Source organism: Dasypus novemcinctus, chromosome 6 (assembly GCF_030445035.2).
Source record: "Dasypus novemcinctus isolate mDasNov1 chromosome 6, mDasNov1.1.hap2, whole genome shotgun sequence".
Lineage (NCBI taxonomy): Eukaryota > Metazoa > Chordata > Mammalia > Cingulata > Dasypodidae > Dasypus > Dasypus novemcinctus.
This window is the reverse complement of record NC_080678.1, coordinates 45,864,405-45,936,493: the sequence shown is the minus strand read 5'-3', so window position 1 is coordinate 45,936,493 and position 72,089 is coordinate 45,864,405.

Genomic DNA, 72,089 nt, shown 5'->3' with positions numbered 1-72,089 from the left:
TATTGTTAACCACAAAGTTTTGCAAGATACTCTTTTGTTTCTTGAAAATTTATTATTCCCATCTCCCTTCCCCCCTCTTACCCCCAGTTCATCCAGCTGAAATAATCCCAATTCTCTTAACCTTTCTTTAGAAGGTCTGTTTAATCAATTTTTATTGCTCTCCTCTGGGCACTCTCTGAGTTTGTTAGATTTTATTCAATCCTGAATTGGACAAAATACTTTAATAAGTGTTGCCTCCCACTGCTCTGGGAGCAGGCAGTGTTGATGTCCTGATGGGGGTTTGGCATGAGATACTGAGTGTGAAAGCACTTTGTGAGCTCTTGACCCACCCAAAGGGAAGAGATGATTATTCAACTGCACGTCTCAGACTGAGTTCCTCATTCCCCAGGAGAATGAAGGAGAAATTTTTCCATCATATATTCATCTGTACCTTCAACAGAAACGTATTGTGCAATCACCTTATGCCATACACTGTACTAGGCACAAAGGATATAATGATAAATAAGATACGGCCTCTAGTCTTTAGAAAATAATGGTATTGGTAATAGAATTACTCAAAATATATTGTAGACATATGCCAGAAATATTCCAGGTGATTTTGCATATATATAGTCATTCAAGTCCATAAGGCAGGTATTTTTATCTCTAGCATAAAAAAGAGGAAACAGAAGCTCAAAGGTGTCCTATCTAGAGCTGTACGAAAGGAAAAAATATATAAATTTGACGAAGTTGGAGTATTATTTCTCTAGTCTATGTCATACCTGCTTCTAGGAGAATACCTGTGCCTAAAACATCCAGTGCTTTCATGCTACTTCCCAGCAGGAAAAAGATATCCAACCCTCATCCCACCCATGCTGGGACTGCATATAACACCTCCAAGCACACCTACTGCAAACACTCCTGGAACAATTCAGTCTCTCCCTTCAATAACCCGCTAACCCTGTGTAAAGGCCAAGTGCCTGAGCTCTGAAGAAATACAGACCTGGTTAAAGTGTTGGGTCTGTGGCTTATGCAAATGTTTATATCCACTTGAGTATGTTGCCTAAACTTTCTGCATCTCATTTCCCCCATTTGTAAAGTTGAGATAAATTGTACCTACCACATTCTATTCTTGTGATAAATAAAGTGCTTTGTATAATGCCTGGGACAAAGTAAGTATTCAATAAATGCTGTTTCTGTTGTTGTTAGCAGACAAACCAAAGCCATTTAATATTTTCCTCGGTTAACTCTAGAGATGTTTGGCATCACACTGTAAGGGGTCCTAATATTAAACAATAGTATTTCAAATGCTCAATTTATTTCCTCCAAGAATTTTGTCTGTATTTGGATAAACAGCCACTAAATCCTTATGGTCAAAACTTTCCCAAATACACATTCACTGAATAAGGCAGAGATTGGTCAGCTATTCACCAAAATGATTCTTTTCCTCCTGGGCACACAGTTAGACTATATTTCACAGCCTCTCTTGCAGTTAGGTTATTCTATGTAACCATATGATTCAACTCTAGACAGTGGAATGGAATAGGAGGTAGTTTATGCCTCTTGCAGACCCAGAACATAAAACCCTCCCACGTACAATTCTTTGTTCTTTGTATTAGTTATCTTTTGCTATGTAACAAATATTCTGAAATTTAGCAGCTTATAAATAAGCATTTATTATCTTATACAATTTCTGATTTCTGAACATCAGGAATCTGGGAGTTATTTATCTGTGTGGTTCTGGCTCAGGGTCTCTCATGAGGTTGCAGTCAAGCCACCTGCCAACACTACATCATCTGAAAGCTTGGATGGATCTGAAGGATCCATTTCCAAGGTGACTTCCTCACATGGCTTCATTTATTTCCTCACTGGCAATTTGACAGAAGACCTCAGTTCCTCACTATGTGGGCCTCTCTTTCCTCAGGGCTGCCTGAGTATCCCCATGACATGGCAGCTGGCTTCTTCCGAATTAGGCAATCTGAGTGAGATAAAACAAACAGGAAACTGCAGTGCCTTTTTCATCTAGTCTCTGAAGTCACAACACCATCACTTCCATTTTATTCTATTCATTAGAAGCAAGTCACTAAGTACATACCCAATTTAAAGAGAAGGGAATAAGTTGTCACCTCTTGAAAGGAGGAATCTCAAAAACACATGTGGTCATTTTAAAATCATCTCACTCTTTTTCACATTAGCCTGATTGAATAGAGAGAACTACAAAGATCTATAGGTGGGTGGAGCTACAAGATGGAAGAATCCCATGTGCCTGAATCTGCCTGGAATAGTGCCACCCTAATATCCATCTTAGACTGCAATGTGAGAGAGAAATAAATCTCTTTTACATTAAACCACTGACTTTGGGGGTGTTCTGTTATAGCCATAAGCCTCTCCTGACTAATTCACTAAATTACAAAGAATGCAACACATTTTTCCAATAACAGTTTGGTCAAAAATTATTTTTAAAATTCAGACATCTGTTAATATTTGTTTATCCCTCTGATCATTGCGGACTTCACCCCTTACTTTCCTTCTCATAAAACACTAGAGGATAGAGCCCTTAACTTGCATTCTTTCACTCACAGTACCCCCAGAGTCTCCAGGTCTTAAAGGTCAAATATGTCTGAGCTTTTCCCACCGTGTCCAGTTTCTATATTCTCAGCCTCTGTCTGATTAAGTAATATCCCCAAAGATTTTAGTTCAACTTACTTCAAAGCTCTATATGTTCCTTCCAATAGTTTGGAAGAAAAAACACATTGGTTCCTAGAGTGACTTTTGCAATAAAGAGAAGATTTTCCTACATTGAGCTGCTCTGCTTGGATCTCTACCCTTTGAAGTAAGAATTTGTAGAAATCTTAGTTGTTCCAAACTTGGATTACAACTTTAAAGCCATGGTTCCCTTGATTTACTGATTTTTTCAGACTTAAAAATATACCTTTGATTTTTTAGAAAGAAAAGAGTGCACTTTTAGCAAAGCATTTTCAAAAAATATGTGAAGAGAAAATAACATCATTGTCAAATAGACAAAATGATTCCTCCATAATTTCAAGGTAAAAATCCTTAATCTTTGGGGCAGATTGCATTAATGGTAAATTCTTCACCCTTCCAATATTTACACAGTTTACCACATTGTTTAAGCCATCGAGTTTGAGGGGGCTTTGTTACATGGTGATAACTAAATGAAGCAGGAATTGGTGCCTAGAAGTATTATCTTAGTTTCCTAGCTGCTATAACAAATACCACACAATGGTTTGCCTTAAACAGTGGCAATTTATTGCCTCATGGTTCAGAGGCTAGAAGGGTGTTTTCTCTAGGGATGGTACTGTTATATCAGGCTGGCAATCCTTGTGGTTCCTTGGCTTTCCAGTCACACGGTGATGCACTCTCCTTCTTCCAGGTTCCAGCTGACTTATGGCTTACAGCTCCTCCCCATGGCTTTGTACATATAAGGTCACCAGAAATAGGATTAAGACCCATTCCAATTCAGCTGATCGCAACTTAAGGAAAAATAACATCTTCAAAAGGTCCTATTTACAATGGGTTCACACCCACAGGAATGGGGTTAAAATTAAGAACATGATTTTTCTGGAGTATACAACCCAATCTACCATTAATTGGATACTACTGCAACAAAAACCTAAATTATGAGACATTAGCTTTGGAAATGAATGGTACATGGAGGCTGGGAAAATGGCAAGGACATTGTTAAGTAAAGCTACAAAAATGGTTAGAAAACTTATGGGAGGATGAAGAAATAGTGGCCCTTAATACAGAGACATAAACATTTGATCAAACTGTCTCAGTAACTTGGAAGATAGAAAATGTGCCTAATAAACATTTGAACTGGTCCAAGGAGATCTCTAGGCAGAATATTGAAAGCATAAGTTGGTTGTTTTCAGCTATTTATGGTAAGGTACTATAATGTAGAGATGACCTCAGGAAAGAAATAGCAAATGTGTAAACAGAATTGAAAGGGAACCTAGAAAGCCCAGGAATGTATGGACCTGAAAGTCTGAAAAAAGTAAAGCTATTTCTCATAATAAGTCTTTCAAACCAGTAGAAGATTCTCAAATCAAGATAGATTCTGGGGACAAATATCTAGGGCCCTGTGGCCAATATGACCTCAGGGTAAAAATCAAATCAAGATTTTCTTTTGTTAAGACCTCTGGAAGAAATAAGCCATCTTCTTGGAGAAAAAAAGGCTTTTATAAAGCTTACTAAGATGGTCCCACAGCCACCCAAAATAAGGGTAATTAAGTCTAGAAAGAAAAACCTTTTTTAAAAAAATTGTTGGTTGATTTTTGGTGCATGGGGTGGACTCAAATCAAATGTATAGAAAACCCCAAATGTATACAGAGAAATATTTGGTAAAAGTTTCCATTCTGAGTTAAAGAGATGGACATCATTCAAAATGTAGAAATACCTGTGGGTTACCAACTTTCACTGAGCATAAAAAAGGCTAAAATTTTATCAAAAGGCATATTCAAGTTCATCTTTGGCAGTGGCCCACAAAGTTGAAGGAAAAAGAAAGAGGTGTCTGAGAAAGAAGGCAGGGACCTATGGGAACAATGAACAGGATTCAGGCTTACTCTAGTGTGAGTCCCCATTCTGAGAGTTGGGAGGCCTGGCACCATTTGCAATGTGCCAGCCATTCTACCCCTTTTAGAATAAATGTGTCTACTACATACTAACAGTTTGTTGCATGAATGTATATTATAAATTACAGGTTAGAAATTTTATCTTTTTGGTTCATACATCTCGTGAATCCAAGAGGAGTTACATCATCAAAAAGCTTCATCCAGACCTGATGTAGATCACAAGAGCCAGGGATTTGAACCTGTTGCTGTAACTGGATGAGATTTAGGGGGTCCTGGGATAAAAATGAGCATATTTTAACCTAGGAGGGACACAAATAATTGTGTTAGACTAGGACAATGACATCAATCCTTTGGACCTCCTTTTATCCACACCCTTTGCCATGTGACATTGCAGCTCCTATCTGAGTTTGTCCATGTGTCTTCCATTGGCCAATAAAATGAAGCATAAATGAGGAGTACCATTACCATGAGAAGAACATGCCTAGGCTAGACTGTTGGTCCAAGAAGAAAATGAGGAGAACTATCTTAAGTATAGCCACCCCCATACATATCCTTTGAGTCTAGTCTAGATCATACAACCTCCAGTTGACCTGAAGACTCATGAAAATAATAAACATTTATATGTTAAGTTGCTGAGTTGGGGGGTGGGGTGCAGTTTGTTATCCAGCAATAGCTAGCCTATATAACTTTTAATGAAGTATTTTTTTAAACTTCAATGTGGATAAAAATTCCCTGGCATGCTGTCTTGGGACCCTAAAATAGTGATTCAAGTGCAGATGTTTATTAAAGAAATATTGCCAGGGCAAACCAGTAGGGGAATGGAAGAAGTAGGATAGAGAAGTGGAAGAAACCACTTGCTGGTGGCCAATTTAGATCCACTTTACAAGGCCAGTTGCTATGAGTGCAGCCTGCAAATGATTCACAGTTGCCCCTTTCCCTAGAGAACTTCCCTGAACCTAATGGTAGAAGCCTTAAGCACGCAGGTATGCACTCTCCTCTACCTCTCTGTCCTCACCTTTCCCCCAACCAGTGGGCAATGATTGGCTGAGTTGGAACCAACTCTGACTTGTAATCATGGAGCCATGCTGAAACAAATGTACAGACAAAACAATATCCTGAGATAAGGTCCTCAATAAATCACTTGAATAATAATCTCTGTAAGATTATTTCAACCACATGCAAGACAGTTCTATTCACCTGCCCCAAGAGATCTAAGTCCCCTCTCAATCAGAAACAGAGTGGGCATCACCATCCCCAAATCCTCTAGACTGAGGAACGAACAAACATATGGGGGAAACGCAACTATGGACTTAAGGAGACGTATGATTATTCTAGCAATGGAAGAACTTATATCATTGATATAAAGGCAGTGGCCACCAGAGGTTCTGAGGCGAGGGAGAGGGAAGAAGAGGTGTAATATGGGGGCATCTGGGGGACATTGGAGATGTCCTGCACAACATTGCAATGATGAATGCAGGCCATTATACATTTTGTCAAAACCTATAAAATTGTGCGGTATAAAGTATAACCTGTAATGTAAACTATAGACCATGGTTAGTAACAAGGCTTCAATATGTGTTCATCAATTTTAACAAATGTACCATATTAATGAAAGATGTTGGTAATGGGGGAAAGTGTGGGAAGGAGAGGGGATGGGGTATATGGGAATTCCCTATATTTTGATGTAACATTTACATAACTAAAGCTTCTTTAAAAATAAAAAAATAATTTAAAAAAATTAAAAGAAAAAATATCTCTGTATTGGGCTCTGTTTCTAGAGAATCCAACTTAAGACAAAGGAAATATATGATTCAGGAAAATTCCCGAAGAAGGTAGCTTCAACCTCCTTCAGCAGGGCATCTAGAATATAACTTGTACTTCATATCTTTTCTCCCACTTCAGGCAAGGGCTTGCATACTTTAGCATCCATTAGCATTGCCTGAAGCAGGGGAATTTATTACACCCAGGAAGCTCTCCTTCCCCAAGATAGTTGAAGGTGGGGTCATTTGGAGGTAAAAAGCACAGCACAAAGTCAGGAATAGGTCACATAGAAGTAGTGAAAGGGATTCAGGGTGATCTTGATGGAGTACCAGCAGTTTCTGTTTCACATGTTTAATTAAATGCAGATTCCTAGGCTTTGCCACCAAACGTTTTGATTCAAGAGTTCTGATATGGAGCCATAAATCTCCATGAAAACAAAGACCCTAGTAGATTCTGAGGGAGACGGTCCCACATTTTGAAAACTATTGCTTTTAGAAGTAGAACAAATGGCAGGTGATTAAAGTGAACAAAGATGCAAAAATAGTAGTAATTTTTAGAAATTCTCACAAAGGTATCTGTTTTTGCTAACTTATCATACCAGGCATATGCATTTAGTGATCTCTAAATATAGTATGTCATTTGCAAACCAGTAATAATTGCTGGTCATCAACATCCAAACTAGATGGAAAAGGAACTTTGTGTATGAAGAGCTAAGCTAAGGCTATGTATGTAAAGTCTTCATCCCTGACAAATGGAAAATAAATGTTGGCTTTTTTTATATGAGTCTCCTTCCTTCTTTTTAAGAGCTCTGTTCATACTTAAACAAAAGGACAGTAAAATGTTGTAATTGTGATACACTTGACTTCTTACTATAATCAGTCACAGCTATAAGTGTCAAATATGAGTTGGTTTTCCTGATTAATGGTTGGAGGAACCTCTATCTAAATTCAAAATGATGCAGAGTTAAAGATAATATTAAGAACATAACACATGAAATACATAATACATGAAAGAAACCATTCATGGCTTCATTTAGTACATGTATATTAAGTGCCAACTATTAACCAGGTATTGTACTCAGGGCTAGAAATAAAGTCATAGAGAAAAGAGTCACTATCTCTATCCTCAGTGTTGGAGACAGTATAGAAGTCATGCTACAATGTAACAACTTCAGTGATCACTGCCAGCACACCTAGAGGCACTACCATTGGAAGAAGACTTCATGGAAGGACTGACATTTAAGCCCAGACCTAAAATAACCAAGAACATGATGACAATAAAAAGACTGGAGAGAGGGTAGATAGTGAGTAGAAGAATGTGACCAAGAAGATGATGAGAGGAGAATGGAGCAATAGAGCTTTAAAATTGTCTGAAGCTGAAGAATTGGGATATCTGAAGAAGAGTCAATGCTCTATGAACCCCAGGACAAGGATTAGTACTAGAAGCTCTAATACTGCTTCCCAGCCTACAGGGAAAAGCATTCAGTCTTCAACGGCAAATTCCTTGGAGTGACAGACTTGGTTCTCACAAACCTGGCATGTTCCTTTAGCAATAACCTGTCGTCTGGAGAATATGGAGACCATGGCAGGCACCCTTTCCCTGCATTTGACTCATGGGGACTATGAGTCTTAAATATCAAGACTATGATATTTAAGGAGAAAGATGGAGGACTTGCAAATCTAAGTGGAACGTGTATAATTTAACTTAGAGCTGAGAGTTGACAACTTGGATGAGAAAGGAAAATGGAGAAAAGAGCAACATAGAGGTTTTGCAAAATTAATTGCATTTACTGGACCTGGGTTTACAGTGTGAGCTAAGGCCATGAAATGTCACAAAATAAGAGAAAAGAGAAGTTTCCCAAAGAGTTGGCAGTGTGATTAAAAGTGATAAAAACTGAAAGTCAAATACCAGAGAGCAAATGCCCAGATCACTGTAAAAACCAAATACAATGGGAAGTGCTGCATATTTTTTAGGAAAAAAAATAATTGCTGCAGAAGTATTCAGTTACGAATAGAAGAAAATAAGCTGGATTGGAGTTGATAAATTTAGGCCAATGCATATTTTAAATACACTCAGAAAAAAAGTATATATAATATGGATTTGTAGTAAGTTTATTATAAATTTTACTTATATAAAGGTTATATAGCTTGCAATTTACAAAAAAATACTAAAATATACACTACTCTTTGTTGTAAATTCTATATAGCCAATTGATTATCACAGAATTCTTTTCTGGATTTTTTCCATATTCTTATATCTGTATCCAACCTGTGTTTGCAAATAACAAATGCATATAGTTCTGAAATGGATTTTGTTAATATTTCATTTACATTAACAAAGAAGGACAAAAGCAAAACAAGAAAGACACACATTAGAACTTCACTCATTTGCCAGTGATATGTGTGATTTCCCTGCTGAATCCAAAAATATTTTTTAAATACTGGAAGAAAATTTTCTCAATTTTTGTTCTATTTCCAATGTAATGGCTGTACACATAACACATTTTTAGGTTTAATCTGCATTATTAATAATATTGGCTCCATCACTGTGGTTATTTAAAACTGCATGTACTCCAGAAAAAAACATGTTCTTAAATTTAATCCATCCCTGTAGGTATAAACCCATTTTAAGTAGGCTCTTTTGATGAGGCTACTTCAGTTAATGTGTGACCCACCTCACTTAGAATGGTTCTTAATCCTTTTTACTAGAGTCCTTTACAAATGGAATGAATACAGAGATAGAGAACTACAGAAGCAAGAAGCTGAAATCAATGAAACCTGGAAGAGAAGGGAAAGACCAACAGACTCCGCCATGTGCCTTGCCATGTGACAGAGGAGCCAAGGATCACAGGTCCCCAGGTAGAAAGCATCACCTTAATAATGCCTTGATTTGGACATTTTCCCATCCTCAAAACCTCAAGTGAGTAAATCCCATTGTTTAAACTAAACCATTTCTTGGTATTTGCCTGAGCAACCTGGGAAACTAAATCAATTGCTTTCTTAAACCTAGGGAGTCAACAAAAAAAATCAAGCCCAGATTCCTCATGTTTATCAGTTTTCATGGTGTAAATATTCCCATAATGGATAATTTAAAACTACCAACTTGAGGTGAACAGAGTTAGATGTGCAGTCTTAGCATACCACGATATAGTATTTCCACCATACAGACAAAATAAACACAAATAACCTTAAGAGTTCAATTAATAGTAAAACATAGTAAAACAACTGGGAAGAAATGAGTTTGGAATATTTATTATCTTTGTGTTAAATGCAATTATTTAGTTGCATGTTTATATAATTTAATTTTAATAATGGCCATTTTTAACAACTAACTGCAAAATTCCAGAAAACTTAAACCTTTTCCCACACATATACTCTACCCTCAACTTTTGCATAGCTAATTCTTACTCATAGCTAATATCTACTCATGTTTGAAGGCTCAGCTTAAATTTTAAATCTCCTGGGAAACATGTCTTACTCTACCCCAACAAGGAGGCAGAGCCCAAACTGTCCTTAATGGCTCCCATGATGTCTGTGCCTCTGTCTGGCACTGCCTTAGAATTTACCATATTGAAATTCTTGTATAGAAGATTTGTCTTAATGAGAGTGCTCTTAGAGAACAGAAAAGGTGTGTCATTAATTTTTGTATTCTTGTGTTTAGCTCATAGCAGGACTCAATAAATGCTTGTAGAATGTTTGAGTGAATGAATGGTATTCTCAATTTTGATTGAGAAAACTGACCCTTTTAAAGGGAAACAAAGTATAGGCCTATATGTAAAGAAGCTATCTCTAAGCCAGAAGCTGTACCTCTGGTAATACCATCAAGGTAAAGATAAGAAACAGCAGAATGTGGCAAACTGCAGGTTACCCAGTCTCAGAGAGGAAACAGATGTGTGTCCTTGACGTGAATCTGGCACAGAGTCAAGTTATAAGAGATGGAAGTTACATTCTGCAGAATGATAGAGATTTTGACCAATGTTGGACCTGCCCTGTTGTATTGGTACCATCCCTTTAAAAATAAGAGAATGAGAAAGAAAGAGTAACACAAGAGTTAATTTTGTTCAATTAGGAGAAATTAAATGAAATTAAGATGTAATGAAACCCTCAGAAACGCAACACTACTATGTTAGGTCATGATTGTTGTAAGGGAGAGCAATGGGAAGATTTGGGCAAGTTCTGCCTTTAATAAGCAAACAGAAAAGAGGTATGTAAACACTTACTATAAAGCAACACAGAATGAAAGAAAGGGAAAGAGATACATAACTCTTATGCTATGAGAACAAGGAGAAGTTGCACTTAATACTGATTGGGAGATTTGAAAACACTTCACTAAAATATTAATATCTGAATTTAATCCTATGACTGAATGAACTTTCAATAAGCGAGAATGGAAAGAAAGGGTATTCCAAGCTCCAAAAATGCCACAATGAAAGGTAGAGTGGGATATAAGTATTCGGGAAACAAATTCTGATGAAAGACCTGTTTAAATAAAGCAATTTAGAAATTGACTGTTCTTGAACCCTTTAGAGTCTTAGTGATTGCAGTTTTCTTTGATGAATGTTCAGTAACCATCTGTCAATATTTTCTTCTGGAATCCTTTAAATGTTCGTCTCAAGACCATGAGTATCTGGTTTGCAGGCTCTATCTTTTTCTTTCTTTTGTGAAAGAATCAAGTTTACCCCACTCCAGCATTTTGGCATCTCTTCCATCTTCTATAATTACTCAAAGATTAGCAACAGTGAGTAAGCACTCTTATCTATGAGTTCTGTCAAAATTCTGGACTATAAAACCGAAATTATTTCAGAGGTGAAAATCCAATCACAGAATATAGCCAAAAATTAACACAAAATGCATCCTACTTCGTTGCATTCTTCTAGAGAAGTTAATTTTTAAAAATAGGACTTCAGTTTTAAGCCCCAATCTCACAAATTCTAAAAATGTACAAGTAAAGAAGGTCACATGTAATTCCCAATTGAATTAACGTATGAATAAATATTCAACTATTAACTTTATAAGGAAAAACCCTACAGAAAGACACAACCCTTTATTTAACTCAAAACTGAAACAGAAATAAATACCTCATCTTTTTAAATGACAGAATTTGTGGTAATTAGTGTTAACATATTTTGCTAGAACTACATTCAAATAGCAATTGGGTTCAGTCAACAGTTTTTTAAATAAAAAGGAATAATTTCACATTAATAGCTAGGTCATTTGAATGTCATACACTTTATAGATTCTATTCCATGCAATATTATCTTGAATCTCTTAGAGAAAATAAATTCTTTTTACTCTCTTCAAATTAGACTCTGAAAGCTTAAAATAAACAGAAATAGGACCACCTTTATTAGAATAAGTAAATGAAACACTAATAAACATTAACAAAAGAACACAGTCAAAAACTAATTGTGCATTAACCCCTAGTTTCCCAGTGAATGATTCCTTGAACACAGGAAAATACTCCTACAGATTAACTTCCCTTTAAGGTGGTCTAAAAGTTCCACACCGTGGGCCATGCAGGTTCTCTTTGACTTGGTGAAGATGTCAGCCTCTATAAATAAAAAAATAATGTGGTGGAATTCAGGAGGCCAAAGATGCTATCTTTGTCCCCATCTTTCTGCACTATGATGTTTGAAATCCTTCAGTTTAGCCAATCGCCATTCATTCCTACACAGTACCAGGCACTGCATCCAACACAAAGGATGAATGAGACACAACTTCTGTCCATGAAGAGTTGATATTTGAATATTTTGAATAATCTGAGTTTTAAAAACTGGCTAGAACACAGACTACAATGTGGTAGTATTAGAGGAACACATAGGGGAGAAGGAGATGGACAACTTCAGAGGAGATGGCCTTACGGTCATCTGATGAGAGAATGAGGAGAGAACATGACAGGCAAAGGGAATAGGGAGTGCAAAGCACCAGGAGCATTAGCAAAAGAGATTATCATCAGTGGACGCCTAAGGAAGAGGAGAGTGTCTGCCTGATTCATCACTTTATCCCTGATGCTTGATAGGGTGCCTGGCCCATGGGGAGATCGCAATAAATATTTGTTGAATGAGTGAGACCAAATTTGCTGAAGCTAGGAAGTACCAGAGAAAAAGAAGAGATAAAGAGGGGCTTTTCATGCCACGCCAAGTAGTTTGGGCATCATTCTAAAAGGAGTGTGGAGCTACCAAAGGTTTGAAAACAGGGGTGTTGCTCTTCATCTATAAACTATGAATGATGCTCTTGATGATTACTCACTTCAAGATAAACGTCAAAAACTGAAAATGATAAATTGTAAATACATATATCCTCAGAGGCACTGAAAAATATTTGGGGCATGTTAAGTCCCAGACAATTGTGTGACTGGTTGGATGGGCAGATATGGCCAGCTTTCTGGCCTAAGAGCTCCACTCTCCCAAAAATCACAAAGTTGTCCCAGGGTACCGAGCTAGGCTGCAAGTGGAATCTGAGCAGACTTCAACCTAATGTGCTTTCATTTCTTTTTTGTTCACAGTCGTACTTTGTGACTCATCTTTGGAGAGATGCCTTTCTGATCATCTTTTCTTTCAGGAATCCTCTAGCATCATAACTTGCTTAGAGGAATGATATGGAGACTAAATAAAACAGCATCCATAGCAGTCATTTAAAATTTCCTTTGTGCTAAATCATGCTTGTTGGCCCTGCTACACAGATTGGGCCCAACACGACATTCGGTTTGAGCCGGCAACTGCCAAATAAGCAGACATTCGGAGAAGGCAGCTCACAACCACTGCCTTATTCAACTCCACAGAGTTTCACCATGCTTGTTGAGAAACTGGGTATCTTTGCAAGGAAGCATTTCTCAAAACTTTTAATAAGGGAAGTGGGGCAAGATGGCGTCAGAGTAAGAGCACCCATATCATCGCTCCTACAAAAAATTGGCGGAGTGGGGACAAAATCCTGCCTGCGTGAGCTGTTTCAGGAACTTACAAAGCAGAAGGTTGTTGGACATCAATCCAGAGAGAGTGGAACAAGAAGAGTGGTAGCTCAAGGTAAAACCATGGGTTTCTGCTTATCCCCAGGGCAAGAAGCTGTGGATTTTCCCGAACCTCACCTATTACAGAGCAAGAGGAGAAAAACTCAGAGAGTGGGGATGTTCTGGTGAAGGGTGCATAGAAGTCCTATGAGTGTGAGTTCAGTTGTATGGACACTGCTTTTTGAGCTTTGAGGAGCATACCAGTTAGACTGAGGAGAAACCAGGAAGAGGAGAGAAGAGAATCTGCCAAGGCAGCACGATTTACCTATATTCTGTGGGTTAGATCTCAGAGAAGGTGGAGCCAGGCAATTAATCCTGTGCAACACACCTAAGGGAGGGGGACAGTAGAAAGTGCTTGGTAGGATTCTAAGAGCATATTTAGGGTTCCTGGCAAGTTGTGGGTGATCTCTCTCAAAAAGACTGAGAGTCATTATTTTCCATGGTGATTTGGTTCACCAGATTCCCATTTGTATTTCAGAGGGGAGCTCTTACACAGGCTTCTTGCTACCCTGGGAGAGAGGAAGTGAGAAAGGGAGAAAGGGAGAAAGGGGGAAGGGCAGATTCCCAATCAGTTTATTCAATCGTAAAGACTCAATCTTGCCTCTGGAAGGGGACTTTTTTTGAGGAGGGTTTGGCTCAGTGGAGGAGTTTCAACTTTGAATGTGAAAGAACTCTGGCTCAGTTCACAACTCCTCTTTGAGTAGTGATCCACTAGGATATTAGCTGATACTTTGAAACAGAGAAACATAGATAATATCCTTCTATTAGCTCCCCTTAGGTCTCCTATTTTCCCTAAGGAAGAGCTTAAAAGGGAAGTCTAGTTTTTTTATTGTTTGGTTGACTCCTTGTTTGATGGCTTGCTTTTTTTCTTGTTATTTTGTCTTTCCTTCCTCTTTATCAACCTACCCTTTTTTTCTTTCTTTCTTTTTTCTTTCTTTTTTACCTTTTTTTCAATTAGGTGCAGCCAGCTAGTTTATTATTTGCTCTGCTTCCTCAACCTCAACCTCCTCTTTTCTCTGTGTACTGATTCTGGCTACCAACACTCTCTTTCCCTTCCTATATCTTTCTACATTCTATCTTCTGTTGTTGCTCTTACATTCCCTCTCTTTGTTTAGCCCCCAAGTTTTCTGGCTTTTTATTTCTAACACTTGTATTCTGTTTTCTATCTTTTATTAACTTTTTATCTTATTGTCTTTTCTCTTTCCCTCTCTCCTAATCATGCTAGCCTTTAATTTGTACTATATTCTTCTTAATATTCAGTTTCCCATTTCATTGTAGGCACTCAAATTTCTTATTCCTATAACTATACACTGCTTACATGAGTTTAATATTTTCTCTCCTAGGTCTTACACAGTTCTTCTGGTAACATTAACTGTGACTACTCCTATTATACTTTTTCTTTTCTTACCTCTTTTACTTTCTCTGGCCCTAATCTTTTTCCTTCAAGGTAATTTAGACAACAACAAGGTAATAGAATAAGAAAAACAAAGTGTCAAAGAGAAAAATTAACACACACACAAAAACAGCACCTAAAAACCCCCGGACTAGAGGGAGAAGCTAATCAACTGAATTAACCCATGAAGATGAAATGATGACCAGAAAGCAACAAAAAAAGTAAAAATGAAACCACTAATTAGGGAGACATAGCCCAGCCCAATAAACAAATTAAAAACCAAGAAGAGGGGCAGAACATCAAACAATGAATCAAAGCTCTCCAATCAAATATCACAGATCAACTTAATGAAGTGAAGGAAGAGATTAAGGATATTACAAAAACACTTGGAGAGCATACTAAAGAAATTTTAAACATACAAAAACAGATAACGGATATGATGGTGATGAATGGCACCATTCAAGAAATCAAAAATACACTCAGCAAATAACAGCAGATTTGAAGAGGCAGAGGAAAGAATTAGTGATGTGGAAGACAGTACATCTGAAATAAAACAGACTGTAGATTTGATAGATAAAAAGATAGAAAAATATTCAGCAGGAACTTAGGGATTTGAATAGCAACACAAAACACAAAAACATATACATTACAGGCATCCCAGAAGTAGAAGAGAAGGGAAAGGGGACAGAAGGAGTGTTGGAGGAAATAATGGCTGCAAACTTCCCAAACCTATTGAAGGAAATGGATATACATGTCCAGGAAGTGCAACACACCCCAAACAGTATAAATCCCAAGAGGCCAACCCAAGATATACACTTGTCAAATTATCCAATGCTCAAGACAAAGAGAAAATTCTAAAAGCAGCAAGAGAAAAGACAACCATCACATACAAGGGAGGTTCCATAAGATTAAGTGCTGATTTCTCACCTGAAACCATGGAGGCAAGAAGGCAGTGGTATGACAAAGTCAATGTACTAAAAGAAAAATATTTCCAGTGAAGAATACTCTATTCACCAAAGCTGGCATTCAAAAATGATGGAGAGTTCAAAATATTCACAGATAAACAGAAACTAAGAGAGTATGCCAATAAGAAACCTGCCCTTCAAGAAATACTAAAGGGAGTTCTGCAGGAGGAAAGAAAAAAACAGCAGAGACAGAGTTGGAAGAGTGTCTAAGAAGAAGCAAAAAGAAAAAAAGAAATAAAAAGAACATATGACATACACTAATCCAAAGAAAATATGGCTAATGTAAGTAATTTCTTGAGAGTAATAACATTGAATGGTAATGGATTGAACTCACCTGTCAAGAGACACAGATTGGCAGAATGGATAAGAAAATATTATCCATCAAATATGCTGTCTACAAGAAACCCACCTTAGGCAAAAGGATTCAAGGACATCAAAAGTGAATGGCTGGAACACAATCTTACAAGCAAATAATAACAAAAAAAGGGCAGGAGTAGCTATACTAATATTGGGCAAAATAGACTTTAAATACAAAACTATTTTGAGAGACAAAGATGAACAGTACATATTACTAAAAGGGATAATCTTTCAAGAAAAAAGAACAATCATTAACTTTATGTACCTAATCAGGGCACCTCAGAACACATGAGACAAACAATGGAAAAACTAAGTGGAGAAATTGATACCTCTACGTTTATAGTGGGGGGGATTTTAATATGTTTATCACCATTAGATAGAACATCTCAACAAAGAATCAGTAAAGAAACAAAGACTTTCAATAATATATTTCTCTGCCCACAGTAGAATGAAGCTGGAAATCTGCAAGGTCCAGAGAACCAGATTATGCCCCAAGATATGGTAGTTAAGTAACACACTCTTAGACAAACTATGGATTGAGGAGGAAATCTCAAAAGAAATCAGTAACTACCTTAAAACTAATGAAAATGACACCATATCAAAACTTATGGGATGCAACAAAAGCTGTACTGAGAGGAAACTTCAGAGCCATAAATTCATACATCAAAAAAGAAGAAAGAGCTAAAACCAAAGACCTAACTGCACACTTGGAGGAAGTATTAAAAAAACCAATAAACTAACTCCAAAGGAAGAAGAAAGAAATAACAGATCAGAGAAGAACTGAATGAAATAGAAAATAAGAAAAAATTAAAAAAAGAGCTGGTTCTTTGAGAAGATCAATAAAATTGACAAACCCTAAATTAACAAAGGAAAAAAGGGAGAAGATGCAATTACACAAAATAAGAAATGAGAAAGGGTATACCACCACTGACCCTACAGAAATAAAGACTATCATAAGAGGATACTTTGAAAAACTATATGCCAACAAGAAGGACAATTCAGAGAAATGGACAAATTCCTAGAAATACATAAGCAACCTACATGGATGAATGAAGAAACTGATGATCTCAACAAATCAATTACAAGTAAAGAGATAGAAAAAGTCATTAAAAACCTCCCAACTAAGAAGAAGCCCAGGACAGATGGATTTACAGATGAATTGCACAAAACATTCCAGAAAGAACTAAAAACAATCTTGTTTAAAATCTTTCAAAGAATCAAAATAGAAGGAACATTGCCTAACTCATTCTATCATGCCAACATTACCCTAATACCAAAGCCAAACAAAGACACCACAAGAAAGGAAAATTTCAGACCAGTCTCTCTAATGAATCTAGATACTAAATTCCTCAAAAAAAATACTTGCTAATCATATTAAAAAACACATCAAACAAATTATACACCATGACAAAGTGGGTTTCATCCCTGGTATGCAAGGATGGTTCAACATAAGAAAATCAATCCATGTAATACACCACATAAACAGATCAAAAGAAAAAAATCACATGATCATATCTATTGATGCAGAAAAAGCATTTGACAAAATACAGCACTCTTTCCTGATAAAAACACTGCAAAAACATAGGAAGAGAAGGAAACTTTCTGAACATGATCAAGGGTATATATGAAAAACCCACAACCAACACCATTTAGAATGGTGAAATTCTAAAATCCTTCCCTCTAAGATCAGGAACAAGACAAGGATGCCCACTACCATCACTCCTATTTAATATTGTGTTAAAGGTACTTGCTTGAGCACTGAGGTAAGAAACAGATAAAAAAGGCAACCAAATTGGAAAGGAAGAAGTAAAAATTTAACTATTTGCGGATGACATGATCCTATACATAAAAAGCCCTGAAAAATCTACAACAAAGCTTCCAGAACTTATGAGTTCAATAAAGTCATACGCTATAAGATCAATGTACAAAAATCAGTAGCATTTCTGTACACCAATAATGAGCAATCCAAGGAGGAAATCAAGAAAAAATACCGTTTACAATAGTAAATAAAAATATAAAATATCTATGAATAAATTTAACTAAAGATGTAAAAGACTTATACACAGAAAACTACTCAACACTGTTAAAGGAAGCCAAAGAAGACTTAAATAAATATAAGAATATTCCCTGTTCATGGATAGGAAGACTAAATATTATTAAAATGTCTATCCTACTGAAACTGATCTACAGATTTAGTGCAATCCCAATAAAATTAACACAGCATTATTTACTGAACTGGAAAAACTAACTATGAAATTTATTTGGAAGGGAAAGAGGCCCTGAATAGCCAAAGACATATTGAAAAAGAAAAATGATATTGGAAGAATCACACTACCTGACTTTAAAACATTCTACAAAGCTATAGTGGACAAAACATCACAGTATTGGCACAAGGATAGACACATTGATCAATGGAAGTGAACTGAGAGTTTGGATATAGACCCTCACATACAGTCATCTGATATTTGACAAGGCCAAAAAGCCCACTCAACTGGGAGAGAATGGCCTCTTCAACAAATGGTGTCTAGAGAATTGGATATCAATATGCAAAAGAATGAGAGAGGATTACCATCTCACACTTTATGCAAAAATCAACTCAAGATGTAGCAAAGATCTAAATATAACAGTCAAGATCATAAAGACCTTGGAAAACAATGTAGGAAAGCATCTACAGGACCTTGTAGTAGGAAATGACTTCATAAACTTTACACCCAAAGCACGAGCAGCAAAAGAAAAAATAGATAAATGGGATCTCCTCAAAATTAAAGCCTTTTGCACCTCAAAGGAGTTTATCAAGAAAGAAAAAAAAAATCAACCCAATGGGAGAAAATATTTGGTAACCATATATATATATAGAACATATATAAAGAAATCCTATATCTTGAAAATAAAAAGACAAACAACCCATTCAAAAAATGGGCAAGAGATTTGAATAGACACTTCTCCAAAGAAGAAATATAAATGGCTAAAAAGCACATGAATAGATGCTCAATATCACTAGCTATTAGGGAAGTGCAAATCAATGAGATACCATCTTACACCTATTAGACTAGTGGCTATTATACAAACAGAGGACTACAAGTGTTGGAGAGGATGCAGAGGAATGGGAACCCTCATCCACCTCTGGTGGGAATGTAGAAGGATCCAGACTTTCTGGAGGACAGTTTGGGAGTTCCTAAAAAAAACTAGCTATAGATTTGCCTTATGATCCAGCAATTCCACTGTGGGTATATACCCAGAAGAACTGAAAACAAGGACAAGAACGATATATGCACACCAACGTTCATAACAACATTATAAACTATTGCCAAAAGCTGGAATAACCCAAATGCCCAACAACAGATGAATGGATAAACAAAATGTGGTATATAAACACAATGGAATATTAGTCAGCTGTAAAAACAAATACAATACTAAAACATGGGATAACATGGATGAATCTTGAGGACCTTATGTTGAGTGAAGAACCAGGCATTGAAGGACAAATGCTACATGACCTCTCTGATATGAATTAAGCAAATGAAGCTGTCTCAGAGAGCTGGAGACTAGATGATGGGCCTACAGGAAAAAGGGGGCAGGGGGAGAGGAAGCTTGTGAGCTGATGCCTACACAGGCGAAATTTATGATAAATTGGAGATAAGTAGTTTTGAAGTGAAGGGATAAGATGGGGACATACGGATACTATTGGGTGCAGCTTCACAAGCTTGAGGGGGGCTAGGATTGGGATGATGAGTCAGATGGTCCATGGAACTGGGGAGAGGGTTTGGGGTGAGCAGGTGAATAAGGGAAATTGTCAAGTATGTGTTTGAAACTATAATGTTGAGAAAACTCTTTAGAAAACATAATAAGGAAGGGTTACTTCTTTGAGGTGTTTGATGGGGGGGGGCATCTTGCACAGGGTGCACCTGGGGCAGGCTTCTAGGGAGTGTGTAAGTGCTCATCTTGTCATAGTGTTTTATATCAGTGAGTGGAGACACATACAATGAATGGGAAAGTGTTGTACCTCCATCCTGGGATGGACTGATATCCTCAAACAGAGGACAGGGTGTCTCTCAAGAGCATGGGTGGCTCCCAATGACGCAGAACAGACTAGAGTGTCAAGACCTCAGCATTGTTGTAAGTATCTATGAATTTTGTCCTTCAAGCAATGAATTTTGTTTGTCACTGTGGACTCTGAGGGGAGGGGGAGAGAGGAATAGAATGGATGGAAGCAGGGGTAATTGGGGGGCAATGGAAGTGTTCCACAAGTTTGTGCAATGATGGATATAATCCGTGTTAAATTTCACCAAAAATTTATAAAAGTGTATAGTGTAAAATGTAAACCATAATGTAACCAAACATTTAGCAAAGTGCACAGTCTAAAGTATAAACCATAATGTAAGCCATAATGGGACCATGGTTAGTGGCTATGTTTCAATATCTGTACATCAGCTATAGCAAATATAACATCCACATGTAAAAAGAACATTGCTGGGAAGTGGGAAAAGGGTATATGGGAACCTCTTTTGTTTTTTAACATAACATTTTGTGTGATCTATTTATCTATTTAAAAAAGGGCAATAAAAAAGAATTTAAAAACTCACAAACTTTTAATAAGTAAAGGTCAGCTTTACACAGACTTCATATTTGCAATTCTAGGTATGTATCAAGGTATACACTGGTTTACACTAACAAGGTGATAAAGTGATTTGGGTTCTCATTCTGACTCAGCCCCCAAACTAGCTGCATGAATTAGTGAGTTTCTTAACTTCTCCATGCCTATTTCCAAAGAGGAAATATGATAAGGTCCTTTTTAGTTCTCAATCTATGGTTTGCTGCTTCTGCATTTTGAGTCCATTTCAGGGAAAGGAGAAAATATATGTAATTTCTTTTTTTCCTTTTTTTTTTAAGCTCAAAACTAGTTATTTTCACCTCTGTGTTGTAGTTCAGAAGAGTTTTCCCATGGAAATATTATAAGAATGATCATTAGGCTAAATGTGCTTGTGTGCCATACTGAGGAGGCTAGGGAAAACTACCTATCAATTCCAGGGAACAGTTCACCTCTGTGAAGCTGGAAGAAGAGTTGGAAGTGGACTATGTGTAACCACAGGTGTGCTATTAGCTCTGCCTTTTGCCTGGGATGAGAATTGACTACCCTCAACCTCTCACCTTTTACCAGTACTAAGCAGTTTTGCAAAAGGTGGTAACTAGGCATTTCTCTTTTTCTGGAAAGCTATTACCAACCCAAGAAGAGCTCCTTGGAGATGTTTTTTTTGGTCACATTTGCTAAATTGTGGCTGAAGGAATGTACAGGTTTTCTGAAGTTGTATTGTTGACCAACTTACAGTTGTGGGTATGGTTAGTCAATTCTTGCTTCAAGGTGGGACTAATTCTGTGCTACAATTTGTGCCCAAAATCTATAAAACACTGTCAAGAGAAATTAAAGAAGAGCTAAAAAATGACAAAACATCACATGCTTATGGATCAGAAGATTTAACATTGTTTGAATGGCAATATTCCCTAAAATGATATAGAGATTCAATATAATCTCTATAAGAATACCAGCTAATTTCTTGGTAGAAATTTACAAGCAGATTCTAAAATTAACATGGAATTTCAAGGGACCCAGAATAGTCAAAACATCCAGAAAAAGAAGAACAAAACTGGAGAATGCACACTTCTTGATGTCATAATTTAATGACAAAGCAATGGTAATCAAGACAGTATGGTATTGGTGTATGGATAGATATAAGATTAGTGGAAAAGAAGTGAGAGTCCAGAAATAAATCCATACATCTATGGTCAACTGATTTTCAACAAGGGTGCCAAGACCATTCAATAGAGAAAGAATAGTCTCTGAAACAAATGGTGCTGGAAAAATGGGGTAAACTATATGTAAAAGAATGAAGTTGGAACTTAACTAACACTATATACAAAAATTAACTCAAAATGGGTCAAAGACTTAGAAGTAAGCACAAAAACTATAAAACTCTTAGAAGGAAACACAGGGAAATATATTTAGGAAAATATATTTAGGACTTTTGAAGGCAACGGATTCTTAGTTTTACATAAAAAACATAAACACCAAAAGAAAAAAGAGATAAATTGTACTTCATAAAAATTAAAAATGTTTCTACTTCAAAGGACACCATCAAAAAAGTGAAGAGACAACTCAAAGACCAGAAGAAATTATTTGCAAACCATATAACCAATGATTCTTGTATCTAGACTATAGAGAGTACTCTTACAACTCAGCAATAAAAAGACAAATAACCCAATTAAAAAACAGGCAAAGAATCTGAATTTTCATTTCTTCAAGGAAGATATATAAACAGCAGGTGAGAACGTGAAAAGAAATAGAACATCATTAGTTATCCAGGAAATCAAAATCAAAATCACAATGAGATGCTACTTTACCTCCTTTAGGATGGCACTGAGTCAAAAACGCAGTTAACAAAAATTGTTGGTGAGGATATGGAGAAACTGGGGTCCTCATGCCCCACTAGTGGGAATGTAAAATGGTATAGTAGTTTTAGAAAACCATCTGACAGTTCCTCAAATGATTAAACATGGAGGTACCATATAATCCAGCAATTCTTCTCCTAAGTATATACCCAAGAGAAATTAAAACATATTGACACATAAAACTTGTTACACAATTATTTATAGCAGTATTATTCATAATAGCCAAAAGATGGAAAGAACAAATGTCCATCAACAGATGAATGGATAAACAAAATGTGGTATGGCCATATGATGGAATATCGTTCAGCCATAAAAAGGAATGAGATGCACAACTAAAAGAAGCAAATATCTAGGAATAAATCTCACGAAGAATATAAAAAATCCTTTTACAGAGAAAATAAGAAAATGCTGCTAAAAGAAATCAAAGAAGACTTAAATAAATTGAAGAACATTCTGTGTTCATGGACTGGAAGATGAAATATAGTTAAGATGTCAAACCTACCCAAAGCACTTTCTAGATTCAATGCAATCCCAAACAAAGTTTGACAACTTTCTTTGCAGAAATAGAAAAGCCAATCATTAAATTTCTATGGAAAGTTAAAGCGCCCAAACAGCAAAAGCCTTTTTGAAAAGGAAGAATGAAGTTGGAAGACTTATAATTCCCAATCTTAAAACTTATTACAAATCCACAGTGATTAAAGCAGCATGGTACTGGAAAATGACAGATATATAGACCAATGGAATAGAATTGAAAGCTCAGGAATCAACCCTCATATTTATGACCAACAGATTTTTGACAAGGTGGCAAAGACCACTCAATTGATAGAGACCATTCTTTTCAACAAATGGTAGCTGGGAAAACTGGATGGTGATTTACAAAAAATGAGGACCACTACCTCACACCATATACACAAATAAACTTGTAATGAATAAAAAAATCTAAATGTAAGAGCTAGACTTTTCACCCAAAGCACAAGAAACAGAAGAAAAAATGGATAACTTGCCAAAATAAAAAACTTCTTCAAAGGGCTTCATTATGAAAGTAAAGTGACAACCTATACAACGGGAGAAAATATTTGGAAACAACATATGCAATAAAGGTTTAATATCCAGAATATATAAAGAAATCCTTCAACTTAACAACAAAAAGAAAACAACCCAAGTGAAAAATGGGCAAAGCAGGAGATAGACATCTCTCCAAAGAAGATATACAAATGGCCAGACAGCATATGAAAAGATGCTCACCATCATTAGCCATTAAGGAAATGCAAATCAAACCACAATGAGCAATGAAGGATGTTATTAATGGGGGTAAATGTGGGTGGTGTGGGGAGCAGGGAATACGGGAATCCCCTATATTTTTATGTAACATATATGTAATCTAAATATCTTAAAAAAAAAAAAGAACCACTCTGAGCTATCATTTCACAACCATTAGAATGGCTGCTATTAAAGAAATGGAAAATAATAAGTGTTGGAGAGAATGCAGAAAAATAGGAACACTCATTCATTGCTGGTGGCAATATTAAATGATGCAGCCAATGTGGAAGAGAGTTTGATGGTTCTTCACAAAGCTAAGTATAGAACGACCATATAACCTAGCAATTCCACTACTAGTCATGTACCCAAGAGACTTGAAAGCAGGGAATTGAAAAGATATTTGTAAGCCCATGTTCATAGCAGCATTATTTACAATTGCCAAAAGATGGAAAAAACACGAGAGTCCATCAACTGATGAATGGATGAATAAAATGTGGTATATACATGCAATGGACCACTATTAAGCTGTAAAAAAGGAATGAAGTCCTAATACGTGCGATAATAGGGATGAACCCTGAATATATTATGATGTGCGAAATAAGCCAGACACAAAAGGAGAAATATTGTATCATCTCATTGATTTGAAACAATTAAAATAAGCAAACTAATAGAGTTAGAATCTAGAACATATGTTACCAGGGGATTGGGTGGGGACAGGGAATGGGAAGTTAAGGTTAAAATGTACAGAGTTCCTATTTAGAAAGACAAAAATGTTTCAGTAATGGATGGTGGTGATGGTAGGGGAAAATGTTAGATTGTATATATGGTAACAGAAAAAAAACCCACTACACAATGACTCCTAAGTTTAACTATAGATTTTAGTTAATTGTACAATTATAAAAATGTGCTTTCAGCAATTTTAACAAATGTCCCACACCAGTGTAAGGTGCTAGTGGTAGGGTGGTATACAGAAATCCTGTATTTTGTGCATGATTGTACTATAAACCAACGTCTTCTCTAATAAAGAAAAAGAAAAAAAAAAGGAATGAAATACTGATATATGTTACAACATGAATGAATCCTGAAAAAATTATGCTAAGTAAATTAAGTCAGCCACAAAAGATTATCTATATTTTATATTATTTCATTTATTTGAAATTTCAAAATAGGGAAACCTATATAGAGAGGAGGTAGAATGGTGGTTGTCATGCTGGGGAATGGGGGTTATTGGGATGAAGAATGGATAGGTAAACGGTACAGGGTTTCTCTGAGGTGATGGGAAAGTTCTAAATTTGACAGTGGTGATTGTTATACTTATTATCAGTGAAAATACTAAAAACCATTGAATTGTACATTTTAAATGGGTGAATTGTATGTTATATGAATTATATCTCAATAATGCTGTTAAAAAGTAAATAAATAAATACACATTGGGCTCCAGAATTTTCCCTAGGGACCAGCCTAAAGCTAGCCTTCAGCTGAAGTGACATTCTTCCTAGTGCCTTTTTCCTGCCTCTTCTGCTTCTCTGACTCCCCTTCTTTTGAGAGCACTCTGTCAAATCAGATGAACAGCAAACCCCATCTCAGGCTCTGCTTCTCAGAAAACTGACCAAAGAAAGAAGGTTTTGGATCACTTATCTATAGCTTCAGTTTACTAGAAAAGGAAACTGAGGATCAGAAAGGATATGAGATTTACCCAATAACACATAGAAGAACAAGGATTAAAACCAGGTACAGAGCCTGTTCTCTTGCCCCTATAGACACTTCATCTTTCTTAATGTGGCTTTTATTAACAGCTCTGCAGTCTTATGTTTCAAATATCACTGAGGGTTTTCCCTTCAGGAATCAGCACAGATAGTCAGCACCTCCTTCACCACCCAGAAGTCCTCAGCCCCAACTTTGGTCTGAATGTATATCTTCAGGTTACTATTGACGCTACTCATTTGACCAAGTTTGGGGGTCAAAAGGCATAGCTGATAACTCAGCTTGAAATGTGAGGTTTCAGGCTTACCAGAAAGCTAAGGACACAATTTCAGCAAGATGATTTCTTGTATGAAAGACTTTCTTCTCCATCCCCCTTTTCTTAATCCTTTTTCTCGTGGGGAAATATGGTGCTGTTCTTCTCCTCAACACCCATGCTTATACCTTCAGAGGGGCACGGACCCTTCCCAAAGACAGTTCCAGGGCTTTGCCTATTCTACCTCCACTCTATATTCTCAGATATGCCCCTCATTCCCACTTTGTGACCTCACTTTATGTCCATAATACAACCTGTTTAGACCATCATGGTAACCTCCCAGTCCAAGTTTCTGCGTTCCTCATCACCACAACTGGGTTGCTCTAATTCATCTTTTCCAGAGCATCACTCAATTTAGATCATTTGCATCTCACAAAACTTTCAGTGGTTCCCATTACTTACTGGATAAAGTTTCAGCTCTCACTCTGTCTTTCAACACCAGCCAATGTGGTCTCTCTTATCCAAAGAGCCAGAAATCATTTCTCCTTCCTTTGATCCCAAGGAAATTTTATGGGCCACCTCATTCCACAAAGGATTTGAGGTAGGTTATAAAAATTCCATTCAATAAAACTATAGCAGCTTTATTTTTAAAATCAGATCCTGGAAATATGCACATTAGATTAGAAGATTTAGGTGAGGAGGAGGTAATCCTAGAGAAGGAATAGAATACACATAAACTGATGACAGGATGCTGCTATACATCTGCCAATTTTGAGGATGTGATTTAGCTCTGAATTTCTCTTGAATTTCTAGGCATCCAAAGCAAAAAAGGGAAATGTAGCTGAGTATAAAATACTAAAGATTCATGGTTCATTTTTCCTCCATGGGATCAAGCATTTCTTTTCATCTAGCCTTAAATGTATTTTTAAACTGTAAGTGCCTGTGAGCAAAGGTGTGTCTCATTACAATATCATGGAATCTCAAACAGCACATCATATAGTGCATTGTCTCTAGCAAGAAGACCTTTATTCTCTCTCAGTTTACATTTCTCATTCACTGGATAGCGTATCACAAATTATCCCTACAGGAAAGGTCCCTCGGCATCCCAGGAAGGATATACAGTTGAATACTTCATATGACCTGACAATTCATAGAAGCACCACTAATTCCATAAGCTCCTGTAGTAAGTTTTGTCTATGCCATATTCGTTGTCCATTCATTGGAACATATACACTTGGAAAGCAAAGGCAACAAACCAACCTGTAGGCAGATGTCATATTTTATTTGGCCCACATGTTGTTGGGTTTTCAAAATAATTGTTTGCCAACATTTAAAAATTGGAGGATTTCAGATAAGAATCCATATCAGTCAGAATCTAGCTTCACAGAAAAAAAATAACTGAATTTTTTAAACAAAGAGAATGTAATGGGCGGAATTGGTTATGTAGGTGATGGGGACGCTAATAAGCCTGGAGTGAATGGTGAGGGAGTATGGAGATTAGCCATGGCACTACCATGCCTAGGCTGGAAGAGATAGGGAGCCCAGGGCAAGGACAGCCGGGACCATAGCGGGCCTGTCGCACAGAAGCCAAGTCCACGAGGAGACGGTTCTGCTGTTGGAGGCAGTACTCAAGGCAGAGAAGCAGAGGTGGAAATACCTCACTTCTCCCTTTCCCTTACCCCATTTCCCACAAGTGCCTCTCATTGGCATGACCCAGGCAGAAACCAGCTGATATGGGAGCCTAGGAACTTCAGCTTGTAGGGCTTGGCTGCCCACTTCCTCAAAGTGATTAAGAGCAGGGCAGTGAGGAACAAAAGAAGAGATCTGAGGGCAAAAAGGACTGACAGACACACAGCCTCCTGAGAAATCAGAGTTTGCAACCCTAGCCTCACAATCTTACCAGCCTTGTGGCTTGAGCTGAGTAGCAGCTGGGTCCTTTAATCTGGGCACGTACTCTTCAGTTTGCCTCAAATTTACACTTGCCCATCTTCTTCCAAAAATTTACTGGGCTGGACCACACAGTCATATGCCATGGAATTTGGGAATCACTAAATACTAGGGCAAGAAGAATTTGAAGAATTTGAAAAGACCAGTTAGTCCAACCTTTTCATATTACAGAGGAGAAAACTGAAGCCCAGAAAGGAGCCCTACTTTGATTGGCGGCAGAGCCAAGCTGCCCTCCCAAGTGGGTATCCTTTCTCTGCATACCTACTTGCAGAAGAGGGGTTCAGTATTCTTCTCCCTCTAATCACAAAGACACTGTCCTGGGGATAACTATATTTTAAAATGCAACAATCAAGACTTTTGAAGAACAAAATGGTTGGTTTAAATCAGGTGGAAAATCCATTTACAAAATGGGTTTTAACATTTTAAGAAAGTCTACAAAGTCAAATGTAAAGGGATTTTGCATTCCTGTTTTGTTACTGTCTGAACAACATGTTCTTTTCCCTCTTAAATGACTTTAGAATGAGTGCATAATAATGAAGGCTCTTACAATGAAAGTTTTTTTTATGAATTAAAATAGACATTTTATTGTTTTGGATGGCTACACTGGTTCTCTCACTATTTTATTGTATTAGGTGTGTTCTAGGTTTTATCAGCCATATAAGAAAAGATGGAGAGGCTTCTTTTTCTGGTTATCATATTCATTGTTGTCTTTCTATCTATCACATAGTCCACCATACATAATACACCATACATAATTTGGAGGAAAAAATAATCTTTGGTAGTTTACTAAGCTGAATTTTAACAGCAAGAGTTCTTAAACTTCAGACTTACCAAAGAAGTGTGAACTGGATTTAATTGAATCCTATTTGCTTAAGTAAGTTGAAGAATTAGCAGCTATCACAATTCTTCATCAGCTGCTCTCAACAGGGTTTCTAAGCCTCTTCTCTAAATTGGCCTCCTCCTGCCTCTCTGCACAGCAATTTGCCAGGGGAAATTTCTGGAAATTCAGCATCAGAACCTGCTAAGGTTCATCCTTGTCAGAGCCAGGTAACCTCACAGGAACCTCTTTTCCTCTCATTTTGATTGCAGAGCATCTCTTTATGTAGGAAAATTATGCCAGTAAACCATTACCATCAGCTTTTATTAGTTTTATTTTGCTCTGCTATTTCAAAAATAAAATATTAACAAAACTATTTGGGCTCATTAATTCCAGATTTCCAAAGAGCAATTCTAGAATTTTTACAACAGAATATCAGTTCAACAGAAATATGTTATGGTAGAATAAAATAAAGAATTCTGTTTAGGGGGAAAAAAGTAATTTTCTTTGTCTTCCTAATACATCTCTTTTTCTTAGGCTGAAAGTCTATGTCATTTATAGAAGTAAGAATACAAATGAGCTCGTTGGTTTTCATAAGTAGCTGATTAGCCTCAATCTTTTTAATAATAATGTTATGCTTTCTCAGGAGCTAATCACAAATAGAAGATCACTTTGAAAGATAATTGGCTTTGGCATAGATATATCACCACTTTATGAGGAATCTCCTTTAGGAAAAACCAATGCCACAAATAACAGTTAGAGGCTGATGATCCTTGTAAACAAATTAATAAGACTATGAGGTCTCTCTCTTGCTCAATGAGATTCTTTTTCCCCACAGAACTCAAACCATAAATTTCTGTCAGATACCAATCTGAACCTTATGCCCCACCACTCTTGGGCTCTGCAGCAATTTGATATGGTTATGAATTCCAAAAATAGATATTAGATTATGTTTGTGATGTGGTTTGTATTTTGCATCAGTACCTCTTTAGCTGACTTACACAGAATTTGGTACTAAAGAGTGGGGAAGTGTTTTTGCAATTACTGAAATGCTGAAACAGTTTTATAAATGGGTAAGGGGTATTTTTTGGAGGAATTGTGAGATGCTTGATGGAAAAGGCCTAGATCGCTTTGAAGAGACTATTGATAGCAATATGGATGCTAAAGAGACTTTTGATGATGCCTTAGAAGTAAATGGTGCAACTATTATTGGAAACTGGAGAAAGGACGATCCATATTTTAAAGTTGCAGAAAACTTAGCAAGATTAACTCCTGGTGTTTCATGGAAGGCAGAATTTGAAAATGGCAAGCCTGGGCATTTAGTTGAAGAAATTTCCAAAGTAAACCTGGAGAATGCAGCTTGGCTTCTGCTTGCAGCATATAGCGAAGTGGTATACCACAGAGATATACTGAGCACTAAACTGCCAGCCACAAACAAACAAACAAAAAACAAATAAAAAACAACCAGAAACTAATTCTGAAAATTCCAAGCCTCTGGAAATCAAGCTTCCAGATGAAAATGCCCCATTGAGGGATTTAACGAAACTTGGAACTTATAAATCAGGATTGAAGATACAGTTATCTCGGAAAGACTTGTGGGAAGTCTTATTGTCTGATGGCTTGGTCCCTGTTTCCTGCATGCCAAACCAACAAGCTTTTTGAGAGTGCTATATGAACAAAACCATTGTCAGTTTGGACTAAAAGGGAAATGAAAAGGAGATATTGAAGGAGAAACAGCTTTAAGTGGAAAACCGTGGAAGCTGAGATCTGGAATTAAGACATCACCTTGGGCCAAGAGAGGAACCCCACCCATGTGTACAGAGGGGGTGAGTTTACACCAGCAGTTGAATAGAGTGGATGTTCCTACCCAATGTTCTGGGAGAATTTTGTCACCCCAGGGTACAGAGAGGGTGAAGCACAATCCCCAAGGATTATGGTGGTTAAATTCAGCACCCCACAGGTCTGAGAGGGGTGGACTTGACCCCCATGGATTAAGGAAGGCTTTGCTCTGAGAGGGTTTGGCCTGTATGCCGAAGGTTAGGGAAGGCCAGGTGGTCAACTCTTCACTCTGAGCAGATTGAGTCTGTTTGCCAAAGGTTAGGGGGAATTTTTTCTTCATACCACTGTACTAGCAGGGTTAAGACTAACCCAAAGATTGGGTAAGTGGCAATCACCCCAATACTCTTGGAGGGTGAAGTCTGGAGCTTGGTTGACACCCAGATGCTTGATGAGGGTGTAATCAAGAAGATGGCCATTAGCCAAGCATGTGGAAAGGGTGGGCTCCCACAAGGCACCATGGAGAAGAAACCATCATCTTAATGACTTTCAGACTGAAATCAAATGGAAGATGCCCTGCAGGCTTACTGAACTGTAGAGGATGGGTGACTCATGTTTCCCTCCCAATTTCCCCTTATTGTAATGAAAATGTTTATCCTTTGTCTGTCCAGTTGTGTATTGGAAGTGGATAAATTGTTTTGTAAGTTTAGAGTTCTATAACAGACAGGACTTTGCCCCAAGACTAACTGTATTTCTTTTAATTGATTATAATATGATTTAGTACTTGCATTGTTACTGATTCAAGGTTTTTTCAAATATTGTAATGTCTTTTTGGAATTTAGAGGATAAAGTGTAGCAGTTTGATATGGTTATGAATTCCAAGAAGAGATATTAGATTATGTTTGTGATCTGGTCTGTACTTGGGCTTGACTGAGTTATGATTAGGGCTTTGACTGGGCCATGACATTAGGGCATTGTGGGGACTCACAGATAAAAGGCATGGCAAAGGACAGAGTTGGAGCTTTTGATGCAAGGGTTTTTGATGTTGGAGTTTTATGTTGGAGTTTGATGTTGAAGCCTTAAGCTGGAGCCCAAGGAAGAGAGAAACTCTAAGCCTGGAAAGTAGGAAGCCCTGGGAGGAGAGGAACCCAGGAAGCCTGAATCCTCACAGACATTGGCAGCCATTTTGCTCTAACATGTGAAAATAGACTTTGGTGAGGGAAGTAACTTACGCTTTATGGCCTGGTATCTGTAAGCTCCTACCCCAAATAAATACCCTTTATAAAAACCAATCAATTTCTGGTATTTTTCATCAGTACCCCTTTAGCTGACTAATATAGGTTCCTCCATCTAATTAGGATAGTCTTAACTCTTCTACTCTAAAGCAAATTTTCTTCTCTCTCACCTGACAACTGCTCAGTCCACTTCCCTGCCTTTACTCATGTCATCCCCCTTACCAGGATGCTATTTCTTTTTCCTACCACTTATCTTAAAACCACTCACCCTTCAACTCCATTCTGTTGTGAGGCATTCCATGACTACTCCAGTCCTCATTGATCTCTCCCCTATCTGAATACCTACTATTAAACACTTAAGCATACACACCCATAGGAAAAAGATATTGGTAAGGCAGCAGCTTTGACCAGTCTATTTCTGGGAAATTAGGGAAAGAAGAGTAGATTGCTAACCAAAACATATTTTTAAACCTTTGATGTGGAACCAATATCTATCCTCCTTGTTTTAAACCACCCCAATTTTGACTGGGAAGCAATTGCATAGACCTTGGTGATTAGCCATTATTGGCCAAGTCAGCAAACACAATCCTGTTCTTCACTGACCCACCTCCCTTACATCTAGGCTACATGGCCATGTGACACAGTCATGGCCTAGGAGGTATATGTGAAAGTAGACAGATAAAAGGTCATAGAAGTCCTGATCCTTTAGCTTTTAGTCTGATGGCTGAACCTATAGCAGCTTCTTGCCACCATAAGGCAACAAACCAAGGAAAACCAATTTTTCTAAGAATGACAGTACAGAAAGATAGAAAGTGCCTGAACACAGAGTTGAGAAGGTACACCTCTACCAGGAACCACCTATCTCTGAACTGCCAATTATATATAATACTGTGTGTATACATATATATTATATCAAATTCTGTTGGTTTAAGCTAAGGTGGCATTTCTAGCTGCTATAACTGCCTTTTCCCAGGAAAACCCTAGAAATCTTTTTCATCGGTGAAATCATTCTTCTATTCACTCTACTGTGAATAAAAGAAAGAAACATCTTGTGGTCCATATTCAAACATCATTAAAACAAAAACACACAGGATTGGGATTTTCATCAGTTTGACAAATTTGCTAGAGTGTTTTATTTACTACTGTACTGGCAAAACCTTGTAGCTGCAGCCAAACAGATTATTTGCAAAATAAGCCATTATTTGGGTGAGAGTGTACTTTATTTTCCAATTACATTTTGTTTAATAGGTAAGATATCCACGTACATAACTATTGTTCCTATAAAGTCATTTAATAATTATTGAAGATCTAGATCCCCTAATTTGTTCACACATGATCCGTTATAGTATATGACTTGGATGAATTAAGGTCACAGTAATAAGTCTCTTTTAATATAGAGCAAAAACACAATGGATGACAGAAACATATTTAATCTATGAGCCTAAATCCTAAACCCTAGATAAATTCTGCTTCATCTATCTCAAACAAGGAAGTCAAGAGTGTTTAGAAGTTAATGAAATCACTGCTGAGGACAAACAAGGTTCATGGCACAAAATGATATAATTCTTACTACACAGAGTACTAATTTGTAGTATCTGACATTTCCAAAAACAAGTTGAGTTCAAGCTGACTCCAAACCCAACTATTTGTACCATATTTCCTATGACATATAAGCTCAGGAATCTAAATGGACAATTGAAACTCAAACGAATAAACAATACTATGATTACTCCAAACTTTGATCAGATTTTCTCAAAATCTTTTACTTGAACAAAAAAGTTGTTAATAAAATAAATTTGTCATTTCAAAAACACAGTTTCACCATGTTTTTTTAAGTGTAGTAACCATTTGCTAGACTGAAGTTTCTCCCATATAGATAAATTGTCTCTCATGTAAAATAAACTGGAAGAATCCATAAAGAAAAGCTATGCAATGTACTAGGCAAAGTAGAGACTTCAGAGACAGACAGACCAGTTCTATTCCATTCTCTGTCATTACTCACTGTGCATATTTGGGCAAGCCATTTAAATTTATTGAGCTTCAACTTCCTCCAATGTAGAATGAGGATAATGCCTGCCTTTTGAGAGTGTTGTGAGGATTCTTTTTTGTAAATGGCTTATGCTGTCAAACCACAGGATGACAGAACCCTCAGCTTATAACGCTAGATTAGGTTGGTTCTAAATCATTCAGAGCCTACATGAGAAGCCTGGAAAAAGAACCACCACAAATCAGTAGGCTGCACAATTCCCAGAATTTTCAGCTAGAATGGGGAGATCTCTCAATCCCATCTGCTCAAGCAGAGGCCTCATAATACATAGAGCATTCGGTAAAGTTCTCAGAAGAGTACCACCTCAGTAGTAAGACCTCTCTGGACCTATCCTAACAAAGCTTAAAAGCAAGAAGATAAAGAGTCAAGGTGGTCCTAAGTAAATTAACTAAGTGGCAGAACAAAGCCCAAAAATCTTTAAAGGAATACAATAAACTCTAGCACCCAAGAATGTAAAATTGACAACATTTGGCATCTAATCACACTAGGCATGTAAAGCCATTGAAAAATATGGCCCAATAACCAGGACAAAAATCAACCAATAGAAAGAAACTCAGAAATTTCAGAAAATAACAGACAAGGATATAAAATAAATGTAATAAACATCCTTTCTACAATCAGCAATGAAAAGGAAAACATGAACATGGTGATAAAATAAATGGAAGATATAAAAAACACTCAAATGGATTTCTAGCATAAGAAATAAAATATATGAAGTGAAAAACATACAGAATGGGATCAACAGCAGTTTTAGATTCGGTCAATGAAAAATAACAATAGAAATATTCAAAATACACAGATTGTTAAAATTTATGAAATAAAATGAAAGGATTATGGGTGACTTGGGACAACATAAAGCAGCATAACATATATGTAATAGAAGAACCAGAATAGAAGAGGGAGGAGAACAAAAAATATCAGAAAAATATAATATAGCTCAATGTTTTCAACTTTCACAAAAACTATAAACCCACACATCTAAGAAGCTCGATAAAATCTAAGTAGGATAAACAACAAAAACATATCAAAGCATATTAAAATCAAATTTCTGAAAACTAATGACAAAGTGAACATCTTAAAAGAAGCCGAAGGTAAAGATACGTGATGTACTAAAGAGCAAAGAATGAAAACAAACCTTATGTCAAAACTATGCAAGCCAGAGAATTATAGAGTAACATCTTTAAAGTGCTGAAAAGAATGTACTGGTGAGAGTGGCATCATTGCAGTGAGGCTCACTGGTGACTGTCCTCTGTAAGGTTCACAGTAGGAGATGGTGTCATGGGCCCATGTTTCTCGGTATCGTTGGGAATGACAGGACTCTAGAACTGCAGATACCAGGTGGTAGCACTTAAATATCAGAGGCAAGGCGGACATTATTAACATTAGAGGTGGCAAGACCAGAGTGGCAATCAGTGTCTTGACCTGCAGGGTCTGTGGTGATGCCTAATAGATCACAGTATTCCTAGGAGTAAGACAAATAAACAGCTTTCTAGGGTGTTGCTTGTAAACTGCAAAAGATCAAGAGCTGGTGAGCAAACAACTGATATCAGCTGCCACTATGACAAACTGAAGTACCTTAGCCATGTTCCTGTTTATAGATCTAGAGCACATTGATTAGAAGGAAAGCTGAAACTCCTTGATGAAGAACCCTAGGATGTCTCCACTAGTATGTATAGTGAATATACCCCAATCCTTCCCAATGGGCTCCATGACCAGAATAACTGTGTACTGAGAAAAGGGGAAAGACCTAGACCCTTTGAGGATTTTGTATACAAGCTCTGATTAGAGGGAGTACATGTGAGAAACCAGATGATATAAAACCTTCTAACCCAAATTTATCTCACAGACAGTCCAACAGGTTCACAGACCCATCCAGTGGTTGTTTTTCTAATACTTCAATGTAAACTTGAGACTGGATATACTTAGAAGCTGGAAGATCCTCACATTGGTTCTCTATTCTGTGCAGTAAGAGCCATCACGATAAGAAAAACCAAGTGGAAGCACTTGAAATTATTCTCCCCAACCAAGATGGGTAAATGAGAATTAACACTATATCCTGGAGGTAATTGCAAAGACTATAACCACCATCAAAATGCAAAGGATCAAAGGTGATGGTTCCATGATAGCCCCATTCAGTTAACTATAATTCGCCACCTCCCCCCCCAATAAATAACAAATGGACCATGGTAGATGACAATAGCTGCAACTGCATCAGTCATGCTGGCTTTTTTATCTTTACTGGACCAGAGCAACATAAGCTCTGGGATTTAGTATGAAGTTTTTGACCCGGAATATGTGTTCTTAAACCCATTTGTAAGGAGATCAAGAGAAGTTTGCTTTATGGTGGGAAGAGCAGCACTGTACAACTACTGTCTTACCCCAAAGTCAAGTCAACTCCTATTCTCTTTCACAAGAAAGTCCAAAAGGACCATGATCATCTTTACTGTATATGGAATATCATGCTGGTCCACTATGTTGATGACATCATGTTAACTGAACTTGGAGGCAGACCTGTTAAAAGAAGTTGAACAATGAGGTCAGAACTGTTGTCAAATGACATCCTCTTCTATTTGGGAAATAATTTTGTGACCTTAAGCAACTTATTTAAACTCATGGAGTTTCAGCTTCATAATCTGAATAATGGGGTTTATAGTAACTATCTTAAGGAATTTTTAAAAGAACAAAGTGAGGTACTATATATATATGAATTTACTTAGTTTAGTGTTTGCACATAGTAGACACTATTAAAAAAAAGATGGTTAAAAACGATGGAACTATTCATACTAATGGAAAAGAGAAAGGCTTGCAGAAACTGAACTCATCTATTCCAGGGATGGCATGTGTGTGTACACATGTGTGCATTTCCTTTATAAGATTTTCTGTGTGTTTTTCCTACTGGGTTTTACTAAGATAAAACTCACATTTTATTTAAGCAAAAAACTCAAAATGATGACAAATGTGGGTCCCAACTGTAATCTTCAGGCATTGTTGAATGTTAATCTTTAATCATTGTTCTATGAATACATTCTCTTTAAATTGAAACTTCTTTGAAAACCCAGTCAGGTTAAACCCATAGACAACAAACCAATGTTTTTAAACAGCTTTTGAATGTCAAAGAGATTTTTCTGCCTACGGCAGAAAATTGACAGCTACATAAAATTGACAGACCCTACTGACATTTTGAAGTAAAATGATTTAACACCCAAAATAATTCCTACACACATATGCAAAGTTTTCAAATTATCATAAAATATTAATCTTGAATTTCAAAAGTGAAATTTCATGTTTAAAAACAAAAGATATTCCGTTTTCCAGAGTAATATTCTAATAGCACACTATTAATGAAAAAAATAGGCTTCTAATCACTGTTTCAGATTAATGAAAGCAGACTATTAACTGAAGTTCCAGACCAGGTGAGCAAGGCATGACAATAAATATAAACAATTTACCACAAATTAACACACTGATTTATCAACCTTATTCTAGGAATTTTTAAATCATTTTTCAGAGAAACAGATAATTTCAATGTTTTAATTAATTTTGAAATTCTTAAAGAAAACTTACAGTATTTTGCTTTCTAGGGGAAGAAAATGTAACATTAAATTCAAATCAGTTATTTGGCTATAACTGCTGAACAGAGAAAACCATAAATACTTCCATTTCAAAACTTTTTGAGGTTTGGGGATATATGAAAGGAAGAATGTAAATTTAAAAGGAACAATATGATATTATTAATACCCTGGATTAGGATACAAAATGTTCTTAAATTTTGCAATATTTACATTATAATTTGTGACATGTGTATCTAAATGATGGTTCTCAAACATTTTTTCATCCCAAGAACACACTTATAAAAGTAACAGTGAGTTTCAAAGGTGTTGAAACCTATCAGCATATTTGGAATGGCAAAATTCCTCAAGTGAGTCTATACTCCCCTACTCCATAACAACCTCTTCTCACATCCCAATCACCCTTGAGAATTACTAATCAAAATCCTGTGAAAATCTATATTGTATACATGAACATATTTTGTATTAAGAAGTATAGATTTTTAAAAATCCTGGAATCATATCCTCTTAAATATAGAAAGCCTTCATGTTCCCAGAGCTGGCCCTAGGTTGGGTTGCCTAAGTTGTTCAAAGTTCTTTAAAGAAATGAGCAGAAATCTGTCTTGTTGCATCTTCCTGGTTTAGTACTCAAATCTACCCACTATTCTACAAAAAGTAGTTTCAAATTATTGGACAATTATAATGCCAATGTGTTTTCTTCCTTGAAAGAATGTGGATTGTAGGGTTAGAGAGCTCAAGATTCACATTCCAATTATAGCACTTTTTGTTAGCTCTGTACCTTAATGTCAATAAACTCAATTATCTAAACTGTAAAATCGGGATAATATATACCTACTCTGCAACTTTGATGAAATGAGCAAATGAAATAAATGAGATAATATAGGGAAAATATCCTGCCCAAATACTTTTGATATTCTTCATCTGGTAAAATTTCCAGATTGTTCATCTCCTTCCCACATTCCAAAGCTCTGATCGAATCATCCTTATCTCGGGATATAGCTGAGTTATAAAAGGAATCACCTAACATGTTCAGTAGGAATATAAGAGAGTAGCTACACAAATGGAGAGCTTTTGGCTAGGATTCTTTCATCTCAAAAGCAGTGATCCACAAACTTTTTTTGTAAAGACAGTAAAGATTTAAGGCTTTGAAGGCGACATAGGCCCTCTGTTGCAAAAGTTTTTTGTTTTGCTTTTGTTTTTTAATAACACCGTATGAAAGACAAAATGCACTAAATAATTAAGGTAATGATTTTATTCAAACTATTACAATAGGGCAAACATTCATTAATGAAGAATGTGTCAAGGAAAGGAAAGGAGACCTGGGTAAACACGATAAACAAGGGAGCCAGTTTCGAGTTTTGTGGGAGTCATGAGGAAGGATGGAGCTTGTGATCCTTCCTGTTGGACTCAGAAAACAGAAGGGTGTAGGGTTTTATAACAGCCCCAGCCCACTCCCAATCCCCTATCCCCCACCGCAGGAGCACAGGGATAAGCTGAAATTTATTTATCAGTCACTTTTAAGAATAGGAAAACCATTTTTAGATTATGGGCCTGACAAAAAAGAGGCCACCAGTCAAATTGGGTCCTTAGGCCTTAGTTTGTCATATCCTGTTCCAGAGGATTGTTAAAACTAATAGTGGGCCACACTATCATAAAGAACCGCCCCATCAATCTGTCTCATCCGGGTACTTAATCACTTAATCACTTAATAAGATTTTTTTCCCATGACCCATCACTACACTAAATGATTTATGAGTACCACCTCATTTAATCTTCACAGTACCCCACTGAGGTAAGTATTATTTCAATCTTCATTAGGCAGAGAAGCCTGGAGTGTAAGGTGACAAAATGTACTTAAGAGCATCTGGCTGGAAAAAGGCAGGGTTAGACACGTCTTTAATTTCAAATCCTGTTCCCTTAAATACGTGGAGGTATGTCCCATTCTAAGTCCTCTTCATCAGGACCTGATTGGTCAATTGTCTCAACTCCCTGACTCTTTTTGCATGTAGACTCTGTCCAAAACAGATAGGGTTTCTGTTTATTTCTTTCTATATAAGAGCTGAAAAACCTTACATAGCATCACTTTGAAAATATAGGTCTTTATTTCTTTAAATAAGCAAGTATTTGATACATAATGTACTCAGTTATGAAATTCAGAAAGCAGCATGTGATAAAAGCTAGAAAATGCTCTGTAATTCTTGTCCAAACATCTTAGGTTCAGAAGGAGATGTACAGGAAAATTAAGATATTTGTAAAAAAAAAAAAAAAATTGCCCTCAGCAAGTTAAGAAAGTATACTAGTGTTTCTGACTCTAATCCTAAATTTCTTAGAAAGGTTGAATCCATCAGAACTGAACCACTATCCTTGGCAAAATACCAAGTCAAAGCAAATTTCAGGCAGAAGGGAGCTGGATACAATTATCTCTAAGCGTTTTTCTGATACTTACCAAGGGAGAGCACTACCTTATGAATAATGGCCAAAGTATAGCTGTCCAGAGCCACTAGCAAGCTAATTAGATATGACTTCTGTAAAGTTTTCATATAAGTGGCCCACCCAAGCTGAGCTTTCATATAAGTGGCCCATCTACTTACATGGGTGAGAACTATATTCAGGGGTGGTACAAGAAAGAAGGCTATGTTAGGACCTGTGATTTACTTAGACTTTCTAGTTGCAAGTAGCAGCTAGTCAAAAAAAAAAAAAAGGTAAATTTCTAAGAGCAATACAATAGAATCTCATGGAACCCATTAGCAGCCATATAGCTGGGTCTTAAGAAGGCATTGGATGATGGGACAAGACACCCTTAGGGTTCTCTTTCCTTATCTCATTTATGCTCATCTTTATGCAACCTGCATTCTCTCTGCTCACTGGCTCTCTTTGCTTCCCAACCACATGGTAGGAAATATGGCCAATCTAGTTTGCCAAATCTACATATTAAAAGTTTAGTCACATAAATAGTCTCAATTCCAAATTCTCAGGAGATAAAGCCTAATTTTTCTGTATTAAGTCAGGAAAGGAGACCCATGGTCATGCAGGGGAAAAACTGCATCTTGGAAGTGTATCATTATGAATCATGAGAGGAAACAGGGATGGTCAATTCCCAGGGACAAAGATAGCTATTAGCTGCACAGCTGAAGAGACAGTTCCAAAAGACTGGCACTTCCAACATGTATTAATTGAGAACCTACTATGTACCAGGCTCTCAAATGGTAGAGCTGCATTGTGAAAATTGTTATACCACCTCTCATTGCACCACCTCACTACCCACCCTTCCAGGCTCAGAGGTCAAGAACATGAGAGGTGAACAAAACTCTAAACGGGCAGCAACTGGGAACTAAACACAAGCATAGAAACATGAATAGAAACATACACAACTCCATTATTAATTAGACTAAATATATCATTGATATGAGACCCTTTTCAAAGAGACTTGCCCTTGGGATCAACAGTGGGTAAGAGAACAGATACTCATGGAGGGGCCCTCTAATAGTTCATAAAACCACTGTTGTTGAAGAATCTAATTTCCTCCTTTTTAAACTGCTATCCTCAAGATATTTATAGGCTATCTTGCTATAAGCATGGAAATGTGAACTATTTAAGATTATCACACAGAGTGACTTGAGGAGAGTCCACTTGCAGCAATGTGGTTGATTGGTTGTGAAAAAGTTGGAAAAGCCAAGGAGAACAGAGCTCCAAAAGTCCAGAGTCTATGGGGACTCTTCACCTCTAGGATTTTGAGGTGCACTTTGTACACCCACACAGCATTAGAGGTAAAACATCTTTGAGAGCATCCAACCCTGCTTTTACATTCTCTAGTCAAGGAAACCAAGACACAGGGAGGTGATGCATCTTGCCCCATATCACAAAAGCTTCTACATAAGTAAACTGGAAAGATCAAGACTAAATTCATTACATTTGGTCTTTCAACTACACTAGGACTTCTGAAAGAAAATGTGTCAGCATGAATTTATCTGCCCAAAGCACTCCCTGATCATCCAAGTCCTACATTTCTATGTGGGACACTTTCTCTTCCTTGGTATATGACATAGATCCCTTCTTACTTTCTAGGCTGAAGAACTCATTCTCCTTGACCTCAGCTTTTAAAGCAGTTTAATTCTACAAACATTTTCTGATTGACAGAAGCATTTTGCTGAAAAGCAATGCAATTAGTGGATACCCTGGGAAACCAGTTTAAAGCTGATTCTGCCAAATCAAACTTTCTGAATAAATTGGCAGGTCAGTTCAGGGAAATCACCAGTTAAATTAACTTATTTTTTACTGATTCTCAAGGATGAAATTGGTTGCCTCTATCACAGGATTTCTTCTTTTGTTTTGATATCATATTGGCTCACAATCAATAAAAGTGAAGCATTTTATCAAATCCTCGCCTTAAATTGGTTCATTTTACACTGCAGTGGGTGAAATTTCCACTTTCAGAAATTTTTTAGTTTAAATGCTTAAGACTTTTTTAGGATTGAAGGAGAAGTGAATTGGATGACCAGTATCAGATTAAGTATTTCAGGAATTTGCTCAAGTTTGCACAACATAGTTGACATTTAATCTAAATGATCCAAATAAGTTAGTGGTCAATATAAAAATGTAAATTCACCTGCCTGGCTTTCTCCAAGAATTAAAAATGTATATTCATTTATGTACTAATTCAAAGAACATTTCATTGAGTATCAAATATGTCCCTGGTGGCCCTGGAGCTCACTGTTTAGAAAGGAAAAGATTGTCAAATAAAAACCAATAGCCAACAGAATAACAGTCTCACCATGTCTCACTGTGATGAAGCCTTTGTTGCCCATGAGTCTAGAATGGGGTAAAAGGGACACGTGACATTCTAGACAGAAATACTGCCTCACAGTGGGAGACAGCATGCCCAGAGATGCTTCTATTAGGCCCAACCTGTGACGAAAACTACAATTTAGATTAGGTTTTTATTTGCTTCTACTCCTAGTCCCAGCTACAAAACTATCTTTCCATTCCCACTTGGGTTTGACTAGAAATAATAATAATAGCTAACTTTTAGCTATCTAGTGGAAACTGCACTATGTTCTTGGCATATGATTTCACATTACATCCCAAAGGTAACTACTAGATTATATCATTATTCTCATGTCATGTATAAGGGAACTGAGAAACAGAAAGGCCAAATAATTTGCATAAGGAATTTGGGCCTAGGTAATCTCTCAGAGCCCAAGATCTCCATCATCAACGTTTCTAGTACTATATCACTTTTCTGACTGACAAGTAGTTTTTGGTGTCCCTCTCCCTTATTCACAAAATAGCTATTTTCAATTTAAAGAAGGGCTTAAATCTACTGGGATGGACTATCAGGCATTGTGAAATGACAGAAAAATGTGTGAAGTGTGAGAGAGGAAGGGACCTTTACAATAACCTCTGAAACACCAAATAGTCATTTACTTGTACTTTTAAGAATCAGAGAGCTAACCAAATTTATATTTACAATAACATGCAGATGGCTAATATTCTGAACTGAATAATTTTGATTTTAAATTTGGGTCTGGGTAGAGGTCAGATGCAACACAAGGGGAAACTTAGGCCACCATGCATGAGGAAAGATCCCACAGATTCCACAGAGAAGGGGTAGCCATGAGGGGCCAACAGGAAGTGCCATGGGCTCAGGTGGCCCAACCAGCAGGTGGGGCACACAAGCAAAGTGAGGGGTCTGTGGGCTTGTGCCTTTATTTTGGTCCAGGAGTGGAGGTTAATAGATTTTTCACTGGAGGAAGAATTGGTTAGTTTAAAGTAAATGTGTCTAAAAACAGAAAGGGACTGGAGGTCTGAAGGTGGTAGAAGATGAAAAATTAATCAATTGTCACCAGTTGTGGGGTTTGGAGGAAGTATGTGGGTGGTGTGGGTGGTGTTCACAGATGTGAATTTGAACTTTGGGGGGATTTGCCCACCAGGGCTGGAAAGCTGCTTATTATCTAGGCCAGGTTAGAGTTGAAGCACGTGACATAGCCAAAGTGATATAGTTGCTGAGGCAGCACACAAAAAAATTTGATAGTTATAAGAGCTCACATAATAATGAAGAAGGAGATGCTATAAAGTCTGTTCCTGACTCACTTTGTCCCCTTTAACAGCTGACTGGTAAGCTCCAAGAACTCCAGCATAAACCCAGTAATCCTAGAAATTACTGTGCACACATAATTGGCATGAGTCATTCTGGCTATTGCAAGGTGAAGAATCTGAAGCAATAACCTACATTTTTAAGGCACTTTTTTAAAGGAGATACCAGGAATTGAACCTTATACAAGCAAAGCAGGTGCTCAACCACTGAGCTACACCCACTCCCCTTTAAGGCACTTTAAATTCTTTCAAGTAATTTGGGTTTTTTGTTTATTATTTCTTTTTTATTTTGTTTCTACCTTCATTACATTTCTTTCCAGGTTGAGAGGTAAGGTATTATAAGACCCATACAAAAGGTGAAGAAACTCAGGACCAGCAAGGCTTTACCTCTTACCATTTGACTACCAAATGATGGAGGCTGACTCTCAATGTGACCAGCTCTCCCCTATAATTTGCTGTTCTCCTGGTAAACTGTTCCACATTTTCCAAAACCCAATTCAAATAATGCCTCTTCTGAGAAAACTTGCCCAAAGAAGAATCTGCTTGTGTTGTGCATTGGTGTAGTTTTCTTTGTGTTTAATACTTCTTGGGATTCATTGAGCTTCTTGATCTGCGGGAGAGTAATTTTCTTTCAATTTGGAAAATAATGGACCATCCTTTCTTAATTTTTTTCCCTTCCTCCTACTTCTAGAATCCAAATTAAACGTATATTACATAACTTGATAATGTCTTGTAGGTCACTAACACACTTTCTCATTTCTTAAGGCCCTTATGTCTGTGTTTCAGATTGTATACTATGTGTTGACCCATCTTTAAATTCTCTAGATTTTTTCTTTTGCAATGTTTAATCTTCTATTAATATTAAGTCATCCCAAAGTATGTTTTACTTTGGATATTTTTTATCAAATATAAACTTTCTTTTTCGTTCTTTTTTAAATGGTTTTCATTTCTCTGCTGAGATTTCATATCTGCTATGTTCTTCTACTTTACGTCTGTACATATATTCATAAAAGCAGTTTTAAAGTTCTTATCTGCTAATTCAACATCTCTGGTTCTGTTTCTATTAGATTTTTTCCTGATGATTTTACTGTTTCTTTGTATGTCTATTACTTTTTACTATAAGCTGGAAGTTATATTATTGAGTGTTTATATATTGGTATCTTCCTTTGAATAGTCTTTAGTGTGGAGACTTATTTTCTCATGCATGATGGACTTGGTTTCCCCTTGTGTTGCACCTGACCTCCACCCAGACCCAAATTTAAAATCCAAATTACTATAGTCCATCATCTATAACAGAGTTCACTCTTTTATATAGTCCAATGCTTTATCTTTTAATTTTTATTCTAGCAACATATACAACCTAAAGTTTTCCCCCTTAACCATATTCACCTATATGATTCAGTGTTGCTAATTACGGTCATGATAATGTGCTATCATCACCACCATACATTTCCTAATCTTTACAATCAACTTAATTAGAAATTCTGTACAAATTAAGCATCAACTTCCCTTTCTGTAACCCCAATCATTCTACATTCTAATTCTATAGGTTTGTTCATTATAATTAGTTCACATCAGTGAAGTAATATAATAATTGTCCTTTTGTATCTGGCTTATTTCATGCATCATAATGTCCTCAAGGTTCATCCATGTTGCCATGTAAATAAGAACTTCCTGAATAATATTCCATTGTGTGTATATATCACATATTGTTTATCCATACATCTGTTGATGGAGAATTGGATTGCTTCCATCGTTCAGCAATTACAAATAATGCCACTATGATCACCAGTGTACAAATAGATGTTTGTCTCTGCTTTGAATTCTTTTGGGTATATACCTAATAGTGGGAATGTCAGGCCATATGGTAGTTCTATACTTAACTTCCTGAGGAACAACAAACTGTCTTCCACAGCAGCTGACCATTTTTTGTTCCCACCAGCAATGAATGAGTGTTTTCATTTCTCCATATGCTCTCCAATGTTTGTGGTATTCTGTTATTTTTTAAATAGCAGCTATTCTAGTGGGTGTGAAATGGTATCTCATTGTGGTTTTGATTTGCATTTCCCTGAGGGCTAGTGATGTTGAGCATCTTTTCATTTGCTTTTTAGCCATTTGAACATCCTCTTTGGAGAAATATCTATCAAATCTTTTGCGCATTATCTAATTGGGTTATCTGTCTTTTTACTTTTGAGTTGTAGTTTTTCTTTATGTAATCTGGTCATTAAACCCTTATCAAATATGTGGTTTCCAAATATTTTCACCAATTGAGTAGGTTGTCATTTCATTTTCATGACAAAGTCTTTTGATATACAAAAGTTTTTAATTTTGAGGAGGCCCACTTATCTATTTTTCTTTCATTGCTTGTGCTTTGGGTATAAAGTTTAAGAAACCATTGCCTATTACGAGGTCTTAAAGATGCTTCTCTACATTTTCTTCTAGGTGTTTTAGAGTTCTGGTTCTTGTATTCAGGTCCTTGATCCATTTTGAGATAACTTTTATATATGATGTGAGATAGGAGACCTCTTTCATTCTTTTGCATATGGATATTCATTTCTTCCAACACCATTTATTGAAGAGACTACTCTTACCCAATTGATCAGACTTGGCAACATTGTCAAAAATCAGTTGGCCAGACTCTCAATTTGATTTCATTGGTCAATATGTCTATCATTCTGCCAATATCATGGTGTTCTGACCACTGCATCTTTGTAATATGCTTTAATGTCAGGAAGTGTGAGTCCTCCAACTTTGTTCTACTTTTTCAAGATGTTTTTGGCTTTTGGGGGCTCTTATCCTTTCAAATAAATTTGATAATTGGCTTTTTGATTTCTGAAAAGAAGAATGTCATAATTTTGATCAGTATTGCTTTGAATCTGCAATTCACTTTGGGTTGAATTGACACTTTAGTAATAATTAATCTTCCAACCTATGAATCCAGAATGTCCTTCTATTTATTTACATCTTCTTTGATTTCTTTTAGCAATATTTTCTAGTTTTCTATGTTCAAGTCCTTTACATCCTCAGTTAAATTTATTCCTAGATAAAGATAGATAAATCCCAAGATTTCTGCACATTCGTATGGCTTCAGCACTTGTGGCCTCCTGAGCTCCCACTCCATTAAGGCTTATATTTATGCTGTGTTGACTAGACCTGAAATTAACATATCTTCACAGTATCTGAAAAACATATATTCACACATTAAAATAAATGCCTTCCCTTGTGTCTCCCCTTTTGCCAGAAGACACCCTATCCCTACCCCACCCCCATCTCACTCCTTCCTATACCTTCAGGGTATAACTAGATTTTGTTTTACCCTGAATCTCGAAAATACATAAGTTTATTTTTCTCAGAAAGAAAGATGAACTTTGTCTAAAGAGGAATTCTGATACCAGCTGTTACCATTTTAAAAAATAACTCATTACACACTAAAATGCCAACAGTAGAAATCTAGAATTCTGGGACTGTAGCAATTATTTTTCTTTGTGGTTTTCTTTCTTTTCCAAAGGTTCTGTGTATGACTTTGCAAATAAGAAAAAAAAAAAAAAAAGATGCTATGTTTTAAATCACTCACTTCTGGGAAGAGTGTGTGGGCAAGTCTTTGTGTGGGAGAAGGGAGATGGGCACACCACCGCCCAGCTCAGGACAGGGAGGCCAGTGAGTCTGCCAAGCCCACCCCTCTAGTGGGCAGAACTCTTTGGTCTGTAAACGCTGCCATTTCTAAGGTTCTTTCATTCTTCCATTCTAAAGCCAATGGCCTTTTCTCTGCCTCATCCTTCTCAGCTTGCCCTGCTGAGTGGACAGGGAGGGAGGACCTAGAGTCTGAGGGCTTGCCTCTTATAAGTACCTTGCGCTAACCGATTGCACCACTGGAGCTCCCAGGGTTACAAGCCTCTCAATATAATTTTTGGACCTGGTGCATTCTGGGTGTACAACATACTGCCAGAAATGTGGCCTCGGCTACAGACCACTGCAGGAGTGGGCAGAACTGTGATGCTGAACTATCTTCCTAATACACTGTCTCTACCCAAATGGACTCATTAGCCTTAGGTCCAATAAGCACAGCTGTGGTGTTTGGCTGCCATGCATCTTCACAGCTGCTTAACTGCTTGCACAGAGTAGTTTCCTGTTGGGCTACAAATTTAAAGGTCTTGTTTCAGATTGTGTTTCCTAAATTTTAATATAATTTGTTATGTTAGTCCTGTTCAGGATTCACTAGGACAGACATACAGGTGTTTGCTAAATTTATCAGCACCACCCAGGCCTCCCACCCCTCACAGTCAGGAGTGCGGTAATTTAGTTGGGGAGATGAGTATACACTCCAGCAGGGCTGGGAGAAATAGTTCTGGTGAGCCCTGCTTTGGGCTTCCTGTCCCCCCATAGACAGGGTTTCCCTCTGAGTCTCTGGGACTGACCTCCAAAGGGTGCTCCTCTCTTCTCTTCTTAGCTCCTTTCTCCCTTCACCCAAGCCTCATAAAAGTTCTCTCTTCAAGTTTACAGCTTGCAAAAGTTGTACCCAACTTTCTCCCCACTTTATCCCTTTGCTTCAATTCAGGGGACCAGAGAGAATGGGGTTACCAATCATTTGCTGAACACCCCCTGGGCTCTCCCACCTTTGGGCCTTTGTTCACCCCATCCTCCACCATCCTGCTCTCTTTGTCCTGCACGATTCTCGCCACTCTGGCAAGGCCATCTCGCATGTCATCTGCCCAGTGGTGCCTTCTCTCAGCTCCTTGATCTCAGTGGCCTCTCACTCCCTAAATCTCCTCCCTCTAATAAATTCCTAAAAGAATCAGCATCTACCTCCTTAGTCTGGGCTAATTGATATTGCTACTAATGGTAGCTACAGCTTTTTCGGGCTTATTCGGTTATTATATTCTACTGGCTGTGCTGATTGTCTGCATACTTTTAAAAAACAAGCTCCTTTAATCCTCATTTCAACCACAGAAGCAAATACAGACAAGTGAAGGGCCCAGCTCTAGTTCTGCCCCTCAGTGGACTTGAGCTTTTCGGAATCTTTTTCCCCCCAATTTTCTAGGTCCCCTCCACTGCCCAGGACTGCCAAGTTGGCAGTGCCTTCGCATAGTTAGGGTGAATGAGGTCCCAAGGAGCTCCAAGACTCACACCAATGGGATCATTCCAGTGACCACATGGTGAGGTTCTGATTCCAAAAGGATATCCTGCCGTCGGGCTGGAGGGCTTAGCCTCGCTCAGGCCCAAGAGTCAGGGGGGGGGCTCGCTCCTGCTGAACCGCCGGCGGGGGGTACTCCCGAAGGGAGCACCGGTTCTCCAGGCGTGGGGGATGCGCGGTTGGGGAAAAACCACGGAGACCGCTTGAGCGCAAGAACAGGTCTGCTTTATTATGGAAGTGCACTAGGTTATATAGGGTTGAGAGGGAGGAGTAAGATGGAGGGAGGGCTAGCTACGGGGCAGTAGTGGACAGGCTGAAGCTGATGGACAGCCCCGAGGTAAGCAGTTACCGGGGAAGAGGGCAGATTGTACGTTGGCAATATGGGAGGGACTGGCGGGAAAGAGCGACGGCTGGAAAGGGGAGGAGGGGTGGCGAGAGGCAGCAACATATCCTAGTGAGCAAAAACTTCCCACAACTCAGAGGGGTATTTCTTTCATGTGATGGCATGAGAATGGACTATCAGAATGAGGTTGGCATGCTGATTTGGAGAGCCTCAAAATTTTGGGTAGACAAGGGGCCTCAAAAATATATTTTATTTGTGAGGGCCCACATACTTTAGGCAGGGGTTCTTAACCAGGGGTCTGTGAGCTTGAATTGAAATTAAAAAAAAAAAAACATTATTCTTGTGGGGAAGTGTTGGTGTGATATAATTATTAAATAATACACAGTATAGTGTGGACTTAGTAACGAGTCTGTGGTTTTCACCTGGCTAGCAAAAGATTCCATGGAATAAAAAAGGTTAAGAACCCCTGCTTTAAGGGTAGCCTTACCTCAGTTGCAAATATTGTGATTTCTATTTTATAAATTAGAAAACTGAGGCTTAAAAAGGGTAAGAACCCTTTCCCCAAAGTCTTCAGGTAGGGCTGAATAGAGAATATAATTAACTGACTTCTGAACACAGGCTCTTACATAACACTGTCCTACCAGTGTTTGCCCACCCCTCACCCCCACCCCCATTTTTCTCTTTCCTTATTCAGTGTATGTTGTCTCTGAACACCTCTAAGGATAGCAGTGATGTGTTGGAGGCCTTCAGATTTCCCCTCTCTGCCTAGCACAGCAGCTTGCACAGAATAGCTCAATAACTGCAGTACTTGATTGGAAATGCAGAACAATTCCCTACAATTAAAGAAGACCCAGGGAAGGTCCCTGATTCAGGAAGAGAGTAGCTGCCCGGTCAAGTGGAGGTCTGAATGGAAATGCTAAACCCTCTCAGATACTGGCAACACCCCTGACGAATAGGTATGAGATGAAGAGAAGGACTAAGGTTGAGAAAGGAATGACACAGAGACTCACATTTATTGGAAGCTCTCTAAAAAAGTACCTTGACTCAACAAATTAGAAAGAAGCATGAAGTGAATCTAGGTCCAGGTCCAGAAGGATTACATATCATTATCACTGAGCTCATCAAAGAAACAAACAGGACTGAAGCTACCATCTTACCACAAGGGAAACTTTGGGCCATAATTCTACAAGTTTGTGATGGGAATAGAAAGGATACAATGCCCATTCTAACCACTCAAGACTTACTTGTAATATCCACATAATATAAATAACTAACATTTTTATTGGTCAATTTCACTATATTGCAAAATGTCTTTTAACTCCTTTTCATTGGCTTTTTAAAACAAGTTTAATGTTTTTCAATGAGCTCCAGCTATGGTAAGCTTTCGATAAATGTGGCTGATTTTAGACCCTTTATCCAATGTTTTTCACATCATTCCAGCCTGGAATCAAAACCAGAGTCACCATAAGAGAAATAAACCCAGTCTCTGACTCCCCTTTTCAACTATAATAGCAGAACTCTAGCCCTGCCCTACCCCACCCCCCATATCCAAGTATTTCTGGGAGGCTCCAAGGAGTGTGTCCACAGGTCTTCTCCCTGCTCCAGAGTGTCATAGTGGATGCTCCTGCTTCTGCTCCATCCAGGTCAGGCCACCCAGCTCCTCACTGAACTGAGACAAAGGCTTTGTGTTAACCTTTCACGTGTAGATGAGTTAACACCTAAGGAAATTTAAGTGAAAGTAGAGCTTTAACATATTCAGCTCCCAACTCTACAGGACTCTGGCACAAGTGCCTAGCACAAGTAGGGAAAGAAGGCAGGTCTAGAATGCAAAATACTTACAAAGATGCCCTTTCTTTGCATGTGGAGCCATTTTCCTTGGACCAAATTTCTATGCTCACATTCTCTCTTCCCTTACCTTAAATTCTTCCCCAAGGGACTCTTTAGTCATTCCCACAAATGACCTCCATAGGGTACCACCTTTTGGGTGTTCTGACAGTGACACAACCAGTAAAAATTGCCTTAATGAAAAAGCCCTCTTAAAACTTTCCATTCTTTCTCCTGTTATTTGGCAGGAAAGTTTTGTATAACAAGGGAAGAGCATCTTGGGGATGAAAGTGGAGTAATGTCTAAAGAAAAAGAGGGGACCTCCATCAATCTTCCTCCTTCCAGAGAAAGTCAACCACCACAAAAGTTTAGTCAGAGCCTTCTACTCCAAACTTTGTCCTGGTACATTTCATGAAACCCAATGAAATCCACTGAGTGCTTTAGCTTAGCTTAAACATAACATGTACCCCAATACAGAAAAAGTCTGCATAAATTCTCAACTCAACCCATGTCGATTCTTTTCTGGAAACAAGATTCACTTTTCTGACTGAAAATTTTGTAGAATTCACAAAATCAAGTTAAGTAGCAAGAACAAGCACTGTCCCTGAATCCCCCACCTTGGCCTGGGAGAGTCAGAAAGACTCAGGTGAGACAATCTTAGGTTTGAAGTTCAGTCTCTGCCTGTCTTCCCTACTCACACAAATGAATGTGCACACAGTCTTTCTCCTATCTGAAATACTTCTATCTCCAATCACTCTTGACATTCCATAGGTCAAAACATTCAGAGGAGGAGGGAAAATCCCTCTGGACAATACCAACACATACTCACAGGTATAGTCACTCCAGTTGGATTTGGACCATTTGGCCCACCTCTGAATGAGCCAGGAAGAAATGATTAGAAGCTATTTTGTGCCTCTGAATCTACCATAAAAGTAAAAGCAACAGAGAGAGAGAGAGAGAGAGAGAGAGAGAGGGAGGGAGGGAGGGAGAGGGAAGGAGATTTGGGCTGTGTAGAGCAAGTTGCTACATGTTGCTTAGGGCCAACATAAACTTTCAGCAAATGACTGCTTTACTACTTACATAGTACAAAGGATCCAAAGGAGTAGAGGAAGAGATCATATCATGGGCGTTCCTCCAGCAGACCAATCGCTTGAGTCAAGGTCTATGAATGGAGACTCCACATACCCTGCTTCAGTTGGAGTTGAGAAACAAATCTGTGCGTCCCAAGGGTGGGGGATTTATAGAACCCCAGGGGAAAGGGGCCCTGCCACTGAGAGTTAATGCCCTGATAAATTGCTGCAACTGCTTGTTTCAGCTTTCAGGTTTAAGGTATGGTCAAGGCCATTCCATTAGACCTATCATTAGACCTAACATCTCCCCAGAGCTACAGAATAGAAACATTAAAACATCTGTACACAATAGAGAGGATGGAGGATAGGCAAGGGCTGGGAGATGACTCCTGGGCTTGTTTGTGACTTTCACCAGCAGGTTGGACTACAAATGCAAATCAACTGAAAATGTGAATGAGTCTTCTTTCGCATGTACTGTCAATCACCCAAATCTTTGCACTGGCCAAGCATTGGTGCGGTGCTCTGGTGTTCTGTGCTGTGTCTGCATGGAGAAAGGTATTCTTGCCTGACCAGGTCTTTCACTTTCTCTTTGAAGCTGGTAGGGTAGACTGAACAAAAGACACTTTCATTTCCAGATAATCTGAGGGGGTGAATAACTCAGTCTCTGAAAGTGACACTTAAAATAAAACTGTAAACAAGGTCAATGTTGTTTTGAAGCTTCACTAGTGCCCTGAATTGCAGATCAGGGTGTTAGAAACAGATGGCAGCTCTTCCCTTATATTTTCTGGAGAAAACAGAGATAGGATTGGAAGTTAGCAAGGATGAATAATCAGAGTGTAAAGACTTTATCCCATTTATTCCTCCATGCACCCCAGTAGCTCCACTTCAACCACTCAAATATCAGCTGAAAAGAGAGGCCAAGAATAACTGGCAAGAAAATATTTGACACATCAATGAACAAATCAATTTATGAACAAGTTAATGTCTCTTATAAATCCTTGAAATTGTCTAGTACCCAAGAGGAGCAATGAGGCAATAATTCAATCTAATTTGACCATAGTTTATTAAATTCCTACTTTGCATTCTATTCTGAAGTTGGGACCAAGGTAAGATATTAACTATAGATCTTAGTCCAGTAATAGAGGTGGAGCTGGTGGCAACAGTGGTGGATATAGGGTGACCACGTCAGCAAACATTCCTTAAGCCCTGCCTTGTGCTGGGCACATTGTTTAATGCACAGTTATTATCAAAAGAATTGTGTTATATATGTGCTTCTTTATTAACTCAGTAAATAACAAGATCTAGTGGTGGGCCTAATACCATAATTTCAAAATATCAAGAAGTATTAATGGTATCTTGAGAAACTTGCAACAACTATGCTATAATGTGAATATATCTATGATTCTGATCATCCTAATTATTACTTTATTCACAATTGAAGAAAAGCTAAATTTCAGTCAAAGGTTAATGAAAATAAAGATGCAATTTTCTTTCCCATCCAGGTTCACAGACCTCTCACATTTTCTTCATGGACCCCTTTTCTGTTGACCCTGATCTTAATATGCACTGAGCCAAACCTCTTCTTTAGTCTTAGTGCCTTTTATTTTTTCAACAATCTGGTCTTCCCTTAGAACCATAAGAGTACTGGAGAGTCAGTGGCAGTAAGATAATTTTCTTATTACATGGAAATTTTGCAGTGTGTCAGAGGCAGCTACTGGACAGGAGATGCCCCATTCTCACTCTCTGATGTACACAGAGTAGTGGATGGATGCCTGTCCACCTATATGAGCAGAGCCATCCTATCCCAAAGTAAGTCCTGGCAAATGCTAGGTCCAATGAAATACTCTACTCTGTGGTCAAGAGAGTTTAGAAGATGCTAAGTCAGCTGTCCTCATCTTGGAATTTCCTAATACAAAAGTGCTAGGAAGTACTGAAGAGTGTTTTACTTAACACAAACATGACCTGACAACAGAACCAAACTTTTTCCTTCATGGTCTAACTTCTAGCTGCATAGAACCCACCTTGAGAGACACTGAATTAAATTTATAGAGTGTTAAAAGTACCACAAAATAGCTCCCCAACAAAACAAAATAAACCTGCTCCTAATTAAGCCCATGGCTTTTTCCCTAGAACAAACCCAGAACTAGCTGTAATCAGAAAACAAACCTCATGCCTGGGTAGTTTATGTTATGTGCAGCAATGCACGTGCTCAGTTTAATACCAGCCGTGCTTCTTCCTATTTTCCATGAAGGAGTTCTATGGTCAGATTCTACCCAGTGAGTAAATACCCCTCTCCTTATCACCACCAGAAGGAAATAACCCTTCATGATTATAATCACAGTGGTTATCAGTACAACACCCCCCTCTCCCGGTTAATATGAGTGACTGCTACTTCCTAACCAATTACAGCTCAGCCCCTTTAGTCTAGTCTGCCTTCTCCATAGGTGAGATTTATGGAGCTACCGGATCATAGAAATGCCAGCTTCCTGACAACATCAAATCCAAAGCTAACCCCTGCTTCCTTAAATCCTCCACACAATTACTTGACACAAGCCCAGATCTTATAATAGGTTCTTTTCCAATGCCTTCACCTTGAGAAACCCCACAGTTCCCCATGGCATGCGTTCTTCCTGGCTGAAATGAATAATAAGCCTACAGGTGTGATCCTCATGGTATTTAGTTAGAAGGCACTGACACTTAGTTCAGGGGAAGTACACACATTGCTTGCCATAAAAATAGCTGTAAGATAATTCTACTGTCAGATGATTTATTGCTTTTCACAAGGTAAAAATTACCTAAATTTTGTGGCAAATGTTTTTGGAAAGTACAGAGGAAGAAGTTGGTTATATATACAATCTTGGGTTTATGTGTTAAGATTTACAGTTTCAGACCAACTACAACCTAAAAATTGTTTCTAATTTCTGTGGTTTGTTCTGACATTCATGCAAGTGAAAAATATCTCAAAATGCTATCTCCACTGCTCTGTGACTGATGTCAATAAGCCAGACAACTGAAACAACCAATTGCATTTTTTTAAGGTAAACTGCTTCAAAACTTTTTGGAGAAAGAAGTCATGTATATAATTTAAAAATAATGATATCACATTTTTATTGAACTTCATAGTTTTCAAAAATTTTTATATCATTTACTTTCTGATTATTTACAATCCCTACTTAGCCTACTTAGTACTTGTTTTCACTGTGAAACAATTCATGTAAGTCCAGAATACAAATGTTTTCTTTTTCCAGCAGCTCCTACATGTCTCATGAGCATTGATAATCAACTAATAAGCATATGTTTGATCTACTCAATCAACTCGTGAATTCTAAATTCCTTGCAATATCACTTCCCTCTTAATTGTCTAGTGAGTAACAGAGGTCTAATAAATGTATTCATTCAGGTTTTAAGATCAGATAATAAGCATTAAGTATCTGCTACATATATTTCATTATTTGATCTTCACAGCAACCCAGCCAGGTACATAAGAGGAAACAAAAATTAAGCAACATTTTCAAAGTAAAAAAGATAATAAATGGTGAAGATGAGATTTGAAATCAGATGTCTGGATAACAAGTCAAGTATTCTTTCTAATATCTATGCCAACATACTTACTAAATGTCATATTGGACATGACTTTGGGCTAAGTTCTCTGCTTTCCAATAGGTCAGAAAGGTAAAATGAAATATACTGCCTTTGTATGCAACTCATATACAATGGTGTGCTCTCATTCTTATTGTTTAATTAGGAGACCATTAGAATTAAATAAAGAAAGGCCTCATCACAAGTTTTCCAACTACCTTTTACCTGGAGTTGGCCAGCCTGCGAGGTTTGAGAGCACAGTCTTCTGGACAGCCAACTCTGCCCAAGACTTCTCACACCAACTGCAAAGAGTTAGGGTCCAACTACAGAGTTAGAGAGCACAGTCCCCGAGACTGTTCTTTCCACTTAGACACTGTAAGTTCAGGGGGTTCCTGAGTCTACACTCAGATTCTATAGTTCCCTAAAAGGACTCATAGAGCTTAGTGAAAGCCTTTTCCTTGTGACTTCTGTTTATTATGAGAAAAGGATACAGATTAAAAATAGCCAAAGAAAAAGATGCATCTGGCAGAGTCTGGGAATTTTCCAAATGCAGAAATCTCATTGTCTTTAGGACTTGCTCCCTTCTAGCATTGATATGTGATTGTACCCTTTTAATAGTGTCAATCAGGGACACTTATGTTTATTGGGGCTTCTTCACATTGACATGATTGATTGATTGATTAACCAATCTACGTGGTCGAACCCAGTCTCTCACTCTTTCTGCAGAGGCCCACCATGAGTCACCTCATTAACATAAGCTATCAGGATGAACTGAGGGGACCACCATGAACAAAAAAGGTGCTCCTATTAGCAGGGAAAATGCAAGGGTTTTGCTGTTACCTCGCAGGAGCATGGGAAAAGGTCAGAGCTTTTTTTGGGCAAGGCTAAGTTTTTACTACAAATCTTTCATCTGCTTATGCCTTATAGATATGCCAGACAAAGGCAATTAGTGTGAGAAATAAAAATAGTAATTACATTGATAGTGTAGCAGGTGCCAGGCACTGTACACATGTTTTGTTAATTCTCACAATAACTCTGCAAATTTGGTGTTATAAGTCCATTTTACAGATGAAAACATTGAGGCTCAGAAAAGTTATCCAATGTTTCAGAATTGGAAAGTAACAGATATAACCATGTTGACACAGCATACTGTTTGTATGGTTACTTCTATGTTGCCAACTTCATTCATTCATTCATTCTACAAACATTTATTCAATGCCTGCTATGAGCCAGAAACTGGTTCTAGATGTGGGGGATAGAGCAAAAACAAAACAGACAAACTTCCCTGTTTACACAGCGTTGATATTCTAATGGAAGACAGACAATAAGCAAATAAAAACAGCAAAATATATAGTGTTTTAAATGATATTGTTGCTATGTAGAAAAAAGCCATGAGTGCAACTTGTTTGAACTTTTATTCAAACACATTGACTATAACAAGACATCTTTGAGATAACTGGGAAATGTGAGTATGGATTTGTATTATACAGTATATATAATTTTGTTATAATTGACTATAGAATGGTAGTTGTGTTGTTTGTTGTTGTTGTATCCCAAAGTACATATGGACTAAAAACTAAGATTGCAAAATGCTGATAATTATTTATGTTGGATGATAGATATGTGAGGAAGGTATTTTCTAATTTTGCATAGGTTTGAAATTTCCACAATACAAGGTTTTTTTTTTTCTTTAAAGACAGTAATGGATGGGGTAGTGACTGGCATGTGCAAGAGGTGTTGCTAGACCATATAGACAGGTCAGGGAAGGTCTCACTATGAAGTTTACATTGGAGCAAATGCTTGAGGAGGTGAAGGAAGAATCTATATGGATCTCTGAGGGGAAACCTGCCCAGGCAGATGTAGGAGATAGTGCAGAGCCCTGAGGAGGAAGTATGCCTGGCATGTTCAAGGAACAAGAAGTTCAATGTCTTGGAAAAGAATAGGCAATGGGTAAAACAGTAGGAGAGGGCAATTGAGAGGAGAGTGAACAGGGATGCATGGCAAGAAGAAGAAATGCACGCAGAGCCATAGTCAACAAAGAATTCATATCTAAAATCTGTATATAATACTTACAAACTATGGAATGCAACCCAATAGGAAAATGGGCAAAAACCTTGAACAGACACTTCAAAGACAAGGAAATGGACAATGAGATATGAAAAGGTGCTCTACTGCAATAAGCATCACGTAAATGCAAATTAAAATCACAATGAAACACAACTACACACTCACAATAAATGAATATTTAAAGGTAGAAATACTAGGTATTAAAGAGGAAACAGAACTCTCCTACACTGCTGATGATTGTAAATTGGTACAAAGTGGAGTATCTACTAAAACTAAAAGCATACATACTTGTTAAAACACCAATTCCATTTTTAGGTAGATAGCCATCAGAAGAGTATATCTTTGTTCATCAAAAGACCTGAATAAGAATGTTTAGAGCAACTCTATTCAGAATATCCAGAATCTGATAACTACCCAAGTGATCTTTTTTAAAAGAAAGAGACAAAAACAAACAAACAAAAAACTAGAACCCTGATAACTGGACATATTATTTTGCAATTCCCCCCTTGACCTACCTAAAGCTAGAGCTGCATAAATTCTAGGAATTTCCAGAAAGTAAAAGAAAAATTATCTTTTGAGTTTTAATTAGTTTGAGATGAGTTTCTCTCATTTGTACCCAAGACAGACTGAGGGAAAAAATACTCTTTGAAAAAAATTGTCACTCAATTCATGATTTTAATTATTTGGCTTACAGTGATACATGTACTTAAGTGAGATGATTTTTTAAGTAACAACAGTTTGAATGGAGTAATAAAAACAGTATGATTGAAGATTATGGTTATAACCCCCATCAGTGAAAGCTATAATAAATTTTATATTATCTTTAAATTTTCCTTAATTTTTACAGTTTAATTTTACTTAAGGTGAGTAGGTGGGGCACAAATCTGTTAACCAAAAAGAAGAAAAAGTTCTTGATGTATTTTGAAAAGTTATTCTAAGTTCCAGGCAAGGCAGTTTCTCTTTGTTTCTGGAATAGGAACTTAGCTTTGACATAGATTTAATGTCAATGTGTGAGAGAAATAACACATTTTAAAACTTAAGCTATTTGTAGAATATGTGAAGAAAAGGAGGAAGAAAGACTAAATTTGGGATTAAATTAATAGAATAAAATTAAGGCTCAGTGAGCATCTGAGACTAGCTGATTCCCTTTTATCTTTAGCACACACACACATGCATATACATGAAAAGTTACTTTGCTCTAAGGATTCTAGGGCGAAATTAAAGCTAAGTAGTGCTTAAAAAATTCTATAAGACTTTTAAGAGATACTTCCCACTAATCACCAAAAAATGTGCATGTACATTTACCTCTGCTCCCTTACATAACTGCACTAAATGTTAGTAATGAGATCAATTTAAAAAGTTGAACCATTGGGATAAATAGAAGCGGAAAGAAGACAATAGGAATACATTTTTTTGTGTGCTGCTATTTATACTCCATTTTAATATTACATTGTTCACAAGATACACTTGAAAAGTTTGATAACTGAATAATGTGTTTATCCATGTTATATTAAAGATTAATCAGTATGGCATGTCTTGATCTGTTACTTATTATATAGCAGAACACTTACTTCTTTAATCCAAATAAAAGCAAATGACTGCTTTTTCCTTTATTCTTCCTTCTATCAAATGGCATTTATGTAACTTGCAGTAAAATATTTTTTGTCCTAAATAAATTAGGATGACATAGCTACCTTCTTTTTTGTGTAAAGAAGGGAGCAATCTAGAGAGTTTTATCCAGGATTGCATGGGGTTATTGAGATATTGGATGTGAAGAAGCTCAAGGGAAATGCTTAACAAAAGTTAAGAATATTATCTTTCTTCTGGCTAGGAATAAGGGGTACTTTTTGTAGATGCTGAATGGTCGAGTGTCTTTCTAGGTGACCAGATTTCCCTGGAGTAACCTGAGGTCTAGGAAGAGTCTAAGTTGACTTATTTAGGTGAAGGGAATAGCTGTGCCTGTGCTCTACCTGAACTGAGTGCATGCTGTCACAGATGATTGATTCAACTATAAGACATTAAAATTAGGTAAGGAAATTAATATTTTTAAAAGATAAAATTGGATTGTCCATATACTTTTTAAATTTTCAGCCCATATTGAAGTGAGAAAGAAATAAAATTAAACTTAAAATGTAATATTAAAAATTTAAATTTAAATTGGAGTATCAATAGGGTCTGAAAAAAAAAAAGATCTGGAGAGAAAATGTTTCCATAAACAAAACTGCAAGAATATTTATTTAGTGTCATTAAAACAAAGGTATATCTCACTGATGTCAGGAAAATCAATAAAAATTTGACAGAAATTGTGTCCTGGGATTTTTTTTCAATCAGTATTATTTCTCATCAGGAAGCAATCCAAAATGTCAGAATACTACTTTTGTTCTATGTTTGTTCAAATAGCCAAATGGTTTGGTACAACATTATATATTTTCTTATTTCTATTACTCTCCCTTCTTCTCATCATACGTCGTTAAATTGATTTGAAGACCAAAAGCAATCACTTTCTAGAACTTCAGCTCTCCATTCTAAAATATCTCCATTGGCCTTTCCTTCATCTCACTGGTAAGACAAATCACATTATCTAAAAGTTATGAATTCTGTGCTGCTGTAGCTCTTTTTGTTTTGTTTTTGCTGAAAGCAATCTGTCCAACAACCTTGTGCCCTCAAACTCAATGTTCTCTAAATCACCCTCACAACAGTTTTCAAATGATAAGTTAGTTTGTGTTTCCATTGAATGTTTCAGAAAATCCAAAACCACTTGACTCTGTCGTTGATACAACCACTGATAATAATAATAGATATAATTTGCTGAGCACTTAATTTCCTCTAAATGCTCTGTTAAGTATTTCATATCTGGAATCTCTTTTTATCTTCTTCTAATATTGGGTTTCAATATTAACCCCAAAATTTTTGGTTACAAGTGGCAATTATCTAGTTCAAAAGTTTTTTAAGTAAAAAAGAAGAGTCTCACATACCTGGGAGTCTTGTGGTACAGCTGCCTAAAAACACAGGTGTATCCAGGCACTCAAAAATGGTCTCAGGACACTGCCGTTCTCTCAGCTCTCATTCCCTCTAAGCTCCTTCATTTTCAGACTATTCCCAAGTTACTAAGAGATGAGTATCATCAGAGCCTTGCTTACATCCTATCAATAGAAGGGTTCCCCCAACAACCTCAGCAAAAATCCCAGGACTCATTCTGGCAGGCCATGTTCATGTGACATGTCCAGTGCTGAACCAATTACTGTGTCCAGGTTCTTATTGCCAGGACTAGGTCATCTGCCTATCCTTTCAGCTGGGAAGTCAGGTCAGCCTTCCTTAAATGATCTGGACCAAAAATAACCAATAGGCAATACCCAAGGGAATATCACAATATTATTACGAAAAGAAGGAGGAAGGGAGGTAGAGAAAAACAAAATAAGAGCAGGTAACCTCATTAGCCCTATGGAGAAGGTACAGTTATAGCTCCCATTTTATATAAAGGGAAACTGCGGCTGAAAGAGGTTAAGTGACTTGCCCAAATACACATGGCTGGTACATGGCAGAGCCTGGATGCAGGCTCACAACCTGACCTCTAAGCTTATTTACTTATTTACACACTTTTCAACTTTGTTGATAAAAACCTTAGCTAATGGTATGTAATCATATTTGGACCCATTTCATGTCCAACCTGCCCCACTGTCCTTTCACTGTCACAGGGAAATTAAAAGGATGCTAAATAGTTAATATGCCTTTCTCTGTGTTTTTGATCAAAACGTTAAAAGAAAAACCCTCCAGCAAAAACTGAAACAAGAAATAATAACTCTAGGTTGGATCAATGGTCCATTCAGCCCTATAGCATCTTCAACAACACATTTGGGATGTGATTTGACCTGATTACAATCTTAACAGGGAACAACATTTCCCAATTATTTCAGTTTCCTTTAATCTTGACTCCTTTATCCATGAATATATCAAAAACTTATTTAATCATATTTAATCTCATAATTTTTCTCTTGGTTTACTGTGCACCACAGGAAATAGTTTCCTTTCATTTGTTCCAAGCCTGCCTCACTCAAGCTACAAAGAGGCCTGCCTACTTTGTGCTCCAGGATTTGGTGAGACAGACTCTATCAGGCCAGATCAGACTATTGATGACCTTATAGACAAGCTGTCAGTTCGTTTCTGGGTGCAGCCTTCCTTTTCAGGCTAAATTGTGGCAGTTAAGCTTATAGTTTTGAGGCAGCCCATCTACCACATCTTTCCTTCAAAAATCCACTTAGTGATGGAGATGTGGCTCACGATTGTTTAAGGGAAAAGATGACCCAAGACTGGGCATCAGTAGGGGCTGAAGGCTATGCCAACTCGGTGTCACCAGTCCAGATCCATTAAGAGCAGATACTGCTAAGGAATGGAGAAGAAGAGAGAGAAACAGACAGGAGATTGATGAGCAGCCGGCAGGTGAGGGAATTCACCTTGCATGGATTTATAATAAGGCCAGATTCTTCAGCAGAGATGTGAGCCTAAAATGTTTTTAAAATAAAATGCAAAAAGCCCTCCAGACTATTTAGTTATGAGCACTTGCCAAGGTTTATTATAACTCTTGCTGCAAGGGCAAAAGCCTCTACTAAACTAATCAAAGATGCCTCTTCAGAGGAAAATTGTACAGGAAAACACAAAAAGAAAATGTTTGGTTTAAAGTCCCTAGATTTTTGAGTGTCAGTCAGCAGGGTAGATAGATGACTGGTTTCCCAAAGCAAGACTTACTTCCATTAAAGTTTACCAGAAAATTACTGAAACATTTTATTGGGAAGGCTCATTTCTTCTTAGAAGGAGATGGCAAATTATATCATATAAAAAGTTTCTGTGTCACACCAGGTTTGGGACACTTTCTCTTTCATAGAAGTTAGAGTGTTTAATGACAATGGCTATGGGATTCCCACGACAAAGTTAAGAATTGGAAACAATAACACAGTGGTTCTGAACACAGGTTTTGCAGCAGACAAGTCTAGGGATTCAGTCTTTGGCCTTGGTTTACTCATGTGTAAATAAACTACCTCATTGGGGAGGGGGCATCAATAAATACTATTTTGTCCTTGTTATTTTTTCTGAATTTTTACATTGAACATTGACTACTTTCATAGTCATAATAATAATCATGGCAATAATTATAATTGTTTATCAAGTAGGAAAAATGCCTGAACTATTTATGGCCCTTTTTGGAGAGTCATGAGATAATTTAGCAAGTGTGCGGACACCAGAATCCTAAGAAATGTTATTAAAAGACTGGCTACCTCTCAAAATGGGATTCAGGCAGAGTTCTAAAACAAATCCAATCCAGAGAGAAAAGTTTTCATGCACAAAAACAAAAATCTGTGAGTATGACAGATCTCCCCAAAGCCCATTACCATGACCACTAAACACAAGTAGAAAAAAACATTTCAATGCTTTCTTGTTAAGAAGCATTCCCTCATCTTTTTTGTCTTCTAAACAGACCACTAGCAACTTTCCAGTGCCCTATACCAAACATCAAAATCCAGATCAACAAAATCACATAATCAACATACCTTCTTCCCCTTCTCTACCTTCAACCTTGTGTCTGGGAACCACAGCAGCATGAGGTTTGGTGGCCTGCTTGCTCAGCAGCTGGGTCCTCCCCAGGACCAACAGACAAAACGAATCCCTCCGGCATCGTCCAGCCACCCTGGGAGCCTTGGAGCAGCCAGGGAAGAAGCGTGGGCCCGACCTCCCCACCACCGCTCCAGGCTTCTGTACGATCAGTCTTACTGCTCCTGAACAAAAGCAATTTCCATAGTAGAAAACACAAATTAAAGAAGTATCTAATGGGAATTAAAGCATTACATTTATCTACTCTAAGTTAAGTGCTTCTGCTTCATTGTCATTAATTCACCGAATTCGCCTTTTTCAACACTCATCATACTTCTTTGTAATTCCTTCTTTAATCCTCTGACACCGCTTCTAGACTGAGAGCAAGGGGCTCAGGAAGTTCTATGTCTGCCTTGGTTAGTGCTATATATCAGGAACCCAGCACAGTGCTTGAGCAAATATACAATGCAAGAGTGAGCAAATACATCTGTGATGTGATTGCTTGATTATACGAAATTGTGTAAGTCAATATGCACCAGAGAATTATGAAGATGATTTTTTTCTGGTTGTTGCATTGGGAAGAACATTCATTTTGCCAATGAAAGGGAAGGGGTCTGTGTTGGTTTGCCAGGACTGCTGTAACAAAGTACCACAGACTAGTTGGTTTAAACAACACAAATTTATTGTCTCACAGTTTGAGAGGCTAGCAGTCCAAATATTAAAGGTCCAGCAGGACGATGTGTCCCTTGAAGTCTGTTGTGCTTCATTCTCATGGTGTTTTCCAGCAATCCAAACTCAGTCTTTGCCTCCATCATAGGACCATGTCTCTCACAGTCTGCCCCCTCTGTGCAGATTTCTTCTTATAAACACTCTAGTCATATTGGATTAAGGCCCACCCTGATTCAGTTAACTAATAGGATCTTTGAGAACTAACAATGGGTTAAGACTAGAACATGTCTTTGTTCCGATCCATAATGAAGGCCTAGGATTTTATGGAGGCAGGTAACCCTGGGAGTCATCCATAAGTCTTGTGGAGACTTGAGGAAGGATGAAAATGGATCCGATCTTGAAATAAGTGAGATAGGACAGTCCTTGGCATTTAGCTTCATCCCAGAGCTTAAGAGTGTTGGGAGTTTCTCTAACTGTGCTGATTTCCAGGCACACAGGGCTCAGATAAAATCACCATGATCAAAGTAAAGTTTGTAAAGCACTTAGATCAGAGACTGAGAGCACACAGTAGGCACTGATAGATGGCAACAATTAGTGTTATTTAGAATAAACAGAAGAGCCAAAATTCCCCTTCCTGGGATGCCATCACTAGGAGTTTCCTTGTTGACAGCTGTTCCCTTCAGTGCTGAGGCCTTTGGCTGGTTTTCACTTTAGGCTATCTGCCAAGCTCCTGATTGCACTCCCTTACTTGTCCCTTTGTATCACTCTCACTACTAATCAGGCCTTCTCCACCAGATACTCATCCAGAGCCTAACACAATGCAACTGGAAGGAGAGGGGCTATTCGGAGTGAGCTGATGTGGCACTATCCTCTTTAACTGTGCTATTTAAGATCCATTACTCCAAAGGTTAAATGTTGCCCCCATAGAAATTTGGATACAAAGAACCAGCAGAACAGAAGTACAATGAAATACTGAAATCCGTATTTCATCAAGAGCAATTTTACTTTAGTAGATTGGGTTACAGAAACCTGAAGACTTCAACATGAATTATTGTCAGTGTAGAAATGCTACTTACTTTGAGGAGGCTTTGTGCATTTTTTAAAAAGAAATAATAAAGCGCACTAAAGTAACCTTAAATCTCTTAATATACATGAAACAAAATCATTCTCTTTGTCCAGTTTGCTCCTGTGCCAGATGTAGCATTTGTAATTCTTCAGTATTCACTAAGGTGTACTGAAGATCTATAACCCTGCTTCCCCACTGCAACTAAAACACCTCTCTATCATTTAACTTCTCACACTGTAATTCATTTATCTATATATATATTTCTATTAGAATATTGGGGAAGTGGGGGAAGATCCCATCTGTAGCAGCTCAATATGGTTATGAATTCCAAAAAGAAATACTGGATTATGTTTGTAAACTGATCTTTTCTTCTGGTCATATTAGATTATATTGGATTCATAGGTTTACATGACTAAATAATTATTTAAACCTCTTGTGCCAGGAGGGCATTGAGTCCCCACCCTTTGGTGAGTGGGGACTCACAGTTAAAAGGCATGGCAAAGGAGAGAGTTAAGGGTTTTTCGATGTTGGAGTTTTGATGTTGGAGTTTGATGCTGAAGCCTTAAGCTGGAACCCCATGAAGGGAGGAACCATGAACCCAGAGAGAAGCAAGACCTGGAAGGGAGGAACCCAGGAAGCCTGAACCCTCATAGATGTTGGCAGTCATCTTGCTCCAACACATGAAAATAGACTTTGGTGAGGGAAGTAACATGTGCTTTATGGTCTGCTATCTGTAAGCTCCTACCCCAAATAAATATCCTTTATAAAAACCAACCAATTTCTGGTATTTTGCATCAGCACCCCTTTGGCTGACTACTACACCATCATACAAGCCTCTCTAACCCTATAGCCTAGAACCAATTAGGTGCCTACCACATATTTAATGAATGAATGAAATGAAATGAAATAATGAAATGAAATGAGATAAAATGAACGAATAAGTGAATGAACTTATAAATGACTAAATACACCAACCAACACTTTTCCCTATCCCAAGTATAAGTATAACCACTCCACTTGGGGCCATGAAATGGGAGCAAGACTTGTTGAGGAAACCTGGCAAATATTCAATGTATTTCACCCATTAGAGTGGATAGTGCACAAGACAAAGCAAAATCCAAATTAACACATGACTAAGTTTCCAACCCCATTTTTCTGTTCCATGACATTTTCACCTTTCCACTGATGACAGTGCCCAATGTAGGAACAAGGGCTTTCCTGCTTTTTCTGGCTCCTCCATGGTAAAATCCCATTCCACACTATAGCTTTAGCTCCAAGGTGACACAGGCTTCAGGATGACTTATTTGGTTTTGTTGTTGTTGTTGTTGTTGCTGTTATTTTCTCTCTTTTCACTCCGAGATCTTTCTCAACCCAAATCAAAGCTCCCACTTTAGGGCATTTTTAGTCTATTTGCATCCATTCATTCAACAACTATTTAAATGTCTAATAGTGCCAGGCCTTTGGGATATATCAATTCATAAAACAGAAAATATCCTTGATCTCAATGAATTAGCACGGGATTTGGTGAAAAACAGTAAACAATAAACATAGTACCTTATATATGTGCTCTGGGAAAAAGAAAAAAATGACAGGTGAGGGAGATTAGGGGAGGGGAAAGGGAAGCAGTTTGAGGTATTAAATATGATGGGCAAGTTAAGCCTTATTGAGAAAGTGAGATTTGAGTAAAGATGTAAAGCCAGTGAAGGATTAGGGTAAGTAAATATCTGGGGGGCAAAGAGATGAAAGGGAGAGAGCTAGAGAAAACACCCACAGCCTGGGCATCCCAGAGGTCAGTGCAGCAGGAGACAGATTGGAGGAAAACTAGGACACAAAGTCAGAGAGGTAGAAGAGGCCGTGTGCATGAGTGGGACACCAAAAGTCACTGCAAGCACTATGGCTTTTACTTTTGGTGGAATTTGATTTTGAATAAATAAATATCTTGATCTAACTTACATTTTTGAAAAGTCACTCTGGTTACTACATTCAGAAACTTGAAAGTATGTGGGACTCAAGGGAGAAGCACAGAGAGCAGGTAGACCATTGCCTCCTCTTCCAAGTAAGAGATAATTGTGGATTGGCAGCTGTGAAGGTGGTGGAAGTGGTCAGATTTGTGATAAATTCTAAAGACAGAACCACCAGAAATCCCTGATGGATTTGATATGAATTGTGAAAGAAAAATGAGTTGTCTAGGAAGACTGTAGGATTAGGGGTGCCTGTGGAAGAGCAGTTCTTCTTCTTCTTTTTCCCTTTTGGCCAGGGATCAGAGGTTAATCTTTGAACCTATTGTGCCAAGACATCTATTGGACATCTGACTGAAGATGAGTAGCAGTTGGATGTGGCGGCTTGCTCGGTCAGTAGAGGTGGGGTCTGGCTGCGGATGAGGGGTTGGTCCAGCTCTGGACGAGGGGTCGGTCCCGCTTGGGATGAGGGGTCGGTCCCACTTGGGACGAGGGGTCGGTCCGGCAGCAGACGAGGGATCGGTCTCACAAGGGGTTGCGCGGTTCGGCTGACGGGGTCGCCCGGCGAAGCCAGCGACGAAGGGGTCACCCGGAGAAGCCGGCGACGAAGGGGTTGCCCGGAGAAGCAGGCAACAAACTGGGGACAAGGGAGGCCGGGCCCTTGTCGGGGGCTCTCAGGACTGGAGGGCGCACGGCAGAAGAACTACCGCGGAGACAAGGTAAACACGCAAGTCCACTTTATTGAGGGAGAGGCAACAGTTTTATAGGGGCTGGGGAAGGCTGATTGGTCAAAGCCATGCCCTGTTCTGATTGGTTGCCGGCGAAAGGTCAGTGGGCGGTACTGGAGAGGGGAGGGGTGGTGGTTAGGGATTGGCTGTCGCTGTTGCTGGGGGAAGGGGCAGGGTTTAGGGATTGGTGGCTGCTGTTGCTGGGGTGGAGGGCAGACTTGAGTTTCCCGCCACGCCTGGCTGTTGCTGCTGTTGGGGGAAGGGAAAAGGGCAGACTGGATTTTTCCGCCCACGCCTGGCTGTTGCTGCTGTCGGGGGAGGGGAAAAGGGCAGACTGGAATTTTCCGCCCTGCGCCTGCGCAGGGAGAAAGAAGAAGAAGGGTGCTGCCCCACAGGCATCGTGTGGCGCCATCCGGGAGGAGGGGCGGCCGCGGAAGCATGGCTGCTGAGAAGGGGAGACCCGAAGGCACTCTGCGCCCATGCCGAGCTCCCTTCAGGGGTGGCCAGCCACCCTATTATAGACCAGCCACCCTATTATGGGGGCAGTGGCTTGGCCTGCCGCGGCTGCTCCCCCGCCAGGCCAGCAAACCACACTTCAGCCCGAGGGGTGACCGCAGTTGGACACATGCATTGAGATTCAGGAGAGATGAGGACTGGAAATATTGACTTAGAAGTTAGATTTTCCGTATATACTTAGCTTTTAAAGGTATGAAGCTGGTTGAGATTCCAAGTGAGTGAGCAAGCAAAAAGAGGACCAAGAACCAAAGACCAATCCCAGGGCTCTCCAGGCACAGGAGACTGGTAAGGAGAGCAGAAGTCAGCAAGCAGATGAAGAAGTGACCAAAGAGGGCAGTGGAAAGTTAGGAGAACAGAGTGTCAAACAAAGAACATATTAAAGGGAGGACGTCATTAACTCTTTCAAATGCAAATGCATCAAATAAGTTGATGATTAAGAATTGGCAATTGGATTTAACAATATGGAAGTTATCCCAGTATAAATGAAGACTGACAGGCGATGGGTCTTTGCTCTGTCTCCCTTTTTCTCTTCACCCTGCAGACATATGATTTCCCTTATCCTTCACCTGCTTTACATCTTTCCTCAATGTTCTTCCCCTGAGCATTTGCTTTTAAATGTAGTGCCAATTCTGGTATTTACTGAGTGTCTTCTACATGGATCAGGCAGTGTGCTAAATTCTGAAGATTTCACAAGGAATAGGATGGCATCTCTAACTGCAGAGAGTGGTCTTGATTTTGACCCAAACACTACTTGATTACAGTGCAGAGTAATGCAGAAACCACAATGGAATGCATGTAGCATAGTAGAAAAAGTGTGTTGTCTGGAGTCAGATTAGCCTGGGTTTTAAATCGTAGCTCCATTTCTACTAGCTAGGTAAACTCAGAAACACGGGTCTTACTCAGACTGTCTCCTCACCTGGAAAATAGTATCACCTCAGAGCACCACAGAGATGATTAAATGAGACTATGCATTTAAACCACTCAGGGAGATGTCTGAAACAGAGGGTGTGCTCAATACATACAGTTATAGAAGATGGAGAGTATACTAATGAAGCCCAAAAGAAAGGGACAAACCTGTTATCCATCTTATCTTGCCTGAGGAAGTGGTGAAAATTTCACAGGGGAGGTGACATCTGAAGTGGGTTGTGAAGGATAAGAGGTTGACAGGTAGAAAAGGACAGGATGCTCCAGAGAGAGTTTTCTTGAACTGAGGGTATCCTTCCTGAAATCCAGCTCAACATGGCCTCCTAAGAGTGTTTCCCCAGTAGATTTTGACAGTGGCTCTGGGGTTCCAAAGGACAGTCTACTCCAGGGATCAAGATAGCTGAGACAGCACAGCCTTTCCCTCTCTGCACCCTTTGTTATTCAAGGGAAGGTGCAATCATGGGAAAGTTTTCCAGTTGTTACTGAGCAGTTTAACTAACAGCAGCAGCCTAAAAGATGTGTTCCCACCTTCATTTTCAGGAGCATACTGGAGAGTAGATTTGAAATTGTATAATGCTGTATGAGGATGCACTCATCTTGCACTTCTTTTCATCCCAAATTTTCTGGTTACACAATGCATACTATGTTCTATGTCGAAACAAAAGCAAACCATTTTCTGTCAGACAAAATCTGGCAAAGAAGCAACATCAAAAGGAGGAAAGAGCACCAGGTTCCGATCCTGGTTAAACCAGCGGGTTAAATGTTAGGAAAAACATTTCCCTTCTCAGGTCATTCTTTTCCTTTCCCCGTAATGAAGGGCAGAATGAGAATGATGATTCTCCTTCTTTTTCTTATGTCCCACTCATTTTCAGGTCACATAGCTTGAGAGGATCCAAAAGCTAAACTTCCCTGAATGTAACCACTGACTGCAGTGTTTTAACATGCAATTGTAATTATTATTTTCGCTTAATTCTTTTACTTGTTACTGTAGTTATTATCTATGTTAACTGAGAGATAACATTTCTGTAACTAGATGCTTTTTTTGCCCCTCATTTACAACCCATCTCCATTCCTTTACTTGTTATTGTAATTGTTTGCTTACATTAACTGAGCAATTTATGGCACTGCTATAAGCAGATATGCTTACCCCAGCTGACTTTAATTAGTTTTCAAGGGCTCCTTGGGCTCATGTTTGCACACTCCCTATTAACTGTAACCAAAACATAATTAGTATATGCCAACTTTAACGTCACTACCTCCACCTCCCTTTGTTTGAAACTCATAAAAACCCTAAGCTCTTTAGACTTGGGGAGACAAATTTGAGTTTTAACTCCCATCTCCTTGTGTGGTTGCCTCACAATAAACTCTTTCTTCCCTCAAAATCCTGGTGTCATAATATACATAGAAGTGCATCCCTTTCTCAGTAAAATGGATAGGATAGCTACATAGTTAGCCTCCCATTGCATATGTACCATATTCTATGTGGACAAAAAATTGCAGTGGTATCATTAAGAATCAATTTTAATGCTATGATTTCCAAACACAAGGAAAAATATGAATTCCAGTAGGAGGTTGAAATTTATAATAATTCCATTGGCTTATATTTTATACCTACAGTAAATTGAAAGTACAAAATTATTTTTTAAATGTAGTAGTAGGAAAATGTAGTAATAATGGGGAAAGGGAATTAAGGGAAATAAGAGTTCAGAGATAAATAATCCATAAAGAAATATCCATCTTTGCACATGGGATTTGAAAAGTGATAAAAAAGAAAAGTGAACCAATGAATTTTCACACTCTCCTCCCCTCCTCCAACAATTCTGAAAATGGCCCAGCATTTTTTCCTGACTTCTTACACATCCCCTCACCTGTTTTATTATGCAGGAAGGAATGGATTTACATAGGAAAGGGAAAGAATAATTATGAGAGAAAAGAGTCAGAGAAGATGGAGGGAAAGAGGAGAGAAAGAAGTAAATCTGGTGTTGGATGAGTATTTACAGTTGGAATTGAGAAAGTATGAAAGGTTTTGGAAGGTTTTCCTCATGAGACTGAGTAAATCTTCAAAAATTTTAATTACTTTTTCTGTGGTATGTGTGTCTTTAAATACAACTCTATTCACAAACAGTACATCATTCAAAAAAGAAGCACAAGGACACCTTTTATTCAGGTTAGAGTTATAGATTTTAGTTAACAAACAAACCAACGAATAGCCCTGAGTACCACTGTCCTTTGTTAGGTAGTTTATATTTAAATACTTCAGCTTAGGCCACCTCCTGGCTCTAATCCACCCTTCTGGAGTGGCCCATTCCTAAAGAGCACTCACTGGTAGCTAGTGATGAACTAAACTGACAGCACGGCTCTTACAACTGTTCTAATTATCTCTATTAGCACCGGATAGCGATAATGAGCATGATGGACATCAGAAATGGTTTTTCACTCATGAAATTAATGATCTTCAGATACATGGCTTAGCTAAAATATTCTGAATATTCTTCCAGCTTTTGCACAAGTAGTGTAAAAAAACGAAATGAAACTAAAAAAGTGCTGTAGCCTGTATCTTTTGTACCCAGGGCTTGATCCAACTACTGTCAGGAGGTTCTATATTCAACTACAATATCAACCGAACAAAATGTCCACATTTACAGGCTACAATTCCCCATTATAGATTATAAATGCCCAGGCTTTACTTGAGTGGCCATCATGGCAGGGGAAAACTGAGAGCAGGGCACAGAAGGCAGGAACAGGCACACGGAACAGCACCAGGACTGGCAATGGGACGGGGAAAAGGCAAGGGAGAGCATTCAGGCCTTGAGCCTGTTTTTTGAACTGTTAATTATACCACCCTTTTGCTAATGGCACAGGAGGAGTCTCAGCTGTTTACAGTTTTGATTGATTACCCCACTCATCAATCCCCCAGGGGGGCCCAATTATAAAGTCCTTGGGGAATATCCAGGCCTTCTGACTTCTGGAGGAAATCTTGTTCTGAATGGCAGAATCTTGTGGGGGGTGTCTTCCAGCAGCCATCTTGGGAGTATCAATGTCCACGTGGACTTCTTGCCAGCTTCCAGATCCATCTATTCCCTATCTTACTAGTCAGCTTCATTCCTCCCTTAGAGAGTTTACACCTTTATTCTTAAAGGAGTACTGAAGGGGGATGGTGATTCTTTTGTAGCTTCTTCCTGCTGGTTAGGGGCAGTAGGCCCTACCTGACAAGGTGTAAAGCCCTCTGGCTGTTCTGTCTCAGTCAGAGGAAGACAGATCTGGCATCCCGGGCAAATTTGGATGAAGTCCCCATATGATTGACAAGATGGGTTTTTTAAAGATTCATTTATTTTGTATTTATTTCTCTCCCTTCCCCTGCCCCCGCCCCAGTTGTCTGCTCTCTGTGTCCATTCGCTGTGTGTTCTTTTGTGTCTGCTTCTATTCTTGTC